This window comes from Halichoerus grypus, chromosome 3 (genome assembly GCF_964656455.1).
Source record: "Halichoerus grypus chromosome 3, mHalGry1.hap1.1, whole genome shotgun sequence".
Taxonomy (NCBI): Eukaryota; Metazoa; Chordata; class Mammalia; order Carnivora; family Phocidae; genus Halichoerus; species Halichoerus grypus.
Genome location: NC_135714.1, coordinates 4,444,726 through 4,500,470, shown reverse-complemented (window position 1 = coordinate 4,500,470; position 55,745 = coordinate 4,444,726). Strand labels below are relative to the sequence as shown.

The following is a 55,745-nucleotide window of genomic DNA, read 5'->3' as shown; positions in this document are numbered from 1 at the left end:
GGACATCTTTGGGGGCCACTGTGCCTACTACGTCTCCCTGGAGGTCTTGGTGCCCAACCCCACTAAGCACAGGTGGGGACACCGACACCCTGAGAGTCATCTTCAGGCCGCTACCTGACTTGCCCCAAGTCTCCCAGGCAGCAGGGTCCAAACCCCAGATCTAATTCCAGCACTTTGCCCTCAACCACCAGAGACGCAGTCTAGCACCACCACCACCACCTGCTGCTGCCTGGTGCTTTTATCAGTTCTACAAGGGGCCTTCCCGCCTGTTTTCCCAGTTAATCCGTTCAGTCACCCTAACGGGTGTTCAGAAGGGGGACTACCGGCTCCATTCGATCCTTGGGAAGCTCAGTCCCAAATCTGCGGCACTTGGGCAGGCAGGAGACCCCAGATCTTTCCTTTTAGTCCATCCGGGGGCCACAGCCCTGGAACATAGAGTTATCCACTTATCCCCCCCAAATAGCACGGTAAGCCTGGCGGCAGGCTCCCGAAAAAACGTGGGGACAAAGTGAGGGGAGGAACTGATTGCAGCCCTGGGTTTCCTGGTGTGGAAAGCCCACTTCTGCAACTCTGGGTTCAGAGCCGCCCCCCGAAGAGCTAACCCCAGGGCCTCTGCAGAGAAAACACACGACCCGAGCCGAGGCTGCACACGTGCGCGCGAGCCCAGGCACCGGCCGAGAGCGCCGCGCGCCCCTCGGGGTTCCCACAGGGGCCGCGGCCGTAAAGGGCTTCGGGGCTGTCGCGAAAGGGGCTGCAAAGAAACAGAGCGCTGCTGCACGGCTGGGAGGCCCTGTCGGATGTGGCTTCGGCTCTGTTAAGGCGAGAAGTTTTGGAAAGTTTTATTAAAAAGTACACAAAACTCCCGCGCCCGTTGCTCGTCACGGAGGCGCTCCCGCCGAGCTCGGCCCCGCGCCCGGGGCTCGCGGTCGGCCGGACGCGGACGCGCGGCGGGGACCCTAGCAGCCCTGAGGTCGCCGCCGGAGCCCCCGCGAGCCCCGCGCGCGCCGCCGCCGCCGCCCTCGAGGGCGAGCACGTGCGCGCGCACCCGCGGGCCGGCCGGAAGCTGCTGGAGGTCACGAGCCTGCGGACGGGCTCCAGAGCGAGCGGCGCGCGTGTGCGGAGCTCCACGCGCAGGCGGACGACGGCGGCGGGCGCGTGTCGGGCGGTGGGGGAAGGGCGTCGTTAGACACGGGGTCGCGCTCTTTGGTTGGTGACGAGGGGAAAAGTGATTTGGTTTTCTTAAAAATGAAACTTACAGGTTAGTAGTAGAAAAATAAGTGGCGTAGAGCTGCCAACTGGTTAGGGGATTGAACCAAAGAAAACCCGAGGCTATGAAGCAGCATACGGGGGAGCAGAGCAGAATTTTAAAGTGTGAGACAGAAGGCCATTATTGACTGTTTCTAAATTTGCCAGCAGTTTGGAGCGTTTCACTTGACCCCTTCTGCAAGAGGTGGCATTCTGCATGCACAATCGCACTTTTGACCGCGGGACAATGGATTCTCACAGGTGTCGAAGATAAAGCTGGACACTACCTGAAGCTGTAAGGATGGATTTTATTGAGTAATAACTATTGCGATCGGGGAGAGAATCCAGCGTGAACTGAACTCAACTCCCCCACCACAAAGGGCAGCAGACTTTAAAGGCTTGGGTGTGCTGGAAAGGCACTGAAGGGTTAAAAGGGGCGTGGTCCAGGTGACCAGGCCATCGGGTTTTGCTTATTGGAGCGTATCCAGAGAAGCAAACATCTGTCCTTATGACAGGGGCACAGGTGCGAGTTGGACCAGGCACCCACCCAAGTGAGACCCTATCCTCCTGCACAGACCAGGAGTGAGAGGCCAAAAAGATGGTCCTTGAGGAGACAGTTTTGGGTAGTAGAAGATTTACATTTCAGAGGGCAGAGAGAGGATTTAGACATGCAAGCTCTCTAAAGTAGCTGCCCAAACAGGGGTCTCAGGTGCTTCTCTGCCTATCACTAGGTTTTGGTTGGAACAAACAGTAAATTTTCCCAGCAACTTGGAGCTTTACCCCTGCCAGCACTTTAGTGGGAGGTCGGGGGGCAGTGGGGGCTGGGGTTGTTCTGGGGACCCAGCCTTAAGATGCTGGAAGCCATACTAGAGTTTGGTCAGGCCTCTGAGCGCCAGGATTTGGACAGAGTGGGTATGGGCCAGAGTCCTATAATTCTCATGGGTAGCATCTTGAAAATAAATTTCTCCTAATTGTCCAGTAGGTTCACCATCAGACTCTCGGTGACTGGTCAGCTGACACCCTGGAAAAGCTGAAACCTGAGAGCCTCTTGTTTTCACCTTTTTGTTTCTCTGTATACGTTCTTTCTACATACACCACTAAATCTGCAGTGTACTCTGTGTGGTGACCACTGTAGGGATACAGGTTGCCAAATGTATTCCGTTCTGGAAGGAGCTTTTACTTGGGAAAGTCTCTCAAGGCAGTTTGAGCCTACCCTATAAATTGATGAGGTGGTCATATTTTTTATTCTTGGAATTTCTCAGTGTTTTTAAATTTGGCTGTTCCTGTGCATTTTACTGTCTCCCATGTGACCTAATCAGTGCTGGAAACTCTGGGCCAAGCACGACACTGTCAGTTGTCCAAGAGTAGAGTTGCTGAAGGAGTCCCACCTGCTTCGTTGGAAGATGCTACTGGAAGAGGACTGGGAAATGGTTCTGTCTGCAGCTGGAACTTGTCATTTCTCTGGGAGACAAACAAGGCTTCCCTCTGCAGTTAAATCACATTATTTGGCACACATAATGTGGACTCTTGGGAGAGTTTGGACAACCTGGTGAGATCTGATTTGACTTGAAAGCTGGAACGTGGTTGTGTTCTTATATTTCATTTGTGGTTTGGTTTAAGGGTCAGCATTACTGACTGCTCTCCCCAGTGCATTTGCGGCTCTCTGAGGCCCGGAAGGAGAGGAATCTGCCCTGATGGTCTCGGGAAAGAACTGCAGACCTGAAGTGAACAGGGACGGCACCATGTCATGGTTCGTCAGTTGTCTGGTTACACTCATTTGAATAGCACACCTACAGGGATTCGAGGTTAAAACACCACATGAAGGGGTGTCTCAGTGGCTCAGCCAGTTAAGTGTCTGCCTTCAGCTCAGGTCATGAACTCAGGGTCCTGGGATCGAGCCCAGCATCAGGCTCCCTGCTCAGCGGGGAGCCTGCTTCTCCCTCTGCCCCTCCCCCTGTTCATTCTCTCTCTTTCTTGCTTTCTCAAATAAATAAAGAAAATCTTTAAAACACACACACACACCCCACATGGAATAAGCATTTGCTTAAGACCTAAAACCCATAGGTAAGTTTGTCCAAACAAACCCAAGCCCTTTAACTTTGCCAGGAAACATAATAAAACTGTTTCTGAGGGTTATAGTTTCTGCCCCATTTTCATCGTCACCAAATGCAGCAAACTGCTTGGGGCTCCTTAGGCACTCAGTAAGCCTGCAACCTGGAAGGCAAGCCATCCCTCAGCAGGCACTGCAGTGGGATTGGAGAGACGAATTAAACACGCACAATTCCTACAGCAGGAAAGGTTCTCACAGAATCTGCTGGTCTGGGCTCTGGCCTGGAAGTACCTGCGGTCAAAATCCTCACGTACTGTGCTCCAGACCCTGAAGTAGGGATGTTAAGAGGAGACCTGGCAGAGAAGACATGTAACAAAATCCTAGAAATACAGCATGCCAAGTGTCATGCCCGCTATCCTGAAATGAAACAGAATAGTGTCCCTGCTCTGACGAAGCTGAATTTTAGCGTGGGAATGCTTCAGAAAGGACACATAAGGGGCGCCTGGGTGGCTCAGTCAGTTAAGTGTCTGCCTTCGGCTCAGGTCATGATCCCAGTGTCATGGGATCCAAGTCCTGCATCAGGCTCCCTGCTGAGTGGGGAGCCTGCTTCTCCCTCTACCCTCCCCCCCCCCGCTCATGATCTCTCTCTCACTCTCTGACAAGTAGAAAGGACACATAAATATGTCACAAGGCGATATGTTTTGTGAGTAAAAAAAATACACGGTGCAGTAGGCATGTGAGGTGCATGATGATGGTGGACGGTGGGGACTGAACTGAATCTCAGGTCCACAGCTAAGTGACTATGACCTTTTGCAAGTCTCTTCAGGTCTCGGCACATCTATAAAACATATTCTGATAGTACCTGCCGCATAAGCTATCGTGTGTGTTATGTGACTTAAGTGTGTAAAGAAAGCACTCACAACATAGAACAAATATAGAATAATAACTGTGCCTGATGTAGTAATTCCCATGTATTAGCTGTTACTGCAAATGGAGTGTGAAAAAAAGGGACTGACCCATGAATTTAAAGTTTTCAGCCTTGAGACCACAACTATAAATGCCACGTCGTTAGGAAGCATTGAGGAGCGTGTCCGCTGTGCGGGGGTGCAGACATCTGGAAGGCTGCGTCTTGAATTGAGCTCTTGGAAGAGGATGAGACTCTCCCAAAGCAGAGGAGAGAGGAAAAGGTGTTCTAGGGATAGGGGACAGCATGAGAAAAGGTCAGGGATTCAGAACTGGTATGGTAGGTTTCTGCCTTGGGGACAAGTCTGGTGGGTTGGCTCATAAACCATGAACCACAGAGACTTGTCATTTGTAGTGGCTACTTCTGTCTGTCCCATTCCCCAGAATTTTTGTTTTAAGCTCCTTTGTCCCTAAAATTGTTTGATGAAAAAGTTACATGAGCATAGAAATGAGGATCCATGGGAGGGTCTTGAGCAGGAAAATAGTATGTTTACTGTGTAGCTTTGGGGGTAGCAACTTTCCGTGGCTATCTTCTAGTAGACCAGGGATCAGCAAACTTTCTGTTAAAGGCCAGGTGATATATGTCTTAGGGTTTTAGGCCCTATGGTCTCTGTCCTAACTACTCAGTTTTGCTATTGTAGCTCAAAACAACCATAGAGAATTCCTAAACAAGTAGGCCTGGCTGTGTTTTCAGTAAAACTATTTAGAATGATGGGAGATGGGCTGGACTGGGCCATGGGGTGGGTGTCAGTCTAAGTTATGAAAAGACCACAGATTCCACCTTGGACATGGTCTCTTTCTCTTATCCTGGGGGAAGTTAGCGCCATGTTGTGAGGCCCATATTGTGAGGGAGTGAGGCCAGGCAACAACCATGAGTCATCTTAGAAGCAGATACCCCCCTCCCTCCTCCCGTGGGCCAGGTAAGATTGAAGCAGCCCAGCCAACAGCTTGACTACAACCTCATGAGAGCTCTCAACAGGATCCACAGGAGCTATAACATGACAAATGTTTGTTGTTTTAAGCTTCTAAGTATTGTGCAAATTTGTTATGCAGCAAGAGATCACTAGGAAAGGTTTGATAGTCCTCTAGGGCTCTCCTGCAGTTGGGTGGAAGACCAAGCTTCATACCTCTTCATGGATCACTCACTGAACACAGGTGCCCCAGGAGGAGCATTGTGACGTTGAACGAGGCAGCATCTTATGCTGGGGCAGCGTCCAAACATGAGCGTCAGCACAGGCTATCTCCAGGAAACTCTCACAGCAGCTGGGATCATAAGTTCTCCATTCCTGAAGGGGGATCTGAGCCACGAGTCCCACACCTCCCAAATTCACCGGGCTCTAGACTGCCCTGGTCAAGCTCACCAAGGTTTGCAGACGCCTCCAGTGCAAAGGCTAGCTTGAATGTTCGCATTCCCTGAGTTACGGGCTGTTTCTTTTATTTTGAGGTCTCTAAGGATTCCACACTTTTTTTCCAGCTCAGCAGTGCATTTATTTTAAAAATTTATTTAGGGGGCGGGTGCCTGGGTGGCTCAGCTGGTTGGGCTTCCAATTCTTGATTTCGGCTCAGGTCATGATCCTGGGATCATGGGATATTCCCCGCATCGGGCTCCTCTGGAGCCTGCTTAGGATTCTCTCTCTCCCTCTCTCTCTGCACCTCCAACCTGCCCATCAAAAAATAAAAATGATTTGGGGGCACCTGAGTGGCTCAGTCAGTTGAGTGTCCGACTCTTGGTTTCAGCTCAGGTCATGATCTCAGGGTCAGGAGATGGAGCCCCACATCGAGCTCCGCACTGGGCGTGGAGTTGGCTTGAAATTCTCCCTCTCTCTGCCCCTCCCTCTAGTTCTCTCTCTCCAAAATAAGTAAAATCTTTTTTTTAAATAATAAAATAATTTATTTAGTATTATAATTTTTTTTCGGGGGGAGAGTGTTTTAGGAAACCTAGTCAGTGAGTCCCATTAAAATGTAAACTTCGTGGCCATGGGAACCCTGGTTTGTTTTGTTCACTGCTTTATCTCCAGAGATTAGAATATTTGTTGAGTTAATAACCTGTTTTACTGCCCAGAGAGGAAATAAGCAAACTTTTTGAAACAGGCCCTAAAAGGTCTGAGGTCCTGTGATTTATTATAAGCCCACATCCCGTTCATAGAAAAAGGATACTCTTGGCTCTTTCACGGCCCCTTTCCATCCCTTGGGCCCCAGGAATCCATCAAAACTGGCGAGGGAGGTGAATAGAACAGACCAGAAGAGCGGTGAATGTCTTGCCCATAACCTCCTTCCAGTGGGTGAGATGGACGACAAGCGAGGACATCTACGCCACGTTGTCAGGTTGCGCTGGCTGTTCTGATGAGAAGTCGAGCGGGGTCAGAGGTTGAGCTGCTTTAGGTCAGGGAAGGGGCAGAAGTGGATTTGAGGGTCACGGGGAGGCCGAGCCGGGAAAGGGTGCTGTCGGACTGCCTGCGGGCGGCAGGGAAAGGGATCCATCAGCTGGTTCTTCTTGCCGGGTGGTGGCACAGGTTCCTGAGAAGGGGAGATGCATGTAGGATAGCTGCTTCGTGCCCTTGACCCACCAAAGCTTCCACGGCCATCCGCCCCTGCGTGCTCCCACCCCTGCGCTGTCTGACCACCTCCTGCCTCCACTGGAGTTTTCTGCAGTCACACTGGCCTTGTGTTGCCTGTTGAGGGCTTTAGTCCTTGCCCATGGGGCTCCAACGCAGCCGAGAGGTGTGACCAAGTCCAGGCTGAAGGCGGTAAGAAGTGGAAACAGTGCATACGTATAACTCCTGAAAAACGGGGGTGGACAGGTACAGGTTCAAGGGAGGGTCTTCCCTGTTTAAGCTGGGTGACATGAAGGTGTGCCCTGTGCTGGGGGGCCCACATACAGGGAGGTGGTGCTCCCTGGGCTCACTGCTCCAACACCTCCTTCCATCCTTCACGGAACCGAGGGTCTTTGTGGCCTCTGGTAACCGATCAGTAGCATGGGATGCCCCAAGAATTCTCCTGAGGTTTCTCAAGCCGATGAGCAGAAAGGTGCAGCACCGCCATCCCACTGCTGTCCTTTCCCTGGGGAGCCCAAATCCCACCCCCCAGCTCCCCTCCTCGCCTTCCCTCCCCAACCAGAGTCCTGAGCTCCTGTGCCAGGCCACCTCCAGACTGGCTGAGGGCTGCCTGCTGTGGCCTGCCTTAGGACGCAGTGCCCCCTAACCCCCACACTTGGCTCTACCACCCTCTAGGCTCCCTGTGTCTTTTTGCCAGCCCTTCGTGGGGCACCCCCTTCCCTTCTTCTGGATTCACCCAACTTTTCTGTGAGATGCATGATGGAATGATACAGGTTTATGCACCACTGTTCTTATGATCCCCTTCCCCAGGACTTCCTGGGACGATGACCTGAAGCACAGATGAGAACAGACTCCCAGCTCTGCAGTTGCATCGGCCATTTGCCATTTTCCTGCTTTCTGCTCCAGCAGCAGCTTCGGTGAGCCTTGTGCAGGGCCTGTTCCCCCATCCCCGGTGCCTTACTCACAGTTCAGAATTCCCAGGCCTGACAGCTGCTGTTCAGTTTCTCCTGTGGGTTAACCAGGGGGTGGGTAAATGTGGTCCATCTCCAGAGTGACAGCCCTGCTGTCTGTTGACCACTCAGAGGCCCTGGGTTGCTGGCACATCTTGTCTTCACCGAGTCTGTTCCAGGTGGACATATGAACATGAAGAGGAAAAGGGAGCCTCAATAAGGCTTGTAGAATGGAGGTGCTGTTACTCCAGATTTGCTTTTTAAAAAAAAAAAATAGATTTTACCGGGGCGCCTGGGTGGCTCAGTTGGTTGGGCAACTGCCTTCAGCTCGGGTCGTGATCCTGGAGTCCCTGGATCGAGTCCCGCATTGGGCTCCCTGCTCGGCGGGGAGTCTGCTTCTCCCTCTGACCCTAACCCCTCTCATGTGCTCTCTCTCATTCTCTCTCTCTCTCAAATAAATGAATAAAATCTTTAAAAAAAATAGATTTTACCTATTTAGAGTGAGCAGGGAGAGGGGCAGAGGGAGAGGGAGAGAGAATCTCAAGCAGACTCCCCACTGAGCGTGGAACCCAACACGGGGCTCGATCTCAGGACCCTGAAATCATGACGTAAGCTGAAATTAAGAATCGGACACTTAATCGACTGTGCCCCTCCAGGTGCCCCCCCTTTTTTAATTATCCAGATTTGCTTGAAAAGAACTCATGGGTGTTTAAAAGACCCCCTCTGAGAGGGCAGGTGGTCCGCACAGAGGGGCTTATGTCCCAAGGCTATGGAAAGAACTGGCTTCCCCAGTTACACTGTGCTTCATGCCTACATCGCTCTGTTCGAGGTCACACACCACGATGTATGACTTTTGAGTTACATCGGTGGCAGGTCACCAGCAAGTCAGGCAGAGAGAAACCAAGGCCTAATTGCCTGGGGTTCTTCAGGTTCAGCTTTCGTTGTCAGAGATTTTTTTTTTAAGACTTTATTTATTTATTGGACACAGAGAGAGAGAGAGAGAGAGAGCATAAGCAGGGGGAGCGGCAGTGGGAGAGGGAGAAGCAGGCTTCCCGCGGAGCAGGGAGTCCGATGTGGGACTCGATCCCAGGACCCTGAGATCATGACCTGAGCCAAAGGCAGACGCTTAACTGACTGAGCCACCCAGGCACCCCTTGTTGTCAGAGATTTTGTCAGAATTTTGACTCCTATGACCTCCACATGTGGTGTTACTTCCACAAACACGTTACGTTACAAGGCAAAAGGGACCTTGCAGATGTAATTCTCCAGGTGGGTCCAGTGTAATCCAATGGCCCCTTCAAAGCAGAGAGCTGGAGCTTGAGAGGAAATCCGAGAAATCCAAAGCAGAAAAAAGATGCTATGCACGTTGCTGGCTTAAGATGGAGGCAGCCACGTGTCCAGGAAACAGGATCCCAGTCCTGCAGACCCAGCAACGGGAGTCTGCCAACAACCTGAAGGAGCTTGAGAATGGTGTCTTCCCCAGGGCCTCTAGAAAGGAAGGTAGCCCAGCTGACATGAGCAGAGACTCTAGCCATGCTGGACTTCTGACTTTAAAAGTGTGAGATAGGGGCGCCTGGGTGGCTCAGTCGTTAAGCGTCTGCCTTCGGCTTGGATCATGATCCCAGGGTCCTGGGATCGAGCCCCACATCAGGCTCCCCGCTTGGCGGGAAGCCTGCTTCTCCCTCTCCCTCTGCCCCTGCTTGTGTGCCCTCTCTTGCTGTCACTTTCTCTCTGTCAAATAAATAAAAATTAAAAAATAATAATAAAAATAAATAAATAAATAAATAAAAGTGTGAGATAATAAGTGGGTGTTTTGTTTTTTTTTTCCCAAGCTGCCCAGTAGGTGATCTGCCACACGGCCACAGAAGATGATGTCAGCTTGGCGGCAGAAGGTATGTCAGCCTTCACCAAACAGCAGCTTCTGGCACTCTGCTCTGGTGATCTCTTGCCCCATAATGGATCACTCTAAAACTGAACAGGTCAGGAATTCAGAGGACTCAGCTCAGCATTTGGGGCTCGGGGTCTGGTGGAATTGCGGTCAGGGGGGTGGCTGGGGCTGATGTCATCTCGAATGCTCCTTCACTTCACATGCCTGGTGCCTGTGCTCAGAAAACTGGAAAGCTGAGGCCCCTTGGGCATCTCCTTGGCTCTCTCCCAGTGGTCCGTCCACGGTGTGGCTCTGGGTAGTTGGATTTTTTGAGACCTTGGGGCTCCAAAGCTGCATGTCCCAGGAGTCACATAGCATCACCTGGGCCATCCCCTCTTAGGTGGCCACAAAGGCCCACCCAGATTCCAGGAGAGGGGACACAGATTCCTCCTCTTGATAGGGAAGCGGCAAGGTTCTGGAAGAGCTCATGGGACTAGAAATACTGTGGTGGCCATCTTCAGAGAAAACAGTCCCTCCTCGGGCCACAACAGTTCACATCGCCCCCAGCCCTGGGAAAACCCACACTCAGGCTCTTCCTCCCTGAAGAACCCCAAGTCTTACCGCATTGTGTCAGGAGGCCAGCGTCTTGTCATCTAGATCAGATGCAAGGATGGAAGAGGCTCCCCGGGGACAGTTCCTCAGTGCTGCTTCTCCACACGAAGACCTGCACACTAGTGAGATGCTTTATCCGCCCCATACACCCACCATGCCCTGGTGGGACCAGCATCGTCCAGCTGCCACAGACACAACCCAAAAGAGGGGAACAGGAAGCATATAGCAATCACCGGCGTGTAGCAGTTTCTGAGATGCAGCTGGGCTCTGTTTCCAGTTCCTCCATCAGGGCTCAGTCTTACTGCCTGGGAACAATTCTCTGTGAATCTGGCTCCACCCTCTGGGCTCTCAGTCCCAATCTCTGAATTATCTTTCCTTTTTTTGGAAGATGTAGCTCGGGATTGCGGCTGAGACGTTTTTTCTGACGGCTTCTTGCTTGCAGAAATTTGGGGTTCCAAGATTCCCTTTTTATTTTGTATAGTCTCTGCCTCCCTTAACTCAAACTGATATGATTTCTTCTGAAACACTGCTTCTTATTTACTCATAATTGATTAATATACCCATGAAAGCCACACCCACAAAACTCATTGAGATAAGCCCTTCTCCACCTCAGGCTTCCAGTGATATCTGCAGGGACAGTACCTTCAGATTCTTAGAGATCCTGCTGTTTGCAAGAGAAGATCTATGAGGCATGCCTTTGAGATCCTCAGCAGGCTTTTTGTGTGTTTGAAAGGCTCTATGAGGCAACACCATAAATCTTCCTGAGGTTTTAACAGAGCATTTCTAGTCATGCCTTTGGGTCTCATCTTTAAACCATGTTTTCCTGACAGCAACGTGGATTTGTTCTCTGTCCAGAGCCCTTCCTTTATGTTAGCCCTGTCTGCCATCCAGAGAGGCTGGGAACGAGACGTACAGCAAACCCAGCAAGTCCTGGCTCTTTTATATTCAACACTTGTTTCTTCCTCTTACATCCTACTACGAACAACTAGAAGAATCTAGCAACCTTCAACACTGCCTTCACATCTCCTTAGCTTGACTATCCAATTCATTAGGTACACGTTCTCTTTTCCACTTTCCTGCAGGTTTCCAGGTTCTCTGCTGCTGTGTAACAAAGATCCCCTTTCCTCCAGAATCCCCGATGTGGTGTGATGTGGTCTGCAGCTGGCCATAGCAATGTGATCTTGATTGTAAAACGTACAACTTTGGGGAACATCATTTTTGCATATGGCAGTGATATTAAAAGTGGCTGTAGTTGGGGCACCTGGATGGCTCAATCGTCAAGTGTCTGCCTTCGGCTCAGGTCATGATCCCAGCGTCCTGGGATCAAGCCCGCATCGGGCTCACTGCTCGGCAGGAAGCCTGCTTCTCTCTCTCCCACTCCCTCTGCTTGTGTTCCCTCTCTCGCTGTGTCTCTCTCTGACAAATTAATTAATTAATTAATTAATTAATAAAAGTGGCTGTAGTGATGGCTGATTTATATTTTCTAAAATTTGTGTCTGGTGCTGTGACATCCAGAAAAATAGGACATAGGTTCAGGGTGAAAATGGGATATGGAAGAAGCTTTGGAGGTGCAAAGGGAATGAATACCACTTACTGAAGAAGATACTCCAGGCCCAAGTTTCTAAAGTTTTTTTGGTTTTGGTTTTGGTTTTTAAGTAGGCCCCATGCCCAGTGTGGGGCATGAACTCACGACCCCGAGATCACAGCAGAGCCAGCCAGGCACCCCAGGCCCAAGTTTCCAAAGACAAAAAACCAGGGGCGCCTGGGTGGCTCAGTCGATTAAAAGCGTCTTCTTTTGTCTCAGGTCATGATCTCAGGGTCCTGGGATGGAGACCCTGGGCGGACTCTCTGCTCAGTGGGAGTCTGCTTCTCCCTCTCTCCCTGCCCCTCCCCACACTCATGCTCGCTTTCGCTCTCTCTCTCTCTCTCTCTCTCTCTCTCTCTCTCTCTCAAATAAAGAGAGAAAGCAAGCACAGGCAGGGGGAGCAGCAGAGGGAGAGGGAGAAGCAGAATCCCTGCTGAGCAAGGAGCCTGATGCGGGCCTCGATCCCAGCTGGAATCATGACCTGAGCCAAAAGCAGACACTTAACTGACTGAGCCACCCAAGCGCCCCATAAATAAATAAAATGTTTTTAAAAAAATAAAGTAAAGGGCGTCTGCGTGGCTCAGTCGTTAAGTGGCTGCCTTCGGCTCAGGTCATGATCCCAGAGTCCTGGGATCGAGTCCCACATCGGGCTCCCTGCTCAGCGGGAAGCCTGCTTCTCCCTCTCCCACTCCCCCTGCTTGTGTTCCTGCTCTCACTGTCTGTCTCTGTCAAATAAATAAATAAAATCTTTTAAAAAATAAAAAAATAAAGTAAAAAACCCAGATCATGTAGGCATCTGGGTGAGATTCCGCCAACTGAGACTGAGTAGGGTTAAAAGTATGGAGGAGTTTGGTGTCTTGATTTATCTGGGTCCCTAATCTCACCTAGACAGGCCTCACAACAAGTGGGTCAATTAGCTTTTGCTGCATAAGCCACCCTAAGTGCCAGTAACAACAACAAGCATTGCTCAAGGGTCTGTGGTTTGGCTGGGACTTGGATGATCCAGACTGGCTCACTAATATGTCTGTGGACCGGCTGATCTAAGTTGGGCCTGTCTAGGACAGCGTGGTCCAGTGTTTCTCTCCTCTTCCTCCTGAGACGAGTAAGACGAGCCAGCATGTTCTTCTCATAGCAAGGCAGAGACAAGCATAAGGAGGGCCCCAGTGTGTTAGCATGCTTCGAGCACATGCTTGTGTTACATCTGCTAACTTTGCATTGACCGAAGCAAGACACAGGGCAAAGGACGTGGATGCAGGAAGGGGTGGAGAACTGGGATCATTTATATAATCTACCACAGTGTGTCCCCATTGTCCCCAATTACTCATGTAAAATTTCCTCATCCTCATCTAAGGATCCCCCAAATTTCCTCTAGTCATGGCATTTGGCTAGAAGTCCGGGATCTTGTGATCCACATCAGGTTTAAATATGGTTTTTCATGGCCCAGAGACCTATGAACTTTTTAAAAGACAAGTTCTTGGGGCACCTGGGTGGCTCAGTCGTTAAGCGTCTGCCTTCGGCTCAGGTCATGGTCCCAGGGTCCTGGGATCAAGCCCTGCATCGGGCTCCCTGCTCCGCGGGAAGCCTGCTTCTCCCTCTCCCACTCCCCTTGCTTGTGTTCCTGCTCTCGCTGTGTCTCTCTGTCAAATAAATAAATAAAATCTTTAAAAAAATTAAAAAAAAGACAAGTTCTTGCCCTCTACCTTAGTTCAGACTACTGTCACAAATACCATAGACTGGGTAGCTAAAGGCAACGAACTATTTCTCACAGTTCTGGAGGCTGGAAATCCAAGATCAAGGTACTGGCAGATTTGGCATCTAGGGAGAGCCCTCCTCCTGGCTTGTGGACAGCTGCCCTCCCCCTGTATCCTCACATGGTGGAGAGAGAATGAGCCAGCTAGTTCTCTGTGTCTCTTCTTCGAATGGCACTAATCCTATCGTGGGGGCTCCACCCTCATGACCTAATTACCTCCCAAAGGTCCCAAATCCACATACCATTTAATTGGGGATTAGGGTTTCAACATATGAATTTGGGGGGAACACAAACATGTAGTCCATAACACCCGCACAGAGCCAACACACGGGTGACGTGACAGGGTAGCGCCCATTTGTAAGGGAGGACAAATGGCAGCAGTAACTGAATTACAGCAATGCTGCCATGCTGTGAGGCAAATATTGTCTGGTCTCTCTACTTGAAGAATAAGGAATATTCCTTGATTAGGCCTTAGTCCTGCAACCTAAAAATGGTTCACTAGGGCGGGTGTTGGCACACTTTTTCTGAAAAGGGCCAGAGAATCAACTTTTTTAGGCTTTGTGGGCCACATACGGTCTCTGTCACATATTTCTCTTCTTTCTCCTCTTCCTGTTTTTTTTTTAACAACTCTTTAAATATGTGAAAAACATTCTTAGTTCAAGGGCTGTAGTTTGCTGACCCTGCCTTTATCCAATGTTCTCCACAACACTTGTGTGTGCTCTCCATGTTCTTCCTTTTCCATCACACTCTGGCCACTTCTGAAGAGGGCATTGAAAAATATGTCGGTTTTGGCCACTGAGCCTGCTTTCTGCTAGTAGAAATTTGGGAGTCTAGAAGCCTTTATACATTTTGGATAGTCTCAGTCTTTCTTCATCCAGGGTGACAGCATTTTTGCTAATATGACCGCCTCAAAACTTTAGTGGGTTCCTATGTATTTTATTCTGTTCCACTCATGTACCAAAAGCCAGGCAATTCTTATGTTTAGCTCTCTAGACTTAATTACTGCTACTTTTGTCTTATCTGGCTGCTGTGAGATCATGCCCTTAGGATTCCTAGGAGCCTGTGCTAGGCATGATTTTAGCATGGCTCTCCATGAGATTTGCTTCTGGTATTACTCCTGTGACTATGTTACATTATATTGCAAAAGGGAGATTTTCCAGGCACACCTAGTCTAATCATAAGAAACCCTTAAGTAGTTTTCTCTAGCAAGGAGCAGATGGTGATGTCAGAGATTAAACGATAAGAAGGACTAGACATGATGTTGCTGCCTTTGAAGATGGAGGGGCCACTTGCACGATAGAGTACCGTAAAGGAGCTCTGACCTCTGGCCAACCCACAAGTAGGGTCTCCCCGATATTACCTGCTAGAGATACACAGAATGAAAAAGCCTAGAAATTTACCCCATCCATCCCAGTGACGATACAGTAGGCTCATTCAAAAATATGTTGACAGCAGCTACACTTGCAGTAAGCACAGCTAATGTATGGAGTCGTCAAATCACTAGTTGTACACCTGAAACTAATGTAACATTATCAACTATCCTTCAATTAAAAAAAAAAGCAGTTAAAAAAAAAATGTTGGGAAATAATGTTAAAGCAGCATTTATTGAGCTCTTGCTGTGTGCCAAGGCGGGTGAGGACGGTGGGGAAATAACCAAGAACCTGCCCGCAGAGCCTGTTGTCTTAGGAAGGGCTAACAGGGCCGGATGGAGAATGAATTCCTCTACAATTACTGCCCAAGGGCACACCTGGCGCCTGGCGGGGCTGAGGCACCAATGCGGGCCCAGACCTCCACCGCCGGTACAGCGAGGCGCAGACTTGGAACCAAAACGCACGGCAGAAGGAAGAAGTCGGGGCGGACGCCGGGCGGGGCGGCAAGGAGACCAGGGCGGTCAGCATCAGCAGCGGCCCACCGCCCGGGAGCGCAGAGCGAGCGGCTGTTAGGGCAGCCTCCATGGCGCGCCCCGAAACCCCGACGCCGAGTTCGCCACCTCGATTCTCGCTGCACTGAAGGATGCCGGCAGTGCCGAGCCGAGTCGGTTACTTAGGACTTAGAACGTTAAGAAGCTAGAGCACTGGGCAGCAAGCGCCGCCCCGGGAGCAGGATGCGCGGCAACCGAGCGCAGGGACGACGACGTCCACACGCCGGGAGCGCCAGCACGTACAGACGGCGGCCGGGCGCGGCGCCGGGGCTGCGCGGCCGCAAAGGAGTTCCGGCGTGTCGTAAAAGGGCCGCACGTGAGCACAGCTCCGGCAGACGGCTGGGGCTCCATTTTGGACGCCGTCTCTGCTGCGAAGAGCTGGGAGAACCTGTTGCTCGTCACGGCGAGCTCGCTGTCAGCCGGCCGGCCTCTCGGGGGCGGTGAGCGGGCCGCAGGGGCGGGGGCGGCGCGATGCGGCCCGCGGACGCGGACGAGCGGCAAGGGCCCGAGCAGCCTTGCGGCCGCCCCCCGAACCCCGCGCGCGCCGCCGCCCGCCGGGACGTCGCCGCCCTCGAGCGCGAGCACGTGCGCGCGCACCTGCGGGCCCGCCGGAAGCTGCTGGAGGTCGCGAGCCTGCTGGACGAGCTTCAGAGCGAGGTGGACTCGTCAGCCGAGGGCGTCCTGGGTCCCGGCCGCCGCGCGGGCGGCGAGGCGGAGGAGCGGGTGCTGAAGCTGTGCGAGAAGGCGGAGAGGAAGGCCGCCGAGGCGGCGCTGATGGGGCGGAGGATCGTGGAGCTCCACCGGCAGATAGAGAGCTGCGGGTGCTCCTGAAGGACGCGGGGGCGGGTACGTGCCGGGCGGCGGGGGCTGTCGGGGGCCGGCGCGCTGGACGGGGTCTGTGTGGCCCTGCCGCGGAGGGCCCCGCCGGGCGGTGGGAGAAGGGCTGGTCAGACACAGGCTGGCGCTCTTACGTTGGGAATTAGAAGCGAGTGCTTGGGTCCGTTGTTGTGAAGGGTAAAGACCGCTGCTGGGAACGTGTTTGCAGAAGGCGGACCAGCCTCCTCGGGTGAGAGCCGAGGCCCTGGCGCCAAGAGACGAGGGGGCCGGTGAGAGAAGCGTGAGACGGAAGTGCAGGACAGGAACTTTACGTGCTGTGATGGCATCGGAGCGTTGCCCACGTCCTGACAGCAAGCGGTAGCATTTTGCACGGGTGGTTGGGTTGGTTTGACTCCAGGATGTGAGAGTCTTAGGATGTAAATTGTGATGATTGATTTCCCCACTTGTACTCCAGCTTCTCCGTGGATGGATTCTGTTCGGCTGGTAAAGAGGACTTGCTGGAGAGGCTGAACCCAAGAGTCTTTCCTTTTCTCTCCCGTATTTTCCCTAGATTTCCACCATGTTAAATACCAAATCTCCAGTATCATCCTGGGGAGAGGATTTCAGTATTACGTATGCGGATATGACTATGATTATTACGTGCATCGAGTTTCGAGAAGACAGCTTTTAGATAAATACTGTTACCTAAAGGAATAGGGCCTAGATTGTAAGCTGCTGTGTTGTCATATTCGTTACTGTCACTTTATCGTGTTTTTAAAGTTCCGAAGTATACTCTTGTGCTCTGCTGTGTTTTTTTTATGCTTCCTGGAATTTGGGGACGCATGAAAGAGGCTTGCGGTCAGAGTTCTGCAAGACAGAAGACACTGCGTGGCTGCAGCTGCTGAAGCAAGAGCCCAGACCAGTCAAGGATGTGGATGCTGCTGCTTTGGATGAGATTGAGAAGCCCCTGGGGGGCTGTTGGGCATGGAGAAGGGTGGCGTCCGCATTTTGGAATTTTGCAGTCTCAGATCAGAGGAGGAGAGCTGTGTTCTTTTCATTTTCTTTGTTTGCTTGTTTCTTTTTTTTTTTTTTTTTTTTCAGAAATGTAATTTTTCTGTGGCATGTTAACTGGTGCACATCATGTAACCTGTCTGGTGAGTAACCTAGAATAGGGGATGAATTCTAGGTACTATGTGTATTGGCTGACTTTGGGGTAAACTTTTTGATGTAATCATGCATTTCAGGAGCTTCTTTGCCACAACTGCACGTGACACTGCATGGCCTGGAGGGTTTGGGGAGAAGAGCGTGGATCTGACTGTGGCAGGCCCCAAAATGATAGCAGGAAGCATCTTCCAGGCTGGGATGATATCCAGCCTAGGTCCTCAGAGCAGACCTCACAGAGGTTGAGAGCAGAGCTCTAGCTTCCTTTGGTAAAGTTCACTTGCCTGGAAAAACAAATGCTGAAAGCCAGTTTTTAGAACCTTTGTGCAAATAACCAAAGCCATTGACTTGGTCAGGAAAAGGTGAGATAAATAAATTCTTTTCAGAATGAAAGTTTCTTTTTGATTGTCGTTATTGTCAAATGAATGTCCAGTGCTTCTCATCTGGGAATGTGCTCAAAGGCCTGTAGGCCGAAGGGAGGTTCGATCTGTAGGGATTGTAACAGGAGAGAGGAGAAGGCAGAGCAGGAAGGAGCCCCAGGAAAGCATTTCGTCTGGCCTCTGCCTTCAGGGCAGCTCATTCAGTCACTTAACATTCACTGTGACCGTGGGACCCTCCAGAGTGTGCTGGACGCTAGGAATTTCCAGGAGAGATGATCTAGTAAGTTAAGACAGCTCTGTAAACGGGCTCCCTGCTCGGTGGGAAGCCTGCTTCTCTCCCACTCCCCCTGCTTGTGTTCCCTCTCCCGCTGTGTCTCTCTCTGTCAAATAAACAAAATCTTTAAAAGAAAAAAACGCTCTGTAAACATATAATCACAGTACAGCGCCCCCAGTGATGGTCTTTGGTTTGCCAGGTAAGTTGGGTGCCCACAGATGCTCGGGGTGCATCAGTGAACAAAGTGCTTATACACTTGGATCTGACATTTGTAAGCTTAGAACAGTGCCTCATTGTGCTAAGGCAGGAAAAAAATTCTATCAGGTAGTAAGTTCCGTAGAAAACGGGGTATGGGGTAGGGAGGGGTTGCTGTTTTATATAGGGCGGTCAGGTGACATACCTGGTAAGTGACATTTGAGCAAAGACGTGTGGAATACACACAAGGATGCGTAGGGAAAGGGTGTTCTATATTTTAGGTAGGTGGAACAGGCAGGGCAAAGGGCTGAGGAGCAGCAAGAGACCCAAGTGGTTTGGGAGAAAATGGTAGATGGTGAGGTCAGAAGGAGCAGTCGCTCTGACTGCAAGGGACACGGAAACGGTTTGAAGGTTTAAGCAGAGGCGTGGCGGGATCTGACCAGGTATGAGGAGACTGACTGGGTTGGTTAAGAATTGAAGTTGGGGCGGAGCAAGGACGAGGGTGCGGAGGCAGCGCACAAGCGGCCGGGGGTGCTTGGGGCAGAGTGGCCCCTGCAGGCGCTGGATGGTGTGCGCACTGCGTTCCGAAGGTGTTGCTACGGGACTGTGCGGGTGTGTAAGGGTCCAGCCTTGGTCCCAAGGCTCGTGGCCTGAGCACTTGTTGAGACTAGCCATGTCATTTGTCAAACGGGGCAGTTTCGGAAGTGAAAGGTGGCCCTGGTAGTGATGTGGTTTGTGGTCCCAGGCCTGCTGCAGGCAGTCAAGGAGATGTAGGTATCCTGTGTTTTTATTGTGGGAGCACTAGAGAGGGAGTCCACCGAGCACTGGGGAGTGTGAGAAAGCTTATTAGACCGAGTGACTCTCGGTCTGGGCCCAGAAGCGTGAGCTCAGCCACCCGAACAACATCCCGGGTGCAGGGAATGGGCATCCCGGAACTAAGCCTGGGAGTCTCTCAGTAGGTCAGAATGGGACATGATAGGGTTTGTGGGTGTTTGCAAGGAACGGGGCGGTAGGAGGCCTGGTGGTAGAGGTCTGCATATGACCTGGAAGAGTTTAAACTTGACCCTGTGTGTACCTGCTTCTGCACCGGGGGTATTTGTGCTCCGGGCTGCGCCTGGGTTTGCTGTTGAGTACTTTGTACCAGGCCATCTATTGTAATACTCTGAGTAGTCAGCGTTTTTGAATGTGTGACAAAGATATTTTTTTAATTTTTTAAAATGACCTACCACTCGCTAAAAAAGTCACAGTCGGGGCTGCTTCTGGCTCTGTACCGAGCCCCTAAAGCAGCGCTGTTCAAACTTAAAGTGCATCTGAACTCCTGGGGTCTTACCAAAATGCAGGGTCTGATCCTATAGTTACGGACCTGACATTGTGATTTCTAACAAGCTCCCCCGCGACGCCTATGCTGCTGGTCAAGGTACCACGTTTCAAGTAGGGTAAGGGGGGTTCGCTGGAAACATCTGAGAAGCGGAGTGATGGGGAGCCACGGAAAGGTTTGAGCAGATTGACACGCTTTGTGGTTTAGGAAACCTGCGGGTGTCTGTGAAGGATGGACGAGGCAGGGCTGTGAGTGAGGTTAGAGACCCCGCCGCTGGGACTGTACAGAAGGGAACTGGGAACCTGGCCCACCTCCCTGCCTCCGCTTCCTCTGGCTGCTCGTGGTGTTTGTCACTGTGGGAATTGCAGCAGCCCATGTCCTGTCCCACCAGCCCCTTTGTCAGAAGGGCGCCTGGAGGTTGTGCCGTGGCTTCACCAACGAATGATGCCGGGAGTGCTGTGAGTGCAGTCCGGCTGGGCCGGGGTTGCCAGGGCTGAGGACTGCACAAACCTCCCAGGAGCCCCAGCCTCCGAGGGCCCTGTCCTGGCTGTCCCCTCAGGCCAGACTGTGGGTGACTGCAGCAGTGTCAAATGGAGAGGGGCAGGGGTGGAAAGGGGGGGAATTCTTGGGGAGTCCGCATCTTTGAGTGTGATGGCTTTATTAAGGCAAATGTGCTTTTATTTCCATTTTAAAATCCACTTCCTTTTCTAACCAGTGGTGGTTGGTATCATTACCTTTGCTTGCATCGAACTCATGAGGAATAAAGTGAGTCTCTAGGATGCGAATGCGATGGAACAGGTCCAATCCTAAAATCACTCAAGGGACCAAAAGTGCAAACAGTGTGCCTGGATCCCGTTCTTGCTGTCAGCCCACGGCCAAGTTCCTACAGCTCCCGTCCAGGGGCAGCGCGTTGGACGTGCAGAATGAGAAAACAAAAGTCTGTATTAGAAGAATCTACTTGGGGTTTGGCCCTTCACATCATTATCTAATTTTCCCAAATTTGAGAGGTCACTTTATCATCCTCATTGTTCCGGTTGAGGACACGGTGGCTGCAATGCCCCCAGGAACTCGCGTGGGAGAAGGAACTGGCTCCATGACTCTGGCCAAGTGACTGTGCCTGGGCCACCAGATGATGACGGTTTTGCACTCTTGTCTTCGAGCTTCCTTGGGGCTTGACATTCCAGTTGTCTTCAATTCACGTCAAGTAACCACTCAGCCCTTAGACAGTTTCAGCGCCCAAGGCAGAGCTGTGAAGGCAGGTGCAGCAGACCTTTCCCTAGGCTCTGGGAATTTAAGGGGAGCTCCGGCTCCCCGGGGACTTCCACGAGGGTCCTGTATTTAGACTGAGTCTGCTTAGACAGCAGAGGGTCGCTGGGTTCCAGACAGGCCCTGAGAACTCTCCCCAGCTGGGAAAAGGTACTGAACAGATGAAATCCATCCTTGGTCTTCTTCCCCATGGTCATCTGGCGACACCCACGATGCAATTCTTGGGCAGTCAGAGGTGTCCTGAACGGGGGTCGGGGTGTCCGGTCTGGTCACTTACTCGGTATCCTGTGAGTCCCACATGCTCACCCACACTCCGTAGCCCCACAGGCTGAGGTGCACGGTTCGCAGCACGTACACACCGCCGCGACTCAGAGGGACGGATGAGGAGTTCCTTTAATGTGCTCCCTTAAAACATCCCTGCCCAGCGGAGCAGTCTCCTTATCCTTGTCGCCTGGGGCGAGCCTTGTAGAGCGCCCTCTGCTGGCGGACTGTCAGGGTTTCCCTGGAGTCGGCCGGTGCTTCGGGCGCTTTGGGTGCTTTGATGCTCTGTGACTCAGTGCCTACAGTTCAGCAACGTCTGCTCCCTGTTGGCGCTTTTATCACCGTAGAGCCGGGCTCTGTCAGTAACCGTCCTGTGTGCTGCTGTCGACCCAGCTGGTTCGGGGTTAGTTTGCCTTGGGATTATTTACCGTTTTATTTTCAATCTTGCTGTGTCCTCACATTTTTTTAAGTATGTTCTTTGTAAACCACATGCACTTTGATTTTGTTTGGTTTGGATTTCTTTTTTTTTTAAAGATTTTATTTATTCGAGACACAGAGATAGCATGAGCAGGGGGAGAGGCAGAGGGAGAAGGAGAAGCAGGCTCCCCGCTGAGCCAGGAGCCCAATGTGGGGCTCGATCCCAGGACTCTGGGATCATGACCTGAGCCGAAGGCAGATGCTTAACCATTTGAGCCACCCAGGCGCCCCTGGTGTGGATTTTTTTAATCCAGGTCAACAATCTTCGTCTTTTGGCTTGAGAATCGCACCCTCATACGTTTATTGTAATTGCTAATGTATTGAGATTTATTTTTACCATCTTATTTTGACCTCTTCCACTTTTCCCATTTCCTTTCTTGCCTTATTATGGAGTAAGAGTTTTTTAATTTACTCTCCCCCCGCTCCGCCCCCTGATTTACTGGTTTAAAACTCATATACTTGGGGCGCCTGGGTGGCTCAGTGGGCTAAGCATCTGCCTTCAGCTCAGGTCATGGTCTCAGGGTCCTGAGATCGAGCCCCGCATCAGGCTCTCCGCTCAGCAGTGAGTCTGCTGCTCCCTCTGCCTCTCCTGTGTTCTCTCTCTCAAAAAATAAGTAAATAAAATCTTTAAAAAAAATAAAACTCATGTACTCTCTTTCTATTCCTTTAATTATCATCTTCAAAATCTGTACATGCCTAAATAGCTTACCAAAATTTAATTTATTGGCATCTCTATCCTCCTAAAATACACAAGGATCTGAAAACTTCTGAAATGCTAGTTTTTTTAACCTGACATGTTAGAAATAAGTATTGTTCTATTTAATAATCCATTTTTATATTTACCCACATACTTAACCAATTTCTTTGCTCCCCATTCTTGCCTGTGGTCCTTCCCTCAAACCCAGCCCAGTCTGACCTGGGCCTCAGCTCCCCCACCCCATGCCAGAGGACGTGGCCCAGAACTTGACACTCAGCTCTGCGGGGCTGGGAAGTGCAGGGTGGGAGACAGACGGCCTGGAAATGCGGGGCTTGCGGACTTCAGGGAGTTCACAGCCTCTCCTCTACGTCTTAGCTCCTTTTCCTCTGTGTTCTCAAACCAGCACTCCCCTGTGGTCACCCAGGACCCAGCTGGGGGCGGGGGTGACTCCCACAGGTTAGGATGCCCAATCCCACAGCCGGCTGGCGGGGCTGCCAGGACCCGGCCAACTGAGCCTGAGAGATGGAAACCACAGGTGTTCACAAGGCTCCTGCTCTAGCTTGAAATTTTCTGTGAGTTTCTCCATCTCAATAGAAACACTTTTTAAGGGGCGCCTGGGTTAAGCGTCTGCCTTCAGCTCAAGTCATGATCCCAGGGTCCTGGGATGGAGCCCTGCATCGGGCTCCCTGCTCAGCGGGAAGCCTGCTTCTCCCTCTCCCTCTGCTTGTGTTCCCTCTCTCTCTGTGTCTCTCTGTGTCAAATAAAATCTTTTAAAAAAAAAGAAAGAAAGAAATACTCTTTAAATCCTGGTGGTTCTAGTACGCATGGCACCCCAAGGATGATGGGCACCTTGGCTGAGAACCTGGGATTCAGGAGCTCCGGGTCTAATCTGAACCCCTCATTTTACAGGTGAGGAACGTAGTTCTAAGAGGAGAAGGGACTCACCAGAGTCACTGAGCGGCTCAGCGGCCTGGCAGGGCCATGGCCAGGTAGGCCCCAGGTGCCCTGCCCCGAGGCGAGTCCCCTGCCCCAGGCGGCCCCGCGCCCACGGGCAGGAGCCAGGTTCCTGCCACCCCCTCGCACACTTCCCAGGCCCCCCGGTGCTCCTGCTTACAACAGATCATGCTAGCGTCAGGAGGATCCCGGGAGAGCCATTGAAGGACATTAACACGTTAAAAGTCAGCCAGGTCTGGGTTTGAACACATGGAAACGTGTCCCGAGTCCCCTCTGCCCCGGCCAGCCTGGACTTTGGTTCTGAGCAGACTGTCACGGGTTTTCCCTTACCCATCACCTGCAAGTCTTGACTCGCCGAAGAAAACAGCCAAGTTTCCTAAGGTGTGGCTCTGGAGGAGGCCGGAGGGAGCCCCCCCGCGCCCCGGTTGGAGGCTGCAGGGCTCCAGGCCCTCGGAGATGGCAAGGACGGTGGGCTTTTTTCTCTCCATCAAGGCCCTCTGGCGGCGCTTCGCACACGCCGGAGCTGGAGTCAAGCCGCCGCCTGCCCGGAAACAGCAGGGATTTCGGGCCGTCTCCAGGAGGTGGGCGGGCGGCAGGGAACAGTCTCCCTCTGAGGCCCCAGGAAGGGGCAGCCCTGCTCGCACCTCGATTTCGGACTCGCGCATCTGCGAGAGCAGCAGCGTCTGTTGCTTGTGGCCGTGGGTCACAGCGGCCCCGGGAAGCGAACACAGCCGGCTGGGAGTGCTCCGGGTCACGAGCACCAGGAACCCGCTGCGGCCCCGTCGGCATGGTGCCAGCCAGCCCCTGCAGCCCTGGAGTCGCTTCCAGGCTCCCGAAGAAGGCAAGCAGGGGTGGCAGGTGGAGTTCGCTTCCTGGACTGGAGACAGGGCTTTGCAGGCGGCTGCCCCGGGGCCCAGGGCTGACCGCCGCCCCCCCCCGGGAGCCACGCCCCGAGGCTGAGACCGGGCCCCGCCCCCACGGCTGCCCCCACGGTGTCAGGACCCCCGACACCGCCTGTTCCCGAGAAACTCATTTCCTCAGCTCTCCCCACCTCCTCCCTCAGCAAATATTTGTCCCATACGTTCCCGAGGATAAAACTGGTTTGATCCCAGAGCTGTTCGTACAGTGAGAGTGGAGAGGAGCCTGGGCTTGCTCACCCATGTCCTCGCCCTGAGCCTCAGTTTCCCCTTCTGCAAAGCTTGGATCAGATGGTGAGCCCCCCCCCCCTTCCTTCTCATTTCTGCACCCTGTTGAGGCCTCCGCCAGTCCCCAGATGTGCTTTGGGCTGCAGGACCCCTGAGCTTGCGTGCCCGGAGGGCTCCTTACTCTGCAGCCTCCTCCCTGGCCTCCCGGTCTCCAGCCTCACCCTCCTCCTCACCCTCCTCCTCTGAATCTCCTACCAGCTGCTCAGTTAGCCTAAACGGTAAACCCGACCAAGTCTCTCCGCAGCTGAGAACCCTCCAGACCAGTGGCCTCCAGCTGGCTGCTCGGCAGGGTCAGCTGGGAAGCCTGGGGCCAGCACAGCCCGATGAAACGGCAGCTCTGGGGGCGTGGGGCCCTGCCAGCCGGCGTTTGAAGTCCCTCAGGAGCTCTGCCGCGCCCCCAGTGAGGCCAGCCTGCAGGGCCTTTCCTGCTCTGTGTCCTGCCCCCTCCCCCAGCCACACTCCCCGACTTCCCATCTCCCCAGAGCAGCGGTTCCTTGTACTTCCTCTGTGCCTTGCTGCGCTCCCCTTCCCTCCCTCCTCCCTCCTCCCTCCTCCCTGCTCCCTGCTCCCTGGCCCGGGGCCTCCTTGCCCCTGTGCTCTCCTGCCTCTCCCCCGCGGGCCCCTGTCTGGCCACGCACTCCGGAGGTCAGGGTCTGCCTCCCGCACGGGTCCCCGGGCACTCGGAAGAACCCGCTGCACCAACATGGTTTGGGGCCTGTGCCTGGCGGGTCTGGGCTGACCTGGGGCCTTCGGTCGTGTTTGCGGAGCACAGACGTCCTTCTCAGAGTGACCCAGACTCCAGAGTCTAGGAACTGGTCCCACCCGCAGGCCACGCCTTGCCTGCCCCACCCCACACGGGCCTTTCCGGAAAGCTCCCCGACCCACGACCCACGGAGACATTTCCTGGCTGCCCATCCCCCTCAGAAGTGGGGCCACATCCTGGGCTGGGCCGGGCAGCCTTTTTGTCTCCTGGGCAGGGCCCCCGGGGGGGATGGTTCCCTGGGCCCCTTGGTGTTTCGGTGGTTCCTCTTTGCCCTGCGTCGTGTAGGAAGGTCGTCATTCCATTTGTTCTTCGGGCCTCTGGTGCTGGGCGTGGGAGGGCCCAGCCTGTGGGTGCGCGCTGTGCCTGGCGGCTGGTGGCCCGGTACCCCACCCGCACTGTCAGCCGATTGGGGGGAGCAGATTAGGGGGGAGTGTAAAGTGGGCATGGGGGGGCATGTGTTCTGACGCAGGAGCGCTTTTCTGTCCCAGCTCAGGCCGCTCAGAAGAGCCAGGCTCATCCCTTCCCAGCAAGCTGGGGGCCGGCCGCGGAGGGTCTGCGTCCTTGCTGATATTCCGTTACCCCCCGCCCCGAATCCCCATGCTGTGAAGGAGGCCCTGTGGCACCAGTGATCTTGGAGCACCCGGGCCTGGAGGGTGGGAAGAAAAATCACCCCGACCTGGTCGGGGACAGAAAGGGGTTTCTGCATGATGCAACTCACAATCTCCTTTTGGGACGAAACTAACTTTCCAGATAAATGCAGTGTTAAAAAACAAAACCTAACCCAGTACATTTAAAGCCCTAATTGGCTTTGTTAAGCGATTCGGGAACCGGACAGCACCCCAGGTAGCAAGCAGAGGGGAGCTCCCAGGAGTTGTACAAAATGGAAGGTTTTTCTAGGAAAGAGAGTGCGGCAAGATGTTATTCGCAAAAGAAAAGTATCTTCTAGGCGAGCACACTAGGCCTTGGGAGGAGGAGGAGCAGGGGTCTTATGCAGGTTAGCCTGGCTTCCTCTGGGGGACGGGCTGTGGCCGGTTCCTTTATTGGGCTGATCGGATCACTCCTGACTGACGGGTTAGGACTGCATTTCTGGGGGGGCGGTTGGAACTGTAGCTAGGTTAGGTATGAAAGCCCAGTTTGGGGACTCGGCCTAAGTGACACCAATTTGGGCCTGCGATTTTGATGTAGGAAATGTTAGGGTTCGAAGCTGACGGCCAATAAAGAATTCTTGACACACGTTCGGTGCAAAACGGTTTTATTAAAGCAGGAGGATAGGACCCACACGCAGAAATAGCCGCAGCAGGGTTGTGAGGAATGGCCCATTATTTACTTTCAGGTTGGGAAGGGGTTAGAGAGAGCATAAGTCTCTAAGGAATTTTGGAAGCAAGGTTTCCAGAACCTTGAGGGGGCTAGCTATTGTTGGGAAAAGGTCACTTATTACTGTCTAATAAAACCTGAGTCATGAGACCCTTCAGATGTATATCGTGGGTCATCCCCTTGGGGGATGATTGCCAACATGTATCTTGGGGGGCAGAGTTAAAAGAAGTTTCCAAAGGAATTTTTATACGTTACAGTAGACTCACAGGATCCTGGGGCTCCCGCTAGGATTGCCTTTTGCCCTAGCAAAGCATTAACATCGAAGCAGCTGAGCTCCTAGAGGAATGTCACTCTGCCTGTTTTAAGGACTTGTCAGTGGGCTGTACCTAGTTTTTCTTTGTAACGGTGGGTTTCTGTTAAATGTTTAAGAGTTAAGAACTGGTCTGGGAAATTAGTTGCCTACCCCCATGTTACCTACCTCAAGGTCTTAGTGACCTTTATAACCAGGCATTCTCTTCTACCTGTGTCCACTCGACCAGTGATCATCTAACCACTTTTTTTTAAGATTTTATTTATTTATTTTGAAAGATTTTACTTATTTATTTGAGAGAGAGGGGGATAACAAGAGAGAGCACAAGCGGGGGGAGGGGACAGGGAGAAGCAGGTTCCCCACCCAGCAGGGAACCCGACATGGGGCTCGATCCCAGGACCCTGGGATCATGACCTGAGCTGAAGGCAGACGCTTAACTGACTGAGCCACCCAGGCGCCCCTAGATTTTATTTATTTATTTGAGAGAGAGAGAGAATGAGCAGGGGAGGGAGAGAAGCAGACTCCCCGCGGAGCAGGGAGCCCGATGGTCCCAGGCCCCAGGATCAGGACCTGAGCTGAACCGACTGAGCCACCCAGGTGCCCCCACTTTTTTTTTTTTTTTAATCCCTACAAAGATCTCCACCAGGAGAGGTCTTTGAGTGGCCTTGCTTTGACTTTTGCAACAAGTTCAAGAAGACGTTAGGCAAAAGCCACACACTTGATTAAATTTTATGGGGGTGGGGGGAACATCCTCTTTCAGCAGGGAGGGTGACTACAGTTTGAGGGTACCAGCAGGGGTCAGAGCCCTGCAGGTGCTGTGATGCCCCCCCTCGCCCGCACGGCTCCAGGGAGGCCCTCTCCTAGAGAACACAGGCCAGCCCCTGCCGGCCCCCAGCCCGGTCTTCACTCAGGAGGTCTGGCGGACTCTCCCCTTCACCAGGCTGCTCTGCGCTGGCTCTGATCCTGCCTCGTCCTTGGGCGCATCTGTGTTCCGCCTGCCTACCCGGCTATAGCAAGAGTCAGGAAGTCACCTCCCTACCCTTGACGCCTGCCCAAGTTCCTCATCCCCCACTCTGACGGGCGAGCCCTGGGCCTGCCAGCCCCCGGAATCCCCCAACCCTGTCGGCCTCCTCCTAGGAATCTCCCACCCTCTGAGCCCCACTAACTCTGCTCCTGGGCCATCCAGGCCGGCTCTGCTGTGTTGGGAGCTGAGCCAGTGTCCCCCCTGTTGCGATAGTCGTGAGCCCTGTTGTGACAACCCTTAACACTCTTCCTTCCTTTTCACCAAGTGTCACAATGGGCCTCTGACACCCTTTCCTGGTGCTGGTGAGGTCCCCGGGGCGGGATGCCCTCGGGGAGGCTCCGCCCGCCTGCTGGGGACCTGCAGTCTCATCCTAAGAGGGACTTGCCCCGCGCAGCAGAGTGGGCTGACCCTTCCCTGTTCCCAAACGATCCCTTGCAGGAGACCTGGGAGCGGCAGTGTGTCCAAAGGAGAAAGGACTGTCGTAGGCAGCTGCTCCCGGACAGTGCCAGGCCGGGGCTGAGCCCGCTGCATGTAGCTGGCTTCATCTCCCCCCACCCCGACCTCCGAGCTCTGTGCAGGGGTTCCCGGGCAGCCAGGCCCTGCAGGCCTCCCCAGCAACAGCCGCTGCCCCCTGGCCCCATGCCACCTCTGGGGACCGAGGGGGGCAGCGCTGTGCTCAGGGAGTTCTGGCTCAGTCACAGCCTGCCACCCGCCCCTGCGGCTCTTGCAGACTGAGTCCTCAACACCCGCCATCAGGAAACAGAGACAGGATTCGCGTTTGGGGTCTGGAAATCACACAGCACCCCTGGGGCCACCCAGCAAGGCGCAGGGAGAGAGTAAGAGTGAGCAGGGGTTCTGGGGGGCCGGGCGGGGGGGTGGCCCTTCACCCGGTCCCGTGGCTGGCAGCGTCTGCCTCCCTGATGCTGCGGGTTTGGGGAGCGGGGCGGAGATGCAGTCTGTCCTCCACAAGGCCTTGTTGTGCAAAGCGCTGCGGGAGCAAAACCGCGCTCAGCCCGACATCCCCTCCAGCGGCCTTCCTCCTGCTGGCCCGCCAGATGTGGCCGGACAGGGCCGGTCCCCCCATTCCTTACTCGCTCCACGAAGTACCCCACACGCCCCACCTGCCCCCTGGCCCAGTAAGTCAGGGATGAATGACCCCGGGACACACGGAAGCACAGGGAAATGGGGGTGCACAGGGCGGGGGGCTGGGGGCTGGGGGAAGGCTTCAGACAGGAAGTCCTGCCAGCGCATTTCTCGGGAACTGAGTCACACACAACGGGGAGGGGCAGGGCTTGCTTGGAGGCCCGGCCCTCTCCGTCCCACCCTCCGTGTCAGTACGAGCCTGGGCCTTATAAAGCGCCCAGAAGCCTCCCCGGGGACGTTCCCTCGGCCACGCCAGCTCCCAGGAGGAAGGTGGGTCCGCGTCCAGCACCATGACCGAACTGGAGACAGCCATGGGCATGATCATTAACGTGTTCGCCCGCTACGCGGGTGTGGAGGGCAGCAAGCGCAGCCTGACCAAGGGGGAGCTGAAGGTGCTCATGGAGAAGGAGCTCCCGGGCTTCCTGCAGGTGAGGGCGCAGGGCCTGGGGGGGGGCACGCGGGGAGGGTCAGGGAGGGCCCTGGGCCAGCGGGCAGGAGAAAGGAAGGCAGGGGAGGCCGAAGGGGCTGCCCCGCTGAGCGGCCCCCCCCACCGCAGGGCTAGAGCAGGTGGAAGGGGGAGGCCACCCGCCCAAGAATGGATCCGCTGTCCTAGGGGCTGAGGACTCTGGGAGCAGGGAGCAGGGGTGGCCAGCTCAGTCCTGGAAACATGGAGTTGGAGCCACCAGGATTCTCTCTGCAGGGGCCCAGTGGGAGAGCTGGGGCGGCGGGGGGCGGGGGGGTACAAACCTGAACCTGAGCACTGGGGATGGGGGAATCCAGGGCCATCTGTGAGGCTGCGTTTGCTGGCCCCTCACAGCTGCACCCCTCCGAGGCTGCTGGCCACAAACACCCTGGCTCTCCCGGCTGCTTGGCCACATCCTCCCGGCATTCGCAGGCCTGGTGTTAGTGGGGCTGACAGGGGTGCAGATGGGAGGAGGTCCCACCTTGGCACTTATCTGCCCCAGCCATGTGGCCTGGATGTGCCCAAGGGAGGCCTCCTCAGGGACCTCAAAACAGAGGGACCCCTCCTCTGCCTCCCCTCTTCCTGGTCCCCTCCCCCTCCCCCTTTCCCCACTATGCTCCTCTCTGTTCTTCACCCTCCAGCTGCCTCTTCTGTCCCCTCCTCCCCTTCCCCCTCCCTCCCTCTTCCCCTTTCCTCCTCCCCCTCCCTCCCCGTCCCTCTCTCCCTCCATTTTCACTCCTCCCCTCCCCTTCCTCCCCTCTTCCCCCTCCCCTCCCCTTCTCTTCCTCCCTCCCTCTTCTCTCCCCCTCCTCCCCTCCCTTTCTCCCTCCTCCCCTCCCTCCCTCTCTCCCGTTTTCCCTCTGCTTCGTCTTCCTCCTCTCTCCCTCTTCTCTCCCCCTCCCTCCCCTTCCCCCCCTCTTCTCCCTTTCCCCTCCCTCTCTCCCCCTTTCTCCCTCCCCTCCTCTTCCTTTCCCTTTCCTTACAGTCCTTCTCTTCCTTTCTGCTCTTCAGCTCCAGCTCCCGTTCTTTCGCACTCCTCCCCTCCCCCTCCTGCCTCCCCCCTGGCGCCACCAAACCCCACCTACCTGACCTCTAATGGGTCTACCCTGAGCTGATTCTTGAAAATGAAGCCTAAAATTTCAGTCTTCAATTCAAACACACTGAGCACTTCAGTATGTAAAGGCAATGAGCATATAAATCTTTAAATGAAGTTCATTTGTTTTTGTCTTTTATAAATGTGTTTGTGGTAGAAAATGTAAAAATACAGAAATGTGGAGGCAAGAAATCCCCCCATCACACTCTCCCTCTTCCTTTCAGCCTTTTCCCCCGTCAAAACCTCAACGCTGATGTGCATGAAATTCTAAATATGCAGTTTACTTTCTTTTTGAACTTAGTATCACAGCAAACAGTCTCAAACCCCGATGCTCGCTGAACGCCCCTGACCAGTGGGGAGCTGGGCGTGGGTGCAGATGTTCTGATAAGCAGCCAAGTTTGAGTCTAACGCAGGGGGATTTTGAGCCCAAGGTTAGGGGCTGCCGGAGGGGGCAGAGGCAGGTGGTCTGGGGAACACAATTTGAGAACCGGTGTGGCTAAGCCTGGGATCCTCACCGAGGCACTTGGTAAAACGGGGCTCGGGGCCGCAGTCCCCCAGGCCTCCAGCTCACGCGGAAGCCCAGCGCCTGGTGCAGTGGGAGCTGCGGTCCTGGGGGGCTGTTGGCCACAAACCTCGAGCCCCAGGGTGGGCGGCTGCGGGGTACTGGGCCTCAGGGACACCCCCGCACGGGGCGGTGCGAGGTGAGGCCCTGGCCGCCGCCAAGGCATGGGGGGGCTCCCGCAGACGGCCTGGGGCCTCGGCACCCCTGCCCAGGCCACAGCCAGGCCGCAGCCCCGGATTTCCCCTTTCCTCACCTCAGGGATCAGAGCTCGCAGCCGAGGGGAGGGGAAGGGAGGGGAGGGGAGGGGAGGGGTGTGCAGTGCATGGGCCAGATGCGATCTCCTGAGGGGACCCCGCCAAGCTGGCGGCGAGTCCTGGGGGTGGTCCCCCTTCTAAAGCATCTTAAACAGTCCAAAGACCCCCTTCCAAACTTGCCAGTGGGACACGCTGCCTCCTGAGCTGCACCACGCAATTCCGATTCGCCCTAAACCCAACTGTGGGTCCGGGGGGCTCACAACTTCCCGGGGCCCAGTGACCTCCCCTGCCCCCCCCCCCCCCCGCCCACCTGCAGCAGTGCTGACCCCGGGCCTCTGTCTCCAGACTAAAAGGGACAGGGACGCTGTGGACAAACTGCTGAAGGACCTGGACGCCAACGGCGACGCCGAGGTGGACTTCAACGAGTTCATCGTGTTTGTGGCCATGCTCACGGCCGCCTGCCACAAGTTCTTTGAGCAGGCGGGGCTCCCCTGACGCCCCGCAAACCCAGAGTGGAGGGGGGCGGGGGGGGGGCAGCCCCTGGCTTCCAGAATCTTGTGCGCCACCGCCTCCTGCCCGGCCTGTGGCCGCCCCTGTGATCAGTAAAATGCTTGTGAAATGCTCCCAGTCTGGCGGACATGGATTATTTCCTGACCCCTCAGCGCCCCCACCTCCAACACAATGACTCCCCTGATTCCTCACTTCCTGCTCCTGCCCGGTGGGGAGCCGGAGAGGGAAAGGACACGGTGACAGTGGGTAGGACAGGCCAGCTGCTGACTGCCCCTCGTGCCCCGGGCCGGCGGAGGCCCGGTCCCAGCTTCTGGGGTGGCTCGGCCCCGAGGGAGCACCACCCTGCCCTGGACCCACGGAGGCCCGCAGGCCGCGCGTCCCTCCGCCCAGCCGTCAGAGCTCTACTCTCACCTCTCACCAGGGAGTGTGCTTGTCCCTCTCTCTGCCCCTCCCCCACACTCGTGCTCGCTCTTTTTTACAGACTTTGTCAGAGAGAGAGCACAAGCAGGGGGAGTGGCAGGCAGAGGGAGAAGCAGGCTCCCCACTGAGCAAGGAGCCCGATGTGGGACCTGATCTCAGGACCCTGGGACCATGACCTGAGCTGAAAGGCAGACTTAACCTGACTGAGCCACCCAGGCGTCCCAACAAAATGAAATTTTCTTTTCGAAATGGTTCTCAGCAGGGCCCTGACACAGCCCAATCCACTGCTGTGAAGGACCAGGGCTGGCATGAAGCCACGAAGGGAGGCCAGTTAGGACAGCATTGCACTAGTGGGCTAGGGCGGTGGGAGGGGGTAGATGAATCCAAGGTACATTCTGGTCGTTCTACCTTCTGAAGCACAGTGACAGGAAGGAAGAAGGAAGGGGTTGCTGAGAAGGAGGGAGGAATCAAGAAGGCCATCAAAGTTTCTGGCTTAGAAACTTCAGTTTGAGTTGTCTGCACTGGTAAGCAGACACAATTAAATTTTTTTTAAGACTTAACTTATTTCTGAGAGAGAGGGAAAGGGAGAGAATCTCAAGCAGAGCCTGACACAGGGCTCAATCTCATGAGCCTGAGATCATGACCTGAGCTGAGACCAAGTGTCAGACGCTTAACCAACCAAGCCACCCAGGCGCCTCATAATCAAATTTAATTTACATACTGAATTGATACTAATTCATTCAATGAGTATTAAGCACCAACCATGTGGCAGCCAAGCATTCATCTTTGTGCTGGCAATTTAGCGGTAAACAAAATTCCTGCCCTCAAGGGGCTGACATTCCACGTGGAGAGGCCAGACGATACACAGATTAATCATCACATGTCAGGTAGTGCAAGAAAAATAAAAGGGCAGAGAGAGTCGCAGGGATGGCGGTGCTGTTTTAAAGAGAGAGCATAAGGCACCATGGAAGCAGACCCTCAGAAAGTGGCCTAGTGAGCTCTGTGGACATCGGATACTCACCTGCTTTCAGAAGAAACAAAAGTATTGTTTTGTATTGTATTGCAACAAAACAGGAGTGAAGACTCAGGCCTCACAAGCCAGCTGACCCAAGTGGCCACTGAAGAATTTCCCAAACCTTCCGGAAGAGACCACAGAATTTCAGACTTCACAGCAAGGGCAGTTTGGGCACCACGGGCTCATCCATGAAAAATGATTTCAGAGCTGCTGACAGAAGGCAATTCAAATTTTCTAGCTGACTTGGAAGTTGGTTCAATTCCACGGATACATAATCCAAGTAGGAGAAAAATTTATGAGTTAAAATAGGAAATCCACACAAAGCCCCGCATGCCTCTCCATTACACTGCATCACAAGCATGAGTGAAGACCATCCCCTTGTCACCACAGTGCTCTGCATTAGAACCAAGGGTCCAAAACGATTCAGAAGACTTTAAGGCTCTGACCGTGAAGGGGGCTTAGCATCAAGCCCTGGGATAATGAAGAGATGAGATTCACCCTAATGCAGGAATACAATCCATGGTCAGTTAATCAAGGGGAAAACCTATACATACACTGTGGATATCTGCACGCACACACACACACACACACACACACAGGTATGGCAAGTTTCTCACTCCCAGCCAATCTGTTTTTAAATCAGTGAAGCAACTTATAACTAAGTTTCCTGAATCAAGGTCCATAATATCTCAAAGAGGGGGTGCTCCTTCAGCCAGCTGCTCCAATTAAGAGAACATGGAGTAACTAACCTGCAGTGTACGTCAACAGGAATGAGAAACCTTGTGGGCTGTAAGCCACAAAGACTTTGGGTGAACTGTTAGCACAGTTTAACTTAGTTGGGTTGACTGACACAGAGAGAAACCTAGTCTTGACACTAGGAAAGCCTAGTGGGTCCCCCTACCCCCCCGCTCGAGGTCAGGCCCTCAAGTCCCATCTGCACCGGCCCCATATTCTTGCCTTCACCCAAGCTCCCACCGACGCACAGACCGTAAGCGGTGTAAGACTCCCACGCTACAGATGTGAGCACGGACGCTCCCCTGCTCCTGGGTCTCAAGGGCTCCCAGCACTACTTCTGTTCCTACTAAGACCTCAGAAGGGCAGGAGCATGGACAAGGATTCCACAGACAGAAACAGCCTCTGTAAAGGACTTTCTTTGTGCCCAGGTACTTTATGATAAAAGTACACATTCATCCAAGACGTGTATCTCGGCTTGTCATCATGAACGTGTGTTTGCTCTGATCAGATCACATTTAGCGACTCTGGAGACTGCACCCTGCCTGTCCTATGGCTTTGAGCATCCATTACACAGGCTGATGCAGATGCATTAACTCCCTGATGAAGCCTCTCTCCTCTGCTTGCCCCTCTCACCTGGCTCCCACAGTGCCCCCCATAGTATCCCCAGGGCTGCAGCTCACGTTGTTCCCTGAGCTTCTGGTGCTCCCCTGGTTTCTACTCTCAGAGGTTGTACTCCATATTCAAGGGCAAGTCACTTGCTCTGAAGAGCTTCCCAGTCCCCTCCATGAGTGCTGAGTCTCAAGCACACTGCAGTGCGATTACTGGTCCCAGCTCTTCAACCCAGGCCCCTCCTTCACATTCCTCGGATGGGACAGAAAGCATGTTATGCTCCCACCGATTGAGAGACTAAACAACTTTTCAGCATGCCGATGGCCTGAAGTTCATCTCTGTTAAGAGCTGAGTGTTCTGTCATCCTATCCCCACAGCACCTGACATAAGCAATTCTGCTCCCGGTTCTAGGCTCACAGAGAACCCCAAACTCAAGCAGCTCAGTCCCACTTGCTGATGGCAGTGCTGAAAGAAGAGTGTCCATTTCAAAAGAAATTTATTAACACACACAGGGATGGGGCGCCTGGGTGGTTCAGTTGTTAAGCCTTCGGCTCAGGTCATGATCCCAGGGTCCTGGGATCGAGCCCCACATCAGGCTCCCTGCTCCGCAGGAAGCCTGCTTCTCCCTCTCCCACTCCCCCTGCTTGTGTTCCCTCTCTTGCTGTGTCTCTCTCTGTCAAATAAATAAAATCTTAATAAAAAAAACACACACACACACATAGGGGCTTTGGTCATCTGAACAACATCTTTATTTGAAAAAAGGTTTTCTATAGATCTTTGTTTTTCAAGGTAAATGAACACTTATTCATCACATGTCTGACTTTGACCTCAAATCCCAGTCAGGTCTACCCTGATAGACTAGAAAGGACTTTATGGGCCCTGATGATGCCTTTTCCTTTCTCCAGCGTCCCCAGGCTCCTTGTAGATTGTCTCTTTGATGCGATCCTTTGAAACCCCTGTAATGTGTGAGGGCATTCCGACAGCGAAGCATACTCCATCATTCCCTATCCAAACTTCTTTGTCATTTGGGGCCAGCAAGGTTGTCTCGATAAACTCACTGGACATGTGACACCACATACACCAGACACTATGCCACAAGACACAGGTCTCCTCCTGCGTCTCACAGGAATCAAAGTTCCAGAATATACACCTAACCATCTTCCATCTCCAAGTGCCTTCTAGTTCTTCCCAGTGCTCCCAAAGCAGTCTCACCCCTACACCAGTCACCAGCTTCACCCAAGCAGTGCCTTCCATGCATCTCCACAGACAGAAGATTCTGGCCCCAAGTCTATACACGTTCTGAAAGTCCGGAGAACAATCAGGTCACACAGGTAACAGCAAAACACAAGGCCACACGCCAACATTCCAAACATAGCAAAGTAACAACAATAAACGTGAGTGCTGAAACAACTCTTCATTAAGCCCCATTTCCCTTATGAGAGTATTTCTTATACAATAGTTATTTCTCCGGAACCAAATACACTGGACATCTAAACCCATATCAAGGTCACCAGCTGAAGCCAGTACCCATCTTGTTAATTCAGATGAAAGGACAAACACTAGAGGTCTTATCATCCCCAGGCACAGCTGGACTGGCCAGGAAACACGCAGACCCAGACCCAAGAGCCGGGAATGCTTGCGGATCATTCAAAGGAACATGAAGGATGCAATCCCACTCGTTTACGCACAGAGAAGTAGCTCCTTTAGGCACGTACAAGCAGCTGATCGACACTATCCTAACCACAGTTTCACCAGATGTACCTAATGAAATCTCCAACAGAAGAAATAAAGACATTTTGGGGACGCCCGGGTGGCTCAGTCGGTTAAGCATCTGCCTTCGGCTCAGGTCATGATCCCAGGGTGCTGGGATCGAGCCCCGCATCAGCCCCACATCAGCCCTGCATCAGGCTCCTTGTACAGCGGGGAGCCTGCTTCTCCCTCTGCCTGCGGGTCCCCCTGCTTGTGTTTGTGTGCTCTCGTGCCTACGCGCTCTCTCTCTCTCTCTCTGACAAATAAATAAATAAAATCTTAAAAAAAAAAAAAAAAGACATTTTTCAGATTCCAAATCTCTTAAGTTCGAAAAGACAGACCTCCATGGGACCAGAATAACTAAGTAACATCTATGAACACAACTCCAGCTCCATCAAGGGCTTCCAGCTTCTGAGGAGACCCCCGCCCCAAATTTTGCCCTTAAAAACTCTCACCTGAAAGCCATTGGGCAGTTTGGGACTTGGAGCATTAGCTCCCCATTCTCCTGAGTGCTGCCACACCAAGAACCGCCTACCTTTCTTCACTGCAAAACCTCCATGTCAGTCTTTCACTGGCTTGCTGTGCTGTGCATCCGAGGGACGAATTCTCGTTTGGCTCGTTTATACAACCACTGACCTAAGGGGGGCTGTTACATGCGGATAAAAAACATACAAAAACAGAATAAACAACAAGCTATTTCAGCTTTCTCGAGGTGTCAGCCCAGGTGACCAGAGTCCATCAGCTGTGAACCTAAGGCACAACTGGAAGAAATTTACCATCAAGACACTGAGTCTCAGATTTCTACAACCTGGTATTTAAAAAAAAAAAAAAAAGGATTAACCATCCACAAGAATGCCACTTCTTGGGGTACCTGGGTGGCTCAGTCTTTAAGCCTCTGCCTTCCGCTCATGATCCCAGGGTCCTGGGATGGAGCCCCGCATCGAGCTCCCTGCTCCGTGGGAAGCCTGCTTCTCCCTCTCCCACTCTCCCTGCTTGTGTTCCCTCTCTCGCTGTGTCTCTCTCTGTCAAATAAATAAATAAAAATCTTTTTTAAAAAATTAATTAATTTAAAAAAAAAGAATGCCACTTTTTCAGACAGAGTCCTCTGACACATCTGCCTTCTAGGAGAACCTGGGTATTTCTAGTCAACGCCTACAGCTTCACACTTCTCTGTTTCTTTCCCTGTGTTCTCACCCTCCCCTGTTTTGCTCTACGGCTAAGTTTCCTTTGGTCCCCCCGCCACCACCCTCCTTAGTGCCTCGGCCGCTCTACCTCCAGCAACTGTCGCTTCGGAGGTGAATTTTCAGTTTCACAAAGACAAACCCGAGTTATTCTAATTTTTCTCTAATTACCAGCGGGGGCGGGAGGAACCACAAAAATCAGTATCTACTACCACCCAGCCAAGCTAGCACGCACTCACTTTCCTCTCAACCTCAGCTTTGCTCCCACTGCCCCATTTCTGACGCAGTGAGACCGAGGCTTCACCTTCACTCCTACAACAGGACGACCACCCAGGAAGCTACTGAAATCGGCGATGGCCACCACCCGGCCCCGCCGGCCCCCCGCCTCACCGCCCGCGCTCCTTCAGGACGACTCGCTTCTCTCTATCCGCCGCACCAGCTCCACCAACATCTCTGCCATCTTCGCGATCTCCTTGGCCTTCTCCTCGGCCTTCTCGCACCTCTTGGCCGCTCTGCCCTCCACGCCATCGCCGGGGTTCTGCAGGTGGTTCAGGGCGCTCTCCTCCGAGGCCTCCACCTGCGTCTTGATTTGGATGAGCATATTGTCCATCTCCCAGAGCTTGCTCCTGTTCCGCATGTAGGCCCTGCCGTGCTCCCGGGTGAGCGCCGCGATGTCCTCCCGCATCTCGTTGATGACTGGAAGCAGGAACTGCTCGAAATCCTCCCCGGGCTCCGCCAGCTCGACGATGTCCCAGGGCTGCATCTGTCCTGCCCCTCCTTCATGCTCGCCCCCCTGGGGACGGCTACACCGTTACTGCGGGCGTCCGCGCATCAGCGGTGCTCCCGAATTATCCCTCAATGTTCCTCCTTTTACGCCGTCCGCTTCAGAACCGCTACGGAAAGCAACGCCTTGAACCCACACCGCCGCCGGGCCAACAAGAGATGCTCGCAGCCGTCACCAGCGGTGGGCGTGTTTGCGGCACTTTCACGACGTGGCCCGGCCCCCTTACGGCCATGCCTGGGACCGGCCTGGTGGCGGGTGCGCGCACGCAGACGGGACTCTGTCCCGGGCGCGCGCACGCCCCCCGCCGCCTGCTTCCCGCACCCTGCCCCGCCCCCTTCTCTAATCAGCCTTTGGGAGCGCTTTGGGAGCACCTTGCTTACCTCCTCCGCGAGGGCATCCCCGGCTTTTACTTTTACTTTTTCTTTATTTTTTTTAAGTGAAAGCAATTTTCCCTCCCCAGTGTTTGAATAAGACAGGATGATGTTTACAGCACTTCCTATCCAGGCACGCACTGCTCTAAGTGCTTAGATTAATTCATTTAACCTCAGAGCAAACCTGTTAGATGAAAAATTGGCTAAAAACCGTACTTATGGTCAGAATTTGAACCTGAGCCATTTGGGTCTGCAGTCGCTGCTCTTAACTAGGGCACATGCTCCCTCTTCTGGGACAGGGCCCTTAAGTCAAAAACCCGGGATCCTAACTGGCCTTTTCTCTGTACTCCCCACCCCTTGCTCCCAGATTTTTGTCCTGGGGGTATTTTTCTCCCGCTGCCGGATTGTTCTGGTCAGTAGGTTTTTGGTCTCTCTTCGAGGTGGGGGAGCTGAAGGTACTCCATTTTAGAAAGGCCCTGTCTCTCTTGTTTGTCTACTAGACCACACTTACTCATGTTCTATATTTTGCATCTGAATAAACCAAAGAAGCTATGTTCCCACTTCAAAGGGAAACAAGAAAGTTAGTCACTCTGAATTTTTGTCCTAGGCCCCCAAACACCTGATAACATCTAAAAAGAGCCGGATCCCAAACGTGTTTCCAGGACGTTAGCTTTGAACAAACTTAAGCTGACGCTGGCATCAGTAACCCCTACCTTCAATGATTTATAGAATCACACCTATTATTCACCTGCCACTCACCTTTGAGCGGACCCTACTCTGGATTCCTGAAGGAACACATACCCTACATCCCTTTCCAGTATAAACCACTAGCCCCAAGCAAGGAAGAGACTCATTCTCCTTTCCTTTTTGAGTCTCCCAGACACGCAGTCTGCTAAACTCTGTCACTCACACTACTCAATAAACTCTTTTTACTTTCTCTGGTTCGCGTTTGATTTCTGTTCTGTGCAGAGTTGGTCCTACAGGGCCCCCCTCAGGGTCCTCAGACCCAACCTGCCTGCATCATCTTCACCAGGCTATAAGCAACCCCAGATAAGGGGCCACTTCTGATTTGGCTCTGTCCTTAGCCTTTCCTGGCAACCTGGACACAAGCAGGGCCTTAGGAAATGTTTTAGAGAGAAGGCCTCCTTTCCTAAAATATCAGTGCTTCTGCCTACTAGAGGCTCCTTGAGGACGGGTTCTGGTCTCGGTCCTTAGCACCTACAGGACCTGCAAAACAGCAGGGGCCCAGTAAAATGCTGCTTTAATATTCATTTAACAAAAAATGTTTGAACACTGGGTGGATGGAGTCTCTCCAGTCTTGTTCAGCCAGTGTCCCACTAGCCATACTTTGGAGGGATACTGCTTGCAACAGTGCCATAGATTAGAGCTCTAGTATTCCAGTCTCGTAAGTAAAAACCAGTGATCCCAGGCTGAATATCCGTCAATGGGACGATGCATAAGTGAGATGATGTGCAGGAAAGTGTTTTGCAAATACCAAAGCACCAGCAGATATAAGTGGTGATAGTGTTATAATTATTATGACAGTGAACAGAGGTTATTTGATGTCAAAGCTTTTAGAGTCAGAAACATCCTGCATTGGGTCCTCCTAGTCCCTCCAATTTCTTGCTCTGTGACCTTGGACAAGTTGGTTAACCTGAACACATATCTCTGAGTGTCAATTTCCACCTGTTGCTCTAAGCTGGGCATTGGACATATAATCCCTAATGATCATCTCATGATCTTTATAGTCCATAATAATTATATGATATGGTTTGCCCAAGATTTTATATCTTGCTCTTTTCATGCCTAGTGCAGCCATGGCTCATGGTCCCAAGAGCATCTGAAGCATGTAGTATTGGATGCTGGATAAACTTACTGGTGTGTTTGCTCCTCACCCATCTACTGGTCCCCATAAGCTGAGAGAATGTCTGCCTCTCAATCATTTTCCTAAGGAACAGACTTAAGTATGTCCTAACAGGAGATGAAGTAAATAAGATCTGTATGCAGCATTTTATTAAGATTGATGGTAAGAGGGGAGCCTGGGTGGCTCAGTCGTTAAGCGTCTGCCTTTGGCTCAGGTCATGATCCCAGGGTCCTGGGATCGAGCCGTGCATCAGGCTCCCTGCTCAGCGGGAAGCCTGCTTCTCCCTCTCCCACTCCCCCTGCTTGTGTTCCCTCTCTCTCTGTCTCTCTCTGTGTCAAATAAATAAAGAAAGAAAATCTTAAAAAAAAAAAAAGACTGGTGGCAAGGTCCAAACTAATATAACCTACCCTGCTGGTTTTATGGATGTCATCACCATTGACAAGACTGAGGAGAATTTCTGTCTGATCTATGACACCAAGGGTCGCTTTGCTGTTCATTGGATTACACCTGAGAAGGCCAAGTATAAGTTGTGCAAAATGAGAAAGATCTTTGTGGGGACAAAAGGAATCCCCCATCTGGTGACTCAAGATGCTTGCACCATCTGCTATCCTGATCCCCTCATTAAGGTGAATAACACCATTCAGATTGATTTGGAGACTGGAGAGATCACTGATTTCATCAAGTTTGACACTGGCAATCTGTGTATGGTGACCAGAGGTGCTAACCTGGGAAGAATTGGTGTGATCACCAACAGAGAGAGACACCCTGGTTCTTTTGATGCCGTTCACGTGAAAGATGCCAATGGCAACAGCTTTGCCACCCAACTCTCCAACATTTTTGTTACTGGCAAAGGCAACAAACCATGGATTTCTCCTCCCCGTGGAAAGGGTATCCACCTCACCATTGCTGAAGAGAGGGACAAGAGACTGGCGGCCAAACAGAGCAGTGGGTAAAATGGTCCCTAGGTGACGTGATTTAAAGTCTTTATAGTTAATTAAAGATCATACAGCACAAAAAAATTAAAAAAATATATTTTATATCTTGTGTCCTGAGTGTCCCCTTTCACTCTCCAAACCTTCTTGGTTTGATGAATTGGAATTTATTAAAGGAAGATATATGACAAAGAACTCATATTCAAACTGTATTGAGAACTTCTATAGATCAATAAGGAAAAGACAAATAACTCAATTTAAAAATGGGCAAGACTTGAGCCAGCACTTTACAAAAGGGAATATCCAGGTGGCCAAAAAGTATATAAAAAGGTGCTAAAGTTCAAGATTCAACAGGGGAACGCCAATTAAAACCACACAGATAGCACTCACTATACATCCACAAGAATGGCTAAAAATGAAAATATTGACAATACCAAGTGTTGGGGAAAGTGTGGAAAGAAGCTGAGAACGTTCCAAGTCATCAAGAATAGCAAGGTTTCGGGGACCTTCTTTTTGTTTATTTCTCTTCTCTTTCATTTCAATATAAGTAGCAAGAAGAAACTAGGGACAGTGGGAAGCTCTTCATGGGTCCTTGACATGTTCTATATCTTTTTTTTTTTAAGATTTTATTTATTTGACAGAGAGAGACACAGCGAGAGAGGGAACACAAGCAGGGGGAGTGGGAGGGGGAGAAGCAGGCTTCCCGTGGAGCAGGGAGCCCGATGCGGGGCTCGATGCGGGGCTCGATCCCAGGACCCTGGGATCATGACCTGAGCCGAAGGCAGAGCTTAACGACTGAGCCACCCAGGCGCCCCGACATGTTCTATATCTTGATCTGGATGGAGGTTACATGAGTGTGTGAACACGCAAAAGATACACTGAGGACGCACGCATCTTACCGTAGTTCTGTTACACCTTCACATTTTTTTTTTTTAAGATTTTATCTATTTATTTGACAGAGAGAGACACAACGAGAGAGGGATCACAAGCAGGGGGAGAGGCGGAGGGAGAAGCAGGCTTCCCGCTAAGCGGGGAGCCCCATGCGGGGCTCGATCCCAGGACCCTGGGACCATGACCTGAGGCGAAGGCAGACGCCTAACGACTGAGCCACCCAGGTACCCCACACCTTCACCTTTTAAAAAGGGTTCTGAGTGTGAGCACGTGCGCGCGCACGAGCGTCCAGGGGCAGGAACCAGAGATTGGCGCGCGCGCGCGTACGTGAGCGCGCGGAGGCCGGAGGCCGGGGCGTGCACGCACCCGCGTGCGTGCGGAGGGGCCGGAAGCAGGACTGGGAAGCCGGAAGCGGGGCGGGCAGTCCGGCCGTAGCGGGCCATGGAGGAGCGCCCCGCGGGTCGTGGGCTGGCGCGCGAAGGGTCGGAGGAGGAGGAGGCCGAGCTCCAAGGAGCTGCCTGGAGCGGGGACAGCGGCAACGTGTCCCAGAGCCACAGCAGCGCGTCGGGGCCGTGGGAGGACGAGGGCTCAGAGCTGGGCGCACCGGGCCGCGATCTGCCGCTGCTGCGCCGCGCCGCCGCGGGCTACGCCGCCTGCCTGCTGCCGGGAGCCGGGGCGCGGCCCGAGGTGGAGGCCCTGGACGCCAGCCTGGAGGACCTGCTCACCAGAGTGGACGAGTTCGTGGGCATGCTGGACATGCTGCGCGGCGACTCCTCCCACGTCGTCAGCGAGGGTGTGCCTCGCATTTACGCCAAGGCCACCGAGATGCGGCAGGTCTACAGCAAGATCGACCGGCTCGAGGCCTTCGTGGGGATGATCGGCGCCAGCGTGGCCAGGATGGAGGAGCAGGTGGCCAGGGCGGAGGCCGAGCTGGGCGCTTTCCCCAGCGCCTTCAGGAAACTGCTGCACACGATCAGCGTGCCCTCCTTCTTCAACAAGGCGCCCTCCGGCAGGCCGCCGCAGAGCGGCTACGAGCCGCCCGTCCTGTTCCGGACCGAAGACCACTTTCCCTGCTGCAGCGAGAGACCCCAGGTGTGAGTCCGTCCGCCGGCCGGCACCGCGAGGGGACGCCGTCTGAGATTACCCCGGGTGCCGAGTCAGCTGGAAGTCCGCTGTAGACACCCACGGTGTTGGGAGTATGGCGTATTTATCTTTTGCACACTCTTGTTTCACTGTCTGCATGACTTCACGTAAGGATGTATGGTTTTCTGTGTCTTCCGATGCTAAACTGAGGGCTGCGCGGTCGGGGGCGTCGGGGAAGCCAAATGAATGAGTTTACCTGTGCGCTGGGGCAAAACTGTTGTTTTTATAGGTTTTACAGCTCAACCAACAGTATTACCTTTTCCAGGTTTCTATATTTTATACTCTTAAGAAAAACTGCTGAAATGTTCACGTCTTGTTATTCGATCTTAATAGCGATTCCATTTTCTGTAGCTTTTAGGGTAGATGGTAAGTTGTTTCAGGTTATATTAAACTTCGCACATCGTGGGTTGTAAACCGAAGGAAATCATACAATTTCTGAGAAGATGTATTGATTTATTGCAACTAGTTCTGAAGTTGTATTTGAAAGCAGGCCCTCCGAATCTTAATTTGTCCACAGCAAACATGTCTATATGTGGTTGCTGACATCTGGTTTATAATTTAAATATTAATAAAAATTTCAAATTTTATTGGAAAAGCTTTTCTTCTGGAAAGGATTTTACATATTTCTTTTTTCGTTTGTTTGAAAATAGATATATTGCTCATAATTGTAGGGATAAGGAAAAGTGGCTTGGGTGGGAGTACCTCCTTTAGAATGTGAAAAAGCTTAGCTACTATTTCACAGAATTTTATGTTTCTTTCCTTTCAAAGTGAATAGTTAAATCACATCTGTGAATTACTGGTATTAGGATTTTGTTCTTTCACCCACAGCATGGAATCCTAAAGATGTTCTGCAGATACAACAGGCTTTGATCTTGATTTGGATCTTAATCTGTTTTATTAATTGGTCCTCCTAGACAGTAGACCTCAAATAAGCACCCAGCTTAGGTTGCTTTTGTGTCATTTATCGTAGAACTTAGAGGCTGATAGAGTAGGCATATTCTCCCTTACCGGTATATCATGATAAATCTGATCTTGTAGGGACGCCTGGGTGGCTCAGTCGGTTAAGCATCTGCCTTCCGCTCAGGGTCCTGGGATCGAGTCCCGGCTCAGGCTTCTTGCTCACAGAGGAGCTTGCCTCTCCCTCTACCTGCAGCGCGCGAGCTCACTCTCTCTCTCTCTGACAACAAAAAAAAATCCGATAATGTAATTGCACCTTCGCTTTCATGGACCTTCATTGTCGCACATTTATAGTTTTTATTCAGGAAGTTCATTGATGACATACTAAGGAACTCCTGAATTTAGAAGCTGAAAGCACAAGTAAGCTACATTTAATATTGGGCAATCGCTGGGTAGTACCATAAGTAATTAGCATATCCCAATAATATAGTCACCAAATATGAAAATAGCTTTCATACCTAACATCCATGTTGCTAAAATGCTTTATATTAAAAAGTAGATAGTAATTAGAGCAAATTATGAAAAATAGGATAATTTTATTTAATTTTTTTAAAAGATTTTATTTATTTAGATAGCACGCACACAAGCAGTGGGGAGGGACAGGGGAGAGGGAGACGCTGACTCCCCGCTGAACAAGGAGCCTGATCCCAGGACCCTGAGATGATGACCTAAGCCCAAGGCAGATGCCCAACCAATTGAGCTACCCAGGTGCTCCATTTTCTGGCAATATTTTAAAAAAACAGCCCTTGGGGCGCCTGGGTGGCTCAGTTGGTTGAGTGTCTGCCTTCGGCTCGGGTCATGATCCCAGGGTCCTGGGATTGAGTCCCGCATCAGGCTCCCTGCTCAGCGTAGAGCCTGCTTCTCTCTCTGCCTGCCACTCCCCCTGCTCGTGCGCTCTCTCTCTGGCAAATAAATAAAATCTTAAAAAAAAAAAATTAAGCCCTGGTTTTGATGACCACTTACATGATTACATGTGCAGCTTATCTCTAAGCAACCTTGGGTTCTGAAATTCTCCTAGTCACTTGTGTTGTCCTTGAGGGTTCTAAATAGAAATTAGTGCAGGGCCTTGTTTGGAATGGGGACTCGAAGCTGGTCTGCACAATGCAAGACAGATACCAGATGAAGCTCCTTTGTCTCGAGAACCGGGGCTGGGGGAGCCAGGCACACCTCTGCTCTGACACCACCACCCTCGGACCTTCTGGCCCCTCTCCCACGCCTGACCAGCTGGAGATTTCAGGACCCCCTCTCATCAGTCAATAAAATGGTGAGGCGCTAGTTGTCATCCTGGGTGACCCCTGTAGACCTACCCCTGCTTCTGGGGTCTGGAGCTCCCCCACTTTCTAGAAGAATAAACAGGGATGGGGTTTAATAAAGCTTGAGAGGGGGCACCCCACCAATCACACCGGAGTCGGTTTGTTCTTCACTCCCACACCGGCTTATAGAGCACAATGCGTGCTTAGTGTCCAGGAGTCCCTAGTCCAAGGGCAGCCTCGGGCGCCCAGGAGCCGGTTCATGAGCATGCGTAAAATTGGGGACTAATGAGCTAGTCGGCACCTTGTGGCTTTTCCTCCCGGCCAGAACGTTGAGGAATGTGAGTCTTAGACCATGTGTGAGGAGGTGGATCCATTGTAGATATAAAAGTGCAGGTCATGGGCGCCTGGGTGGCTCAGTCGTCAAGCATCTGCCTTGGGCTCAGGTCGTGGTCCCGAGGTCCTGGGATTGAGCCCTGCATCGGGCTTCCTGCCTGGGCTCGCTCACTCAAATAAAATCTTAAAAAAAAAAAAAAAAAGTGCAGGTTGTGGAGTCAGACAGCCCGGTGTGAACCGCGAAGTGTATGACCTATGACAGGCTAGCCCCGTCCCTGAAGGGCCAGAGGGGAGGGACCACAGGGCCACAAGGACTCGCAGCTTCTCCCTTGGCCGTGATGCAGAAGCAGCCACAGATCACACGGAGACAGATGTGCAGGCTGCGTGCACGTAAAACACAGGTGTTTGGTTTTTTTAATTTTTTATTGTTATGTTAATCACCGTACATTACATCATTAGTTTTTGATGTAGTGTTCCATGATTCATTGTTTGCGTATGACACCCAGTGCTCCATGCAGAACGTGCCCTCCTCAATACCCATCACCAGGCTAACCCATCCTCCCACCCCCTCCCCTCTAGAACCTTCAGTTTGTTTCTCAGAGTCCATCGTCTCTCATGGTTCGTCTCCCCCTCCGATTTCCCCCCTTCGTTTTTCCCTTCCTGCTATCTTCTTCTTTTTTTTTTTAACATATATTGTAGTATTTGTTTCAGAGGTACAGATCAAAACACAGGTATTTCTTGGAACAAAAGACCTAAGGGGAACAGACCAATAATGGTCTGCGATTTAAGATTTTAAACTAGCTTGGCTGCCTCAGAAGGGGCAGCACAGGAAAGCACTAGTTCTAAGGGATTTTGTTTTTTTTTTCCCCCTGCTGGTGAAGGTGAATCAGGAGAAAGCTGGGCTCAGGACAGCAGACAGGGAGCCCAAGTCACCAGCTATCTTTGCATGAAAGACGGTCACTGGAGCCCAGCTCGCATCTTACCTGCTTCCAGACCCACCTTCTTTACCAGAAACAGCTTCATGGACTCTCACGGCAGAATCTTCTAAGGACTCTGGCTTGGGGCGTCTGGGTGGCTCAGTCGTTAAGCGTCTGCCTTCCTTTCGCTCGGGTCATGATCCCAGGGTCCTGGGATCGAGCCCCGCATCGGGCTCCCTGCTCAGCGGGAAGCCTGCTTCTCCTTCTCCCACTCCCCCTGCTTGTGTTCCCTCTCTCTCTGTCAAATAAATAAATAAAATCTTTTATAAAAAAAAAGAATCCACCTCTTAAAAAAAAAAAAAATAAGGATTTTGGCTTAAAATGAACTGCTGTTAATAGTGCGAGTTAATAGTGCGTCTGGACGGCTCAGTTGATTAAGCGTTTGCCTTTGGCTCAGGTCCTGATTTCAGGGTCCTGGGATCGAGCCCTGTGTCATCAGGCTCCCTGCTCAGCGGTGAGTCGGCTTCTCCCTCTGCCCCTCCCCCTGCTCGTGCTCGCTCGCTCTCTCTTAAATAAATAAAACCTTCAAAAAAAATAAAAAGGGGGCGAGCTAACATCCAATTCATCAGTACAGCGTGCAGGCACCACCCGGAACATCCCAAATGCACCTCTCTGTCCGTCCCGCAGCCACCCCATCTCACCTGGGCCACTCAGCCGTCTCTTAAGAGGTTTCCTGCTTCCCCTGTCCCTTCTCCAAGCCACTCTCCACACAGTACACAGCAGCCAGAGGTATCTTTTTTTTTTTTTAAGATTTTATTTATTTATTTGACAGAGAGAGACAGAGAGGGAACACAAGCAGGGGGAGCGGGAGAGGGAGAAGCAGGCTTCCCACGGTGCAGGGAGCCTGATGCGGGGCTCGATCCCAGGACCCTGGACCATGACCTGAGCCGAAGGCAGACGCCCAACGACTGAGCCACCCAGGCGCCCCCAGAGGTATCTTTAAAAGCCATAGGATATATTGGGCTTTGCCTAAAACCATCCTTGGCTTCTCGTGACATTAGAATAAGACCTGAATTCTGTTCTATGGCCTGCCACACCCTGCGGCATCTGGCTCCCACCCTTCAGTGACTTTGACTTGGGCCTCCCTCCCCTTGCTCACACCCCTCCAGCTTCACCTTGATCCTGAAAGATACCCGATGCGGTCCCTTCACAGCGCCGTGTCACTCTGTGCTGTCTGCCTCGCCCACCTCCAGGCAGGCACGGGCTCTGTCGGTCCCTATGCACCGCGGCTGTAATCCTCAGGTAACACCGCGCCAGGCAGGCTCGGCTGTTGAGCCGATGAGCGTCAGGCCGGGCGAGTGAGTGAACAGCCAGGAAAAAGCTAGGCGCTGTATATGCAATGGGAGACAGAAAGACAAATACAGTAATTCAATCAAGGCTTGCTGGGACATCAAGCATCCTGGGAGGGCTGAGGACACCAAGAAAAATAAGGCCTGATTCTTCTTCGAGAGCTGGACGGGCCAGAGGGTGAGCGGGCCAGATGCCAACTCAGTGCAACCCCAGGTTCGGGGATTGAATTTGTTAAATTTGGTGCAAGCATTCCTGTGGGCTCTAAGGGGGCCCCTTCTTAATTGTGCCCCGGGGATGTTGCTAGAGAACTTTCAGAACTACCTTTCTGAAGAGACTCCTTGTCATGCCAAAAGGTTATAAATCATTTTCCAAAGCGACCTACATCATTAACCCCAGCAATAGAGAACGGAATGCATTTCTTGTAGATGATTCTTCTTTGTGTTCATCACCAAAGGGAGGCGTGCCCGTCGGGGGTCGGGTGGGACCCTGGGGCAGAGAACGGGAATAAAGAGACCCCAGGCCCCCTCCCGTGGGAGTGTGGCGGCGCGCCTGGCCCCCACGAGGCTGCAGGAACAGCTCCTGCCCGGCAGGGGGCACTGCCGCAGCAGGAAAGGCCGCCCTGCCAAGTGCTGGTCTCGCCCCGCCTTCAGGAACCGGCCCTCGGGGCCCTGTCCACGCCTGAGGGGCCCACAGTGTGGTGGGGACTACGGTTCTACCCCAAGGCTGCTCTTTTTGCTCAGGGTGTGGGAGGGGAGGAAGGAGGGATGGGAGCAGCTAGTCCCGGGGGGGGGGGGGGGGGGGCAGTACACAATGGCCAGTCCTGTCCCTGACCCGTTTGCTGTCCTTCTCCGTCTTCTCGGCACCCATTATGAGCATGCTCATTTGTCGATTTGTCCGTCTGTCTGTCTCCCCCACGATGGCAAGGAGCTTGGCCCTTGTCCATTTTGTGCACCCTGAATCCGGGGTGCCTGGCCCAGAGCAGGCGCTCCCAATCTGATGGATGAACGGAAGACACACGAGGATGAGCAGGCTGTGGGCAAGGAGGCCTGGGGAGGGGGTCCTGGTGAGGGCTGCACCTTCCAGGCTCCGTTCCGGGTCACTCAGCTCCTTGTCCGGGCAAAACCAGGAACCCTATTGCAGTGTTTTCTCAGGGGGAGAAAAAAGGCAGACCCCTCGCCAACCCACAAAAAATCCCTGTCGCCCTCTCAACTGTGGAACTGCTTGCTGGCGGACTGTCTGGACAGCATGTGGATTCCTGGGCCACCGCCAACAGAGAGGAGGGCCGGCGGGGTGGGAGGTGGGGGGCTGGGAGGCGGGAATTAGGAGTCACTGGGACAAGTGGAGCTCCAAGTGCCAGCAGCGAGTTGTTTTGCTTTGCAAGTTGTTTAAGTTAGAAACATAAGTGTTCCTATCTTCTTTCTTAATTGATTTGTTTTATTTTTTAAATTTTTAAATTTTTTTTCTATTTGTCAGGGAGAGAGAGAGGGAACACAAGCAGGGGGAGCGGCAGAGGGAGAGGGAGAAGCAGGCTCCCCACTGAGCAGGGAGCCCGACGCAGGGCTCGATCCCAGGACCCCGGGATCAGGACCTGAGCCGAAGGCAGACGCTTAACCAGCTGAGCCACCCAGGCGCCCCTTAATTGATTTTTTTTTTAGTCCAATCAATGTTTTTATTATTTTTAAAAGAATTTGTGGTAAACTACATACAGATTTCCCATCTTAGCGGTTTCTCGTGCTGTTAAGCACATTCACGCTGTTGTACACCTGCCGCTGCCATCCATGCCCAGAACTCTTTCCTCGCGAGACTCACACTCTGTCCCCACTGAACGCGAACCCCCCACCCCTCCTCCCCAGCCCCCAGCGCCCACCGCCTGCCTTGTCTCTGAATCTGACCACTCTCGCCACCTCATATGATGGCAATCCTACGGTGTTTGTCTCTTTGTGCCGGGCTTCTTTCGCTGAGCACAGTGTCCTCCAGGTTCGTCCGTGTGGTGGCGGGTGTCGGAATGTGCCCTCTGTCTAACGGCGGACAATACCCCATCGTGTGCCTGGACCACACCGTGTTCATCCGTCCACCTGCTGACAGGCGCTTGGGTTGCTTCCACCTTTTGGCTTCTGTGAAGAGCACGGCTCTGAACGTGGGGGTCTAACTATCCTCTGAAACCCTGCTTTCAGTTGATTTGAATAAATACCCAGCAGTGGGATTGCTGGATCATAGGATGGTTCTAATTTCAATTTTTGGAGGCGCCTCCACAGTTTTCCAGTGTGGCCGCACCATCTTACACTCCCATGAACAGTGCACACGGTCCCAGTCTCCCCACATCTTCACCAACCCTTGTGTTTATTAGTTTAAGTGGTCATCCTCGAAGGTGCAGGGTGGCGAGGGGGTGAGATCATGCCAACAAGACGCCCCAAGAACACAGGATTTTCTGCTTTGCTTGCTTGCTTTCTTTCTTAAGATTTATTTATTTATTTGAGAGAGAGGGTGCGCACGTGTGCCCTCGTGCGTGAGTGGGTGTAGGGCAAAGGGAGGGGGAAAAGAGAGAATCCCAAGCAAACTCCACACCCAGTGCGGGACTCGATCTCACGACCCTGAGATCATAACCTGCGCTGAAATCAAGAGTCAGATGCGTAACCTACTGAGCCACCGAGGCGCCCTCTTTCTGCTTTTCTGATCTATGTGTAGAGTGCTACAGTCTTCCTATAAGCACTGCTTTTGCTACAACTTATATAAGTTGTGTTTTCAGTTTCATTGAGTTCAAAATATTTTAAAATTTCCTTGCCATTTCTTCTTTGACCCGTGTGTTATTGAGAAGACTGTTGTTTGATTGCTAAGAATTTGGGGGTTTTTCAACTGTCTCCATTATGATTTCTAGCTTACTTCCACTGCAGTCTGAGAGTACATATTGCATGGTTTCCATTCTTTTCAACGTAAGGTGTATCTGAGGGTCTGTTTTTGATGTGGTCTCTCTCTTCAAATGTTCGGTGGGAACTTGAGAAGAATGTGCACTCTGCTGTTGTTAGATGAAGTAGTCTCAGAGTTTTTTGTTTTAGAACTTTTTTATTTTGAAGTAGTTTTAGCTTGCATAGAAGTTGCAAAAATAATCTAGGGAACTCATGTGTGCCCTTCAGCCAGCTCCCCATGGTGACATGTCTTGCCTAACCACCGAGCAACGATCAACCCAGCAAATTGACGCTCCAGCTAACCCCTTATTCGGATTCCTCCTGCCTTTCCATGCACTCATTTTTTCTCTTTGTACCTAGTTCTCTGTAACCACCACCCCAGGTACAGAACTGTTCTGCCACCCCAGAAAACTCCCTTGTGCTACCCACCTGCTGGTCACCCCCTCCCCACTCCAACCCCTGGCCACCACTGACCTGCTTTCTGTCCATGGCTATATATATATATATTTTAAGATTTTATTTATTTATTTGAGAGAGAGAGTGAGTGAGAGAGAGCACAAACCGGGGAAGGGGCAGAGGGAGGAGATGCAGACTTCCCGCTGAGCAGGGAGCCCGAAGCTGGCGGGGCTCGATCCCAGGACCCTGAGATCATGACCTGACCCGAAGGCAAATGCTTAACCAACTGAGCCACCCAGGTGCCTGGCTATATATATTTTTAAAATTTCAAGAATGGTATATAAATGGAATCATCCAGCACGTAATCTAAGACTGGCTTTGTTACACAGCCTGATGCCCTTGAGATCCACCTAGGTGGTCTCGGTGTCAGGGGCTGTTCCTTTTGTTCTTGGCATTGTCTATCTTCCCCTCCACCCCTTTCCTCAACCCCTGGCTTCCTGGCTCCCCCAGGCTGAGTGCTGCGCTCCAGGCAGCAGGACCCTGAGTGGTGACCCCCTGGCAGCGTGTTTCCACATTCCACAACCAGCACGGACTTGGCCTGTGCCGAGCCCCCTGCTCACATTGTCTTGCTCAGCCCTGCTGGGTGAGTACCCACCTTTCAGATGGGAAGCAGAAGCACAGAGAAGATGTCATTCGCTTCTAACCTGGCTGGGAGCAGAGGTGCACTGCATGCCCTGGAAAGCCACTCCAGCACACGCTCACCGCCCACTGTGCCATCGCACTCTCCATGCAGGACACTCCCCACTCCCACTCCTGGGATGGCCCAGGATGGAGAAGACCTTTGTCGAGAGGTGTCATCCATTCTGAGACCGGAACCAGGAGAGGAAGGAAGCCGGACTGTGATGAGGGGAAAAGGAGCTAATGCACAGGGGAACAGCAAGTGCAAAGGCCCTGAGGCAGCAGAACGCTTGGCCCCTGGTGCCTCTCCATGAGGTTTCAGAGTGAAGACAGGGGAGGAAGGCCCTGGTGTCAGGTGTTAAGGATTCTATTTGTGGGGACTCCACTTCCTGGTCACTTATCCTGACTTTGGCCGGATAAATCTGGGGCCGTGACCAGAGAACACGACCCTCACATGAAGAGAGGACAGAAAACCACACTCTTTCAGGTGGAGATGTGTGTACACGCATGCGTGTGTGTGCATGTGTGTGTGAGACGCACTTCACTCAATACTAAGGCAGACAGGAGAGTGGGGGCTATAGGAGGCGACAGTGGGGCTGAGGGGTGGCTGACCTCCTGAGAAGGCAGAGAGCAACGAAGGAGGCAGGGGGGTGGAACCACTAGCACCCGGTTCAAGGGCCAGCCTCCCGGGCTTCAAATTCCTACTCACCCCCACCTTGTGACAGATGAGAAAACCAAGGCCAGGCACAGGGAGGAGACCGGCTCAAGGCCATGCCCCCCCCTTGCGCATGGCTCCCCCTCCACCCTGGCTCTTCGTCCCAGGGCACCCAATGTATGCCCTACGTTCTTATGTTTCTCCCAGTCTCCGAATCTCGTGAGAACAGCCACAAAGAAATACTCACTGTTTGATGGACAGACACACATAGCTTTCAGACTCACCCAGCCTTTGAGATGAGGGGCCCAGAGAAGTCAAGAAAACTACCCAAGATCACACAGCCTGGAAGTGGTAGAGAGGGGAGCTGGACCAGAGTGGCTGGCTCCCCAGATGGCCTCATTTCAAATGCATCCTTCACTCATTCATTCCATAAACACTGTTTGGGGTGTCACATGTACTGGGCCCTGGGCAGTGAATAAGACCCAGGCCCTGACCTCAAGGGACGGGGGGGAGAGAGTGCTAAAGAGTCATCTTAGGTGGTCACAAGAAGAAACCTGGGCATTCTATGTGAGGTCCAGGGTAGGGGTGGGTAGTCCAGGATGGCTCCCTGGAGGAGGTGATAGCTGAACTAAACATTGCAGGGTGAGTCAAAGTTTTCCAGAGGGAAATGGGAGGGGAAGGGCCCTCCAGGCAGAGGAAACAGCATGTGCAAACACACAGAAACAGGGACAGAGAGCACATAATACAGGGGAGTCATCATTGTCAAATTAGTGAAAATACAGTTTAGCATACGAAATTTTACATATTCAAAGAAAAAAGAGGCTAAGCAGGAGATGGGAGCAAGAACGTGCAGCTGGGCCGAGGGTCCGACCCGCACAGGCCTGCAGAGCGTGGGCATCCTGCTCTGTGGATGGTGGACTTCGGGTAGCAGGAACTTCTGGGGCCTTGACTCGCTGAGGCTAGGGGAAGACAGCGAGCTGGAGGGACCCCCGAAGCCACTTCAAAGACGGTGGCCTTCATCTTGGGGGCCCCGGGAGTCCTTGGATGGCTTCCCTGAGTAACTTCACTCAGAGTGAAGTTCCATCCAGACACCCCGGGGCGCTCAGCAAGTGGCAGGCCCAGTCTATAGCAAGCTGCCACCGGTGACCCCAGAGATCTTTAATGTTTTTTTTTTTTTTTTTTAAAGATTTATTTATTTATTTGAGAGAGCGAAAATGAGAGAGAGTACATGAGAGGGGGGAGGGTCAGAGGGAGAAGCAGGCTCCTCGCTGAGCAGGGAGCCCGATGTGGGACTCGATCCCGGGACTCCAGGATCATGACCTGAGCCGAAGGCAGTTGCTTAACCAACTGAGCCACCCAGGCGCCCCCCAGAGATCTTTAAAGGCATCACCGATAGGGGGTCACCCAGATGACAGGGCGTGTCGACACACATGTGCATTGATCCCACTCTGTGCCGGACCTGCCAAGGTTCAAGAGTCTGCCCACATGTCCCAGGAGAGGCAGGACCTGTCACCCCGCCCCCCCCCGCCGCCCCGATTCCCAGAAGTCAATGCATGTTCTCAGGCCTTGTGTTCTGGACATCTTGCCTCGGGTCACTTCCCCGGAGCAAGGTAAGCCTGAGCGGCTGCTGGGGGCTGGTCCTACACCGGGCTCCGTGTCGCTGCGCTGGGCGGCGGCTGAATCTTCTGAAATAAACCGCAGTCCTACGTGCACTCCTCCCACCAAGCAGTCCCTCCCCTCGGGTCTCCCCTGCACCTCCCTTGCACCTGCATCTCTGGGGATGCTCACTCTGGGGGAAGCCGGCTGCCATGCTGTGAGAAAGCCCAAATGAGTGGACATGGAAGGACCACGTGGGGAGGCCCCCCAAGGAACAGCCAGTATGAACTGCCCGTCATGAATGAACCTCCAGAGGATTCCTGCTGAGGCCCCAGACAATGTGGGGCAGAGAGGAGCCCTAATTCCCCACCCACAGCATCTGTGTTAACAAATCCTTGTTTCAGGAAGTCTCCAGGTAGTCTGCTCCATAGCCCAGAATAATGGGACCCGCCACCCTACCCTTGAGAAGGAAGCGACTGGGAGAGGGACAGAGGAGTCATCAATCCTGCTGTGACAAGCGCTGGGCAGGGAATCGCCAGGGGCTGGAGGCCTTGGAGCCTTGGAGGAGGGGAGAGAACCTGCCAGACGAACAGTGGGGGGAAGGCATTCCAGCAGAGTAACCGCAGGGGCTCGGGCCCAGAGCCATGAACCCAGTGTGCTTGCGGAGCTCTGTTCGCCTGCCAAGTCCAAAGTCAGGTGAGGCAGGAGGTGAGGGCAGAGACGGGGCAGGTCCTGTGGCCTTGGAATCTGTCCCCAGGAAAGCTAAAGGAGGGGAAAGGTGGGGCAGATTTGATTGAGACCCTCTGGGGCCCACGCTGGGGCGCATGGGTGGGAGGGTTCTGGTTGGAGGCAGGTGAGCAGTGAGCAGGATCCCCCTTCCCCAGGCAGGTGGGTCTGCCGGGGGTGGGGGGGGGGAACTGAGAGGTTCAGCAGGCCCCTGAGCCTCCCTCCCTCCATTCCACCTATGCTCCTTCCCTTTCTCTGGGTCTCTGCTATTTTTCCTGCCCATCAAGAGACTGACCCAGCTCCCCGAGGCCCTGACCCCATGAAAGAAATGTCCCCACCTGAAGAGTCT

The 55,745-nt window shown here is 52.9% G+C and overlaps 4 protein-coding genes, 2 long non-coding RNA genes and 1 pseudogene across 9 annotated transcripts; 5 read left to right on the top strand and 2 right to left on the bottom strand.

Moving 5' to 3' along the window:
* The first annotated feature begins 1,092 nt into the window (after positions 1-1,092).
* LOC118533020 (uncharacterized) lies at positions 1,093-11,409 on the top strand. Of its 2 annotated transcripts, XR_013446266.1 has the most exons (4): positions 1,093-1,540; positions 2,225-2,995; positions 9,596-9,655; positions 11,325-11,409. It is a non-coding gene; the product is annotated as an uncharacterized LOC118533020 (long non-coding RNA). The 2 variants fall into 2 exon arrangements; XR_013446265.1 differs by lacking the exons at positions 9,596-9,655; positions 11,325-11,409 and having other exon boundaries at positions 2,225-3,258.
* Positions 11,410-15,969: 4,560 nt separating this feature from the next.
* Positions 15,970-17,868, top strand: MRFAP1L2 (Morf4 family associated protein 1 like 2). 3 transcript variants are annotated; one of them, XR_013446263.1, is made up of 3 exons: positions 15,970-16,344; positions 16,790-17,468; positions 17,559-17,868. XR_013446263.1 is itself a non-coding variant. In XM_036088001.2 (2 exons), exon 1 carries the CDS (start codon positions 15,970-15,972, stop codon positions 16,327-16,329), a length of 360 nt encoding a protein of 119 aa, XP_035943894.1. In that variant the 3' UTR covers positions 16,330-16,344; positions 17,164-17,868. The 3 variants fall into 3 exon arrangements, 2 of the variants coding, with proteins under 2 accessions (XP_035943894.1, XP_077924485.1); XM_036088001.2 differs by having other exon boundaries at positions 17,164-17,868; XM_078068359.1 differs by having other exon boundaries at positions 16,790-17,868.
* LOC118533011 (uncharacterized) lies at positions 17,363-25,314 on the bottom strand. Its single transcript, XR_013446264.1, has 2 exons — positions 25,243-25,314; positions 17,363-24,174 (listed from the first exon to the last, which is right to left on the bottom strand). It is a non-coding gene; the product is annotated as an uncharacterized LOC118533011 (long non-coding RNA).
* Positions 25,315-29,245: 3,931 nt separating this feature from the next.
* Positions 29,246-32,051, top strand: S100P (S100 calcium binding protein P). Its single transcript, XM_036088007.2, has 2 exons — positions 29,246-29,484; positions 31,774-32,051. The coding sequence occupies exons 1-2, from the start codon at positions 29,347-29,349 to the stop codon at positions 31,921-31,923; spliced, it is 288 nt and encodes a 95-aa protein (XP_035943900.1). The 5' UTR covers positions 29,246-29,346; the 3' UTR covers positions 31,924-32,051.
* Positions 32,052-35,443: 3,392 nt separating this feature from the next.
* On the bottom strand, positions 35,444-38,571 carry LOC118533017 (MORF4 family-associated protein 1-like). The gene has a single exon (XM_078068360.1). The coding sequence runs from the start codon at positions 38,408-38,410 to the stop codon at positions 38,051-38,053; it is 360 nt and encodes a 119-aa protein (XP_077924486.1). The 5' UTR covers positions 38,411-38,571; the 3' UTR covers positions 35,444-38,050.
* A 2,090-nt stretch (positions 38,572-40,661) lies between these two features.
* On the top strand, positions 40,662-41,641 carry LOC118533013 (small ribosomal subunit protein eS4, X isoform-like; annotated as a pseudogene).
* A 1,221-nt stretch (positions 41,642-42,862) lies between these two features.
* BLOC1S4 (biogenesis of lysosomal organelles complex 1 subunit 4) lies at positions 42,863-44,227 on the top strand. The gene has a single exon (XM_036087997.2). It carries the CDS (start codon positions 42,931-42,933, stop codon positions 43,585-43,587), a length of 657 nt encoding a protein of 218 aa, XP_035943890.1. The 5' UTR covers positions 42,863-42,930; the 3' UTR covers positions 43,588-44,227.
* The last annotated feature ends 11,518 nt before the right edge of the window (positions 44,228-55,745 follow it).

Excerpts from the sequence above, each read along its gene's own strand:
- BLOC1S4 (XM_036087997.2), top strand. The coding sequence starts at position 42,931 with ATGGAGGAGCGCCCCGCGGGTCGTGGGCTGGCGCGCGAAGGGTCGGAG.
- MRFAP1L2 (XM_036088001.2), top strand. The coding sequence starts at position 15,970 with ATGCGGCCCGCGGACGCGGACGAGCGGCAAGGGCCCGAGCAGCCTTGC.
- S100P (XM_036088007.2), top strand. The coding sequence starts at position 29,347 with ATGACCGAACTGGAGACAGCCATGGGCATGATCATTAACGTGTTCGCC. Across the intron at positions 29,485-31,773 it reads AGCTCCCGGGCTTCCTGCAG|ACTAAAAGGGACAGGGACGC; the intron begins GTGAGGGCGCAG and ends CTCTGTCTCCAG.
- LOC118533017 (XM_078068360.1), bottom strand. The coding sequence starts at position 38,410 with ATGCAGCCCTGGGACATCGTCGAGCTGGCGGAGCCCGGGGAGGATTTC.